This window comes from Lagopus muta, chromosome 3 (genome assembly GCF_023343835.1).
Source record: "Lagopus muta isolate bLagMut1 chromosome 3, bLagMut1 primary, whole genome shotgun sequence".
Classification (NCBI taxonomy): Eukaryota; Metazoa; Chordata; class Aves; order Galliformes; family Phasianidae; genus Lagopus; species Lagopus muta.
Window position 1 is genome coordinate 14,716,875 of NC_064435.1, and position 65,222 is coordinate 14,782,096.

At 40.9% G+C, this 65,222-nt stretch overlaps 1 protein-coding gene across 3 annotated transcripts; it reads left to right on the forward strand.

Annotated features, from left to right (window-relative positions):
* Nucleotides 1-33,102: 33,102 nt before the first annotated feature.
* RAD21 (RAD21 cohesin complex component) lies at nt 33,103-56,536 on the forward strand. 3 transcript variants are annotated; one of them, XM_048940450.1, is made up of 15 exons: nt 33,103-33,300; nt 33,697-33,787; nt 40,436-40,609; nt 42,358-42,487; nt 43,834-43,933; nt 44,555-44,661; nt 45,998-46,201; nt 46,740-46,865; nt 47,061-47,183; nt 48,476-48,699; nt 49,018-49,183; nt 49,540-49,691; nt 50,899-51,048; nt 52,074-52,157; nt 54,713-56,536. In XM_048940450.1, exons 3-15 carry the CDS (start codon nt 40,466-40,468, stop codon nt 54,902-54,904), a joined length of 1,902 nt encoding a protein of 633 aa, XP_048796407.1. In that variant the 5' UTR covers nt 33,103-33,300; nt 33,697-33,787; nt 40,436-40,465; the 3' UTR covers nt 54,905-56,536. The 3 variants fall into 3 exon arrangements, with proteins under 3 accessions (XP_048796407.1, XP_048796406.1, XP_048796408.1); XM_048940449.1 differs by lacking the exon at nt 33,697-33,787 and having other exon boundaries at nt 33,104-33,300; XM_048940451.1 differs by lacking the exons at nt 33,103-33,300; nt 33,697-33,787 and adding an exon at nt 35,003-35,183.
* Nucleotides 56,537-65,222: the final 8,686 nt, after the last annotated feature.

Genomic DNA, 65,222 nt, shown 5'->3' on the forward strand with positions numbered 1-65,222 from the left:
AGATATTAGTTTTTATAGCTAGAAGTTAAATTTTATAGTTACATACATTTTATATGCACTGATTTTTATCACCTACACATTTCTGTGTTTATGAATCATCCTTGGATTCTTTAGCTGTTAGAATCTGGGAAGGAAAGTTAAGATGCTGCATGGTACCAGTTGTTTGTGTATCCTTAAAGCGATTTACAAAGCATTAAATCCAAGAAGAGACAGGTGTTCTGATGAAACAGGCAGAGATACTTAAAGTCAACATTAAGGACTAAATTATCAAAGAATAACTTCAGAATGAGAAAAGACCTTTTCTTACACTATTCTGTAGGCACTGCTTAAAAAAGGCAACCTCTTCTCCCCACAAAACAAGTGAAACTGCCAACTCCGATACAAACATCTATTTTCCATCCACCTTCTCTAAAACACGTCTGTAATTTCCAAACAATGCCATGTGTTCTGCTACCGGATCGGATCAAGAAGCTTGTGCAGCTTATCCACAGTGCTGCTGTCAGAACCATTTCAGGAATGCGTGCTTCTTCAGGGCTTGTGCCTTGAAACAGTTTGTTATTCTGGGCTCACGGCAACATTCGGTGCTCTGGATTCAAAAGCTGCTGACAGTTCGTTTTCATTTCTCTGTCTCCGCATTTCTGTGTTTAAATCCAGGAGAGTTCTGGCAAGCCAGTGACTCTGAGAGTTCACCTCCTGCTAAATACAGAGGAGAAGGTTTTTATTAGCAGAAGACAGCCATCAGCCTAAATCGCAGCGTGACTCTTATAGGGCAGATAGATAAATCTGAGTGGAACATAAAGGTAATTGCCAGAGAGCTCATCAGAAGAATAGGCACTTCTCATAGAGCTTTCAAGTGATATAGTCTTCTTTTGAGCTACAGGTCAGTCAAAATAATCCTTCATTGGAAAGGAAACTACTGGATATGTATTTATTGGCCGTCTGAATAATTTGAAAAGGAAGCAAAAAATAATTAGGATCAAAAAGTGAGCGATACACAAGCTGAAATATACCACCAAATGCAAGTGAACAAATTAATCCAGACTTAATCTTGTAAAGTGCTGCCCTCTGAACCAAGTCCAGCAAATCTCTTAAGCACACTTCTTAACTATGAACATGTCTCAATAGACCATTGGGTATTATGTCTTGAGGCAATTGTTGCAGTGGGTATTGAACAGAGACACAGCACCCAGTACCTTGCTGGACTGTCCCCAATATGTCCATTTCATTTTTTCAGAAGGATGTGGATGGAGCTGGTGGAGCAGGTCCAGAGGAGGGCCACTAAGATGATCAGAGGGCTGGAGCACCTCTCCTATGAGGAAAGGTTGAGGGAACTGGGATTGTTTAGCTTGGAGAAGAGAAGGCTCTGGGGCCTTCATTGTGGCCTTCCAAATTTGAAAGGAGTGTATAAGCAGGAGGGGTAAAGACTGTTTATGAGGGTGGATAGTGACAGTATAAAGGGGAATGGTCTTAAACTGAGACAGAGGGAGATTTAAGTTAGATATTAGGAGGAAGTTTTTCACACAGAGGGTAGTGAAACACTGGAACAGGTTGCCCAAGGAGGTTGTGGATGCCCCATCCCTGGAGGCATTCAAGGCCAGGCTGGATGTGGCTCTGGGCAGCCTGGTCTGGTGGTTGGTGACCCTGCACACAGCAGGGAAGTTGAAACTAGATGATCACTGTGGTCCTTTTCAACCCAGGCCATTCTGTGGTTCTGTGATTCTATGATTTCATATGCCTTGCAGTGAAAGACTTAATGTTATATGCCTTCCAAATATATAGACATAGAAAGAGGCATAAGCGTACATTACGGATCCAGCAGACTGCTTCTCTACTTACAAACATTTAAATTAGAATACCCATTTTATATGACCACAACTTGGAGAGATCATTTAATTTTAAAAGATACTCTTTTCTTTTGTAGCAATCTCCTCCAGCCTCCCTTATAAATCCTAAGTACTTTTCAAATGAATTCTTCAATTTCTGTGGAAATTTAGTCCCTAAGCACATACTTCTCCCATCATTCTCTATTTTCTTTAATGTTTTCTTATCAGCAATAGCTACCACATTTTGCCTACTATGTGAAAGCAGCGAGAAGATAGTTGTCACAGAAAGTGCTGGATATTTCCTGCGCTGGAGATTTCACGCCATTAATTTCCTAGCAAGTTCAGGTTGATTTAGGTGTAAGAAGGGATTCAGTATCCTACTCTTACATAAAGCTTGGCTGGTATTTATCTGCTTATTTGTTCCTTTCCTCTGTGGGAATTTCTCCTGTCGCAAAGATGAAAGCTGCTGACTACTCTGAGAGTCTCAAAAACTCCAAGGATGAGGTGAAAGAGTTAAGAATCATAAAGTCTGAATACATTCCAGCATTCCCAGATGTTTCCTATAAATGCAAAATAAAACCATAATGTGATTTGATTATAGTCAACATTAATTTCCTTTTTAACTTTATTAAATGAAGAAGCAGACCATGATAGGTGATCCTGGTAATTCCGGCTGTCTGATATCTTCCCATGAAGTCCTTGCTTTCAGTAGCTTACATTTTGCCAAGCACAACTGTTTAGACTACACTTTCCTTCTCCACTCTAGCTGGTTATGTTTTAGCTTTGATTTTTAGGCTTTGGTACAGCCAGTTCAACTCTTTCTCAGAATTACAGGGGAAAAAAGTCACTAATTTTGCAGGAGCTTGAACTAATATTTTATAAGCTTTTTTCCTTTTTAGCACACTCTTTGTTTACATATAGGTGTAAGAAAACTTAGAACTTAGCAAACCTTGTGCTGTGTCCATGACAAAATGTACTTTGGACACACGACAAGACTATTTATATACATATATACATAAAATATATGCCTATTTCATATTATCTATAAAATATGTGAGCTATTTGTACAAACAGTGCTTGGCAGAACTTAATGAGCATTTGCTGAAAATATCACTAGGCATCCGGTCTGCACTGAGCATGCTCCAGTCCTCCCCTCCCTGCCTCCAGCAGAAGAGTTATGACTTTGAGTGGATTTTCACTGCAGAAATTGCCCTTTGACCAGGGAAAATAAAAATTAAATTGGGGTGCGTTAGGAAGTCAACCTTAGCTCCAAGCAAAGCTGCACTTCAGATTCTCCACTGTTTCAGTGTGAAAGTGCACTTCTGTCCTGCTGTTTTTTGGCCAGCCTGCACCATGGCTGGGTAGCCCTCACAGGGCCAGTACAGAATTTCCTGAAGTGAGCTCAATTACTCTTCTGGGTTTCTCCAAGCAGCTCACTGCAATGACAGAAACCTGCACAGTGTAACATAGACTGAGGGTGAAGCTTCATGAGATGGCTGAACCCAAATACCATGGCCTCATGATCGAGGGAGAGGTCTTTGTCACTTTTCTTTCCCAGGTTATGAGAGTGTAAACACAGAATGTTATTGTGGATGAACTGATGGTAAATAATACTTTGCTAAAGCTGTATATTTATCTCTATGTTGGCAACGTAATGCTGGTCACACCTCGATCACACTGAAATTCCATCTCATTCAGCACTGCTGGTATACTTAGGGAGCAATATAAAGATAAGCATCACAGATTCACAGAATGGCTGAGGCTGGCAGGGATCTCTGGGCCCATCTGGTCCAACTCCTTCTGCAGCAGAGAAACGCAGAGCAGAGGACCCACGGCCACATTCAGGTGGTTTTTGGAGATCTCCAAGGAAGAAAATTCTCAACCTCTGGGCAACCTGTGCCAGTGCTCAGGTGCCCACACAACACAGAAGTGCTTCTGATATTCAGGGGAGCCTCATGCACTCCAGCCTGTACCTACTGCCTTTTGAACTGGCACCCGGCAGCCGTGAACAGAGCCTAGTTCCATCTTTGCACCCTTCCTTTGCTGGGCTCTCTCCAGCACCTCCGTATCTCTTCTGTGCTGGGTAGCCCAGAACTGGACACTGCACTCCAGGTCCACTGGGCTTTGGCAGTAGTTGGAAGTAACCCACCTTCACAGGGCAAAGAAACAGACTCAGGAACAGCCTCGTGCTGGTAGGTACTCCTGCAAGGGCTCATAGTGGAGGTGGCTGGAATGCCCTGCCAGAGCACTGACACCTCAAACCACTGTAGCATAACTTTTCGGCCTATTATTTCAATAATATTAAGAGCTTTTTCAAAGTGGTAGGGAAATACATGTTTTGGGGGGACAACAAGCAACAAAACATGTTGTTCAGTAACAAACCACACTTCTTCTACATAGAAAATCTCCTAAACTTTTTGATAGATCATGTGATTAGTTATAGCACATTGTCCTAATTTGAACAACTATTTCACCCACTGCATTAAGCTACACCCTCCCATTTCCCTTGCCCCACTATGTTTACATGACCACATGTGTGATCATATAAAGCCTGAGCCAGGCAGGCTCCCACAGCATTCAGTCTGAATGGCTGAAATCTGCACTGAAGGGTGAGCACTGAAGGGTGAGCACAGAAGCTTTAACATAGCTGCTTCCACTCTACTCAAACCTTTCTTCTGTGCTTAGACAGTAGCTTTACACTCCACCTGGCCTCTGCCTAGCTCACTAGTACAAACATAAGCTCATCAATTAGCTTAAGTGAGAAAGATGCTTGCTGAAATGATTGGATTTAGCTTTAGTGGCTTGCTGTAATCTTACCATTTTTCCTCACTGCGCCTGCTGGCTAGGGCTGAGCTCTCCTTGAAGTCAAGGCATCACTTGATAATGATTATTGCTAGTAGGAGGTTGTGCATGGACAAAATTTAAGTTACAGATTGAAGCAACTACAGAATTACTGGGGATGTCACAGCTCAAGTTAGACCTCATCTGCTGCTAAATACAGCCCCTCCCTTACATTAACTGAAACAGCTTGCACAGACCTTGTGTGGTTTCAGAGCATACATCAGTACTGCTTGCTGCAGGGACAGGCAGACACCTGAACTACTTTTAAATAAAAAAATATGGGTAGGAGAATCCTTACAGACATGCTACAGCAGAGCTCCACATGGATTAATTTTATTCAAGACTGCTGATGCAAAACACAGCGCTTCTGCAGCCAGTTTGCTTCCAGCACTCAGCCTTGCTCATTTACAGCTTCCCTTGGACAACTTTTTTACCACATCAAAATATGGCCCCAGAGACACACATTTCCAGAGTGCCGTCCCTCCAGTCTCATCTTACTTCTGCGTAATGCATGTGATGGATTAAACAGAAATAATGCATTTGCACCCTGGACCCTGGTGGATGAGGATGGGGCCATCCTCAGACTTCCTTCTTCTGCTGAAAGCAGCCTCAGTAGCGTCCAGTTGTGGTGGTTTCAGCAACCCATTACCAATAATGTGTGCTTCTGAAAACCTGTGTGGTTCGTAGGCTTGGTATTTTTTTTGTTTTGAATCACAGAAAGCTGTTGGGGTTGCAGTGGGTCCTATCAATCACCACAGCATACAGCATCTGTATTAAACATTCAATTGTGTCCCATTGGGAGCATGAAACTCCTATTAGAAGAAGACGAGAAAGTATTTAGCAGGTTTTGTTAAACAATTGGTATGTTAAGGGACTGTAAGATCAGCAAGAGGAAATTGGGTTATATTTTTGCTCCATCCTTGGAGATGTTCAAGACCATCGTGGATGGAGACCGAGGCAACCTGATCTACCGCCTGATTTAGTGGTTGACAACCCTGTCCGCACCAGAGGAGATGGAACTAGATGATCTTTGTGGTCCCTTTCAGTCCAAGCCATTCCATGATTCAATGACACAACTTCTTTGTTTGATGACTAGGTCAAAACTGCTACAAATATGGATACAAGTGAGAAATTTGACTAATCATGAACAGAGATGGGTAAACAGAAGGTTTTGCTATACCATTCATTTTAGTCCCTATGCAGTCCCTGCTGCTTTGGTCCCCATACAGTGGATTCATAGAACAGTTGTGTGTTGCTAGAGAATTGTTGTTTTTCAGTCTCTTCTGGGTATTTTTGTACTTTCAGCTTATTGTACCTAAAAAGCTTGTCTGGAATTCCTATTAAAATACATTTTTAAATCAGTTTTCCATCTCCAGAGCAAAAATGCAAGGAAAGCTATAGGCAGTATCTGGCAAGAGCAAACTGCCCAATTTCTATCGTCCTACTGACCATTATGTGGTTTGATCATATCTTGGAACATGGCTGTGTAGTACCTTGATAGACCTTGTAAGATTGGCTGGATAATACATGCTGAGAGATCTGCAGTTCACCTCTTCATACTTTATGGGACACAGGGATGTTGGCTTCTTTGAAAAAGAATACATCAATGTGAAGCAGAAAAGCCCCATCCAGATATTCCATGGAGGGACTGTGCCTGGCCTCAGCTGAATTGAGTCAGAAGTTCTTAGCAATGAATGCTGTATTATGCTGAGTTTGTCATTATTTCAGCAAAAATGCATGGAAAAGAATAAAGATTTTTTAATGGTTGAGGCTGGCAACTGATCATGAGGCATCTCTGGGCTTTTTGCCCAGGTATGTCACTGACTTCTTGATTATTTAACTGTCTCGTGGATTCCTTTTACTTTTTCAAGAATGAAAAAAATGCAATAATCAGAATGTTAAAAAAATCAAGAGGCTTGGTTCAGTGCAGCATGATCTTCAGAGTTGTGTAACTTTTGTCTCTGTGTATTCATTTTATCATTTGCCTTCACTGGCTACAGTTCTGCATTCCCAGGGCAGATGCCCTGCCAGACTCCTATGTTTGCAGTGAAAGTAGCAGCGCAGAACAGAGGCATCTGTGTGAGCTTTAAATGGTATCTCATTAAAGAGGACTTTCACACAGAGCAAGTCCCCAAGCAACAAGGGCTGTACCAACCTCCTGAAGATGCTTCTGCTGCTTGAGCTAGCCCTTAGTACAGGCTTATCCCTGCGTGTGAATGCACAAGAAGTTACCAGGAAACAGCATGAGAAAAAGCCAGAACTCCCAAATTGATAAGCTCTGGAGACCTGTGGTCCTGTTGAATCCAAAATAACTGATAAACCCCTAACACCAAGACTCTGCTGTGTGTGGCCAATGCCATCAGCACACACTGGCATTAATACTGTGTTGTATAACTCAACCCATATCCAAGAAGATGGTAGCTGCTGTATGCTGACACAGACCACAGGATTTTATGTGTATACATACAAAAATACATATGTATATATATGTATATAATACATAAAGTGCAGGAATGGAATTCTGAACCCTTTATTACAAACAGTTGGTGCATTAAGTATGGCCTCCACTTACAAAAGAACAGCCACGGCAGGCCTCCCATATTCATGAAACATGAACATGAGCCAGCAGTGTGCCCAGGTGGCCAAGAGGGCCAACGGCATCCTGGCCTGCATCAGAAATAGTGTGGCCAGCAGGAGCAGGGAGGTGATCATCCCCCTCTACTCAGCACTGGTGAGGCCGCACCTCAAGTACTGTGCTCAGTTTTGGGCCCCTCACTACAAGAAAGACACTGAGGCCCTGGAACGTGTCCAGAGAAGGGCAATGAAACTGGTGAGGGGTCTGGAGCACAAGTCTTATGAGGAACAGCTGAGGGAGCTGGGATTGTTCAGTCTGGAGAAGAGGAGGCTCAGGGGAGACCTCATTGCACTCTACAACTTCCTGAAGGGAGGTTGTGGTGCAAAAGGGTCTGGCCTCTTCTCCCAGGCAAATAGTAGGACCCGAGGAAACAGCCAGAAGTTATACCAGAGGAGGTTTAGGTTGGATATTAGGAGAAACTTTTTCTCTCAAAGGGTGGTCAGGCACTGGAATGGCTGCCCAGGGCAGTGGTGGAGTCTCCATCCCTGGCAGTGTTCAAGAGGCGCCTGGATAAGAAGCTACGAGATATGGTTTAGTGCTTGTAGTACTAATAGGAATGGGAGGGTGGTTGGACTAGATGATCTTGCAGGTCGTTTCCAGCCTTGTGATTCTGTGAAACAAACCATGATCTCACAGAGGTCACAAAGGACATCCAGCTACTGATGGAAATACAAACATCACAGAGATACCTCTTTCAGTTTCTATAAAATAGAGACTCCCTTTGAGTAGCTAAAGGGGTACTGTAAGAAAGAAGGGGACAGGCTCCTAAGCACAATCAGTTGTGATAGGACATGGGGATACAGTTTCATACTAAAAGAGGGGAGATTAGACTGGACACAAGGAAAAGATTTTACAGTAAGGGTGGTGAGGCACTGACACAGGCTGCTCAGAGCGGTGGTGGACACCCTGTGTCTGGAGACATTCAAGGTCAGGCTGGACAAGGCTCTGAGCATTCTGATCTAACTGTAGGTTTCCCAATTCACTGCAGGGAAGTTGGACTAGATGGCCTTTCAGGATCCCTTCCAACTCAAACCATTCTGTGATATTAATCATAACAGTACAGCAGCTTACCAAGGTCCCAAGAAAGACAGTGCTACAGGTTGTTCTGCCCCTTTCATTCTGTGAGTAAAACAGATTAAGTGTGTAGTCATACGATTATGAAATACTTGCTCACAGATCACTTTTTGCAGAGTCTGCTTCATTTTAAAATATTATACTTTCTAGAAACAGAACACCTCAGCCCACAGGATTTTCTCTCATTAATGGTGTTAATCTGCTGGTAAACGGACAATAAAATGTTTGCCTTTCTGCTCTCCAGCCTCGTTGCTAAGAGCCACATACAGTATCAAACTGCTCACATAAATTTTCACGTTTTTCTTCGCTAGAACTCCAACAGGAAGAAAAAAAAAAAAAAAAACCTGCTGACATTGATAAAGAATTTGAAACAGCTCCTATGGTTTTTGCCATTCCAGACGGCCAGTTTATAGTCTGGGAACATTATCACAGCTTCATTTCCACAACAAAGAAGCCCCATTCTTCTCGTAAAGGTCCGACCGTTCATCCCAGCCCTGGTGCTTTGCATCAGAAACGCACTTGTGCTGTCAGCCTTTCTATTAGCGCTCACTTATCTGGGTGCCAAAGAAAAGTCCAAGCAAAGGACAAGTGTCTAACGTGTTACTACAGTTTCCTTTGAGCGCTTAAAACTTGCAGGCTTCAAGCGTTTCAAACTGTAATTAACATCTGTGCATTTGATAAATTTAAAAATTGGGTGAACTTTTCACACTTGCACATTAACAGCTTCTATTGTCTGCTCTCCAGTAAATTTCAATTGCTGTATTTTATTTTATTTTTTTTTTTACTGTCATGGATTTTTGCTAGGCTGTAATCCTGCTGGGTGGTACCAGGCAGAGAACAGGAAACAGCCTTTTATGGTTTCAAGGCAAATCCAGCACTATAAAAGATGCTTTCCCAACCAGGTGAGAGAAGTATTTCATTTCTTACAGGGGTGGGAGGCCTTCTGCTAATATTGCACTACTGAGTTCTATTTTTCATCCGCTATGATTTTATATAGCAAATTATGAAAATACATGAACAACCCATTTATAGTACACCATCTTCCTATACACTTATCAAATAAGATCTTAGAAATATCTGAAGTTACAGCAAAACTAATGCAAACAAGGATGGAGAAAGCACACAGCTTTGTAACAGCATGTAACAGCGCTCTTCCACTGAAGTTGCAGACTAATCACTAATGAAAATTACCATCTGCTGGTTACTTGATGTACTACAAGGCACTGAAACCATTGGACTCACTTCATCTAGTTTAAAGTACTAGATGTGTACTTGTGTCTATATCACAAAACTCATCACCATGAATAAATCAAATCTGGTTGGCAAATGCAGCAACAAATCCGCATTGTCCTCTGGTGGCAGTATTTACCATTCAGAGAGAGGTAAGACAATACTGGGAGGTCTGCACACTGCACATACTGGGGCAATAACCTCAGCTCCATCCTCTGAGGCTGTCAGCAGATGCCTACCAAAGGTGCTGCATCACTGTCCTTAAAAACGCAGCGGGGACTTTGCCTGCAGGAGGATACGGCACCAACCTGAGCAATTAGAATTAGAAAGTGACAGAATTAAGGAAGTACCGTGGAATTTTGTTGATGCATCTCTGTAAAGATTGGTGCCCAAGAGAAACAAAATGCTGCAACAAAGAATTTGAGAGTGAACACCTCAGCATTTTAATAACTGCAAAAGCCGTTTTTGTTGAAGTGCCACAAACATTACTGCTGTAAGACAAAATGAAGGACAGTCCTATAAAACAGTACATAAAAAGACAAAGGCAATACTTGCCACGCTGCTTATTTCAGGGCTAAAATGCTGTCTCCATGTTCCCACTGCACTATTTTAGTGTTCCTAACTGTCTTCTCCAGGGGAGAGCTTGATTTTTTTCATAACAGAATGAGACTATGCCTTCATCTAACTCAATCTTAGGAAATGCAAAACAGTTCTTTCCTTTTCTCCTTTTTGCTCTCCACCTTGCTGGGCTGCTGAGACAAAAGGATGCCGATCACAGATTGTGAACACTGATACGAGACTTCTGGAGAATGACAAATCAATGTTGAATTGGAGGGACGTAAGTTCGTTTCAGAAGCTTCACCTCATTGTCGTAGTCTCTCCAGCACACATGCTGGTGTCAGGTGTCATTAATTAGTTCGCTAATGACAGAAATAGGATAAAAAGCCAAAATGAAGAGAATTACCTCTTCCCCAGACTGCAAGAAGCTGGAAAGAAATTACAATTACAATGAAATGAGGACATTGTCAGGGAAAAAAAAAAAAAAAGTTGTAGACAAATTCAAAGAGATTTGGGGAAAGACAGGTTATCCAAGGCATTCAAAGGGACTGTGTAGTAAGACTGAGGAAGCAGGTAAAATGATCTGAATTAGAGGGAAATATGGTTAGAAAAGAGTGAACATAAGCATAGCTAATTTGTTTTAGAAAATGGCAAAAGGATGCTTGGAAATGAGAGCAAAAATGGACAAGTACTGAAGCAATGAAGACAAACTGCCATGGATAGACTAGCTAATGTCATATGGAATAAAATTATCTGATTTAATAAGTGTGTAGATAGAGACACAAGGGGAAAATGAGAAATCAACACTGACATCAGAGCTGCAAGACAAGGAAGATGGTACAATTTTGAATAAGTGAAAGCAGGAGAAAAGAGCGTACTTGAGATTGTTAAGAAAGCCCCATCCGAAGAGAGTTTGGGATGGCAGGGCAATGTCAAAGAAGGTAAAAATCCACAATAGGAGGAAAAGAGTTATAAGCAACAGAAACCAATGGGGGGGATGAGTTAGCCAAAATAGATACTACAAAGATGAAAAGAGGAGGACTGATGGTGAAAATCTGAAGGGTGCCAACAGGCACTGGAGAATGAGTGGGAGGATCTGCCAGAGGAGGTGATGAAGAGAACGAGGCTCAAGGTGAAAGCAAAAACAGGAATGCAGGCTCACTGAAGGATGAGGTAAGATGTGAAGTGCCAATGGTCCTAAGGCATCTTTAAGGAGGATCTGAATAAAAAGAAGCCCACTTGGCTAGGAAATATCATTGGCAAAAGTGGACTCGCAGATACTAACACTAAAAGTAACACATAAAGTCTGATAAATGCTAGCAGAGAATGAGTGTTGGAAAGCCTATTTGGAACACACAGCCACGTTTACAGACAAAGTGAAAGAAGCCAAAGAACTGAGATGGAGCAGCAGAGAAACAGCTGTTCCAGGAGCAGTAGGGACTGCATTGAAGAGTGAGTACAGAGAGAGAACACCAAAGAAGTCTTACTCTTCAAAGCACAGAAATCAAGGAAAAGTCAGATTCAGCTGAGAGACAAGCAGAGCATGCAGAAAAACCCCAACAGTTTTAATGATCCTTAAGACAATTTGCTATTTAATATTAGCAAAAGACTGCATGTGTTGAAATCGCTCCCTGGAACTGCAAGATCTGAAAGTCTTGATAGATGTACTGCCATATATTTAACTGATGTTAGACTTGACCTTGCTTCCTGAAGCAGAGACATGAGATTAACTTAAATGGAATCTCTCCAGCCACTAAAAGCGCAATAGAACTAGACAAAAATATCATAAAATCTCCCTTCATTATGGGGTAATCTAGCCATTCGTACTGAAGTGAATATATTCTGCAGAATCATTAGGGTTGATTAATATATTTATAGTCTCTGTAAAATACTGAACAAAACCCTGTGGGGACCCCTATTTTCAGACTTTCCTCTGATGAAGAGACCACAATGACTACTGAAGCCACATCAGCCTTAAGACTGAATTATCAGGACTGGATGTTTCTGAGTTCTCTCAGTTTCTCAATTTCTGGAAGCTTGCCAGGAGGCAAACTTGTGTTAGATGATTAGTTTAGGAAGATAGCAGCTTGTGAAGAAAACAGATTTTTTTCATAGTTTTTCAGTCATGGTAAAGAAACCCTCCCTATAACCAAGAAAAAAATATACCCTTTCTACCTCCTCCACAAGGAAGAGGCTATAGCTACCATTGAACAGTTTTCAAATCATCCAAGAAAGGTATTAATCACAACTCAGTAATGAAAAAGAAATGGTTTACCCTTTTCCAAGGATAAGGGTTTGCAGGGGAAAACCCCCAAAGGAAGCAATCTCTAAGCAGAGATGCTTCCCTTTTGGCTGGCAGCCCTTAAATGAGATTAGAGAGGGGAGGACCCAGAGTCCAGCCCTTCCAGTCACACAGGTGAATTGCTTGCACCTGTGCTCCCAGGTCTGGCTATGCTCCTTCACCAGCTGCTGAATCACCAATTCAGGCCATGACCTAACGGTTCCCATACACCCTTGTGTCATAGAATTGTAGAATGGCTTAGGTTGGAGAGGACCTTAAAGTTCACCTACTTCCAACCCCTTACTGTGGGCAGGGCTGCCACCAACTGGATCATGCAGCCCATGGCCCCATTCAACCTGGCTTTGAACGTCTCCAGGGATGGGGCACCCACAGCTTCTCTGGGCAGCTGTGCCAGTCCCTCACTATCCTCTAAGTAAGAAATTTCTTCCTAACAACTGACCTAAATTTATCCTCTTTTAGTTTAAAACCATTCCCCCTTGTTCTATATCACTATCAGACCACATAAAAAGTCAGTCCCCCTCCTGCTTGTTAGCTCCCATCAAGTACTAGAAGGCTGCAGTGATGGCTCCCTGGAGTCTTCTTTTCTCCAAGCTAAAGGAGCCCAGCTCCCTCAGCCTTCCTTTGTAGGAGAGGTACTCCAGCCCTCTGGTCATCTTCACAGGCCTCCTCTGGAGCTGCATGTGTATTACACCCAACATTCCTGCAGATGAACAGGACAAAAAAGTGTAAAAAGAATTTTCTGAATACGTTATTCTCTCTTCCTTTTGTAGAAAAATAACAAATTATAAATGATAATGAGGATTAAAAAAATGTAAAAAAAGTCCACTCACCACTGTATGCCTTAGCATAATAAATTTCATTTAATAGGGCAATAACTTGTTTTGTTTACAGAACCATTTACTGGTCGGCTTTCTTGAAGATGAGAAACAAGCTTAATTTCAAAGAGTTCTAATTGTTGGAAGTAAAAGTCTGAGTTTTATCTTCTTCGAAAATGACATTTTTTCCAACACAAACTCAGCCCCACAGTAGTCAGCTTTCTACACAAAAATGCCACAGTAGGAAGATGCTTTCAATCTTTTTTCAAAGATTAAACACTCTTTGTAGTTTAAACACAGAGACAGCCTACCTTCTTTAGGAAGGTGGGTTGAAGAAACTTTTAGAGTCTATTCAAATCTGTACACCAATAGATCTGATGATAAATAATGTGACTTTCTTACAACTTAGATCCACTTGTATCTTGTAAGAGACAAGAAATTTACTCAAATTTCTAGTCAAAATGAATCCCTTTTCAGAAAACGTTTGTCTCCTTTACTCTACTCTGTCCTAAGGAGAAATACAGAAGGATATAATTTTCCTACTCCTGGCTCTCACGTAGATGTTGACAGAATTTCTAAATTGCTTTTGAAATCTTCACTCTGAGAAGAGTTAAAGGAAGCAAAAGAGGACGATAAAATCTGATTGATGAGTTTTGGCCCAAGATACTTGAAAATCAAAAACATATATCACTGAGAAAGATTAAAAGATACAGTACCATAGATGCCTCAGAAATGTATAGAAAAGAATATGTATTGCACACAGCAAATCACAAACCTTCAGTTTTTCGCATCACTCGGAAACCACTAATTTGATCTGGAAAATATCCCAGGCACCAGAAATCCGGGACACATCCATGTTGGATTTTAATGACTCGAAGTTATTAATAATGGTTGGCTGTTTGGCAGAAAATCAGTTCTGATACAGTTTCAAGTCCTTGTGAATTAATTCTTGCATGGCAAAGACAGCATGTTTGGAAGTGTGGGAGTGGTTCCTCGACAGCTAAGAAATGAAGAGTTGAAAAGTTATCTTACTCAAAATATTACCAGGACACCTGAAAGTGCATGGAAACTTGCACTGCTACAATTCCAATTATATTTGTTCTGGTAAACATAGTGGGATTTAATTCTTCAGCTTTCTTATTCTGGCACATTTAACTAGCAGTTAAATGACAAAACTGTGTACGTGATCTTTTTATAAATGCAAAGAAATACATCCAGAGAGAACAAATGGAATTTAGGGATTTACATTTCATTTATTTTAAAATTGCTGGAATTCTATTTATGTCTAGCTACGTACTTTTAAAAAATACTAATTTTTAACTGCATGCAATGCAATTATTCCTCCCCAGATGCAAGACTCTACATTTGGTTTTGTTAAACCTCATCTGGTTTCTTACTGCCCAGCTCTCGGCCTGTCCAGGTCTTGCTGAATGGCAGCACAGCCTTCAGGCGTGTCAGCCAATCCTCCCAACTTCGTATCATCAGCAAACTGAGGGTGGCCACTCTCCCCTCATCAAGGTCATTGAGGAAGATGTTGAACAAGACCGGACCCAGCACTGACCCCTGAGGAACACCACTGGTTACAGGTCTCCAACTGGACTCTGCGCCACCAACGACCCTCTGCACTCTGCCAGTCAGCCAGTTCTTAACCCACCTCACTGTCCACTCATCTATCCCACACTTCCTCAGCTTTGTTATAAGGATGTCATGGGGGACAGTATCAAATGCCTTGCTGAAATCAAGGCAGACTACATCCACTGCTCTCCCCAGATCCACCCAGCCAGTGACAACATCATAGAAGGCCACCAGGTTGGTCAAACACAACCTCCCCCTGGTGAACCCTTGCTAACTACATTGTTTTGCTGCCCATCACCACTGAAATGCATGAGTCAGTTTAGTTGTGCTAACAGAAGTCTCTAGTAGGAGGACAGCAAGTGCCAAAACATTGCTTTCTTCCAGTATAGCTGAAATGACATGGCACAAAACATTCTCTATCAGAGCTGTGCATAGAGACAGTTTGGTGGACTGCTGGTGTGACTTTTCTATACCCCATCCCTAGCTGACACACAATACCACACACATAAAACCTATTCAGTAGCCAAGTTTGAGATCCCAAAATTCATGAATCTGAGGTTCATCACAAGAGACGGATGCACTTCAGTCCTGGCATCACAGAGCTACAGCCAAGGCCCTTTATTCATGGAATAACAGAATGGCAGATGTTGGTAGGCAAGGGCCCAGAGCAGGGTGCCCAGGACCACATTTAGGCAGTTTTTGGAGATCTCCAAGGAGGGAGAGACTTATTCCTGAAGAGAAGAAAGATCTTCAGATCTTGCATTCAGATGTGGAGTCCTCAGTACTGGAGAGACACAGACCTGTTGGAGTGTGCCCAGAGAAGGTCCACAAAAATGATCCATAGAATGGAACACCTCTCCTACGAGGACAGGCTGAGAAAGCTGGGGCTGTTCAGCTTGGAGAAGAGAAAGCTGCGAGGTGATATGAGAGTGACCTTTCAGTACCTAAAGGGGGGCTATGGGAAAAAGGGGGCAGACTCCTCAGCAGGGTCTGTGGTGACAGAACAAGAGGAAATGGATTCAAGCTCAAAGAGGGTAGATTTAAGTTGGATATAAGGAAAAAGTCTTTACAGTGATGGTGGTGAGGCACTGGGACAGGTTGCCTAGATATGTGGTTGAGGCCCCATCCATGGAGACTTTCAAGGAGAGACTGGATCAAGCCCTTGGCAATGTGATCTAGTGGTGGATGTTCCTGTTCACTGCAGGGGAGTTGATCACTAGATGGCCTTCAGAGACCCTTCCAACTCTAAGGATTCTATGATTCTATGATTCTGTGATCTAGAGGTGTGCAGTGTTGCATGGCAGGTGATCAGGATCCTATGACAAGAGATGAGTGAGGTTTGCTGTGTGCTCAGCAGCAGGAGAGATCAGGATGGGAAGACACAGTGTGGATGAAAACAGTTTCAATGGGATGCTGTACAGACCACCAATGAGACAAGAAATTCTAAAAACATCCTATCCTAGCATGCATGAATTTAAAGCCTAAGCTTTGACATTAATCTCTAACATTATCATAACCTTCAACATCAAATAATTACTGTTTTATTTCTGCTCTGCTGGGACTCTCTAGAAATTCTTTCACCAGAAATGGCTAAAGCAGTTCTGGCGCACGGCAGGTATATTCCAGGCCTGCTTCTTTACTCCACTGTATCAGTTATTCCAGAGTAAAACTGACATGATAAGGAATCAAGCCTCCAACCTCTGCATTTGAATTGCCTGTCTTTAGTTTCAGTACAGAAGAAAAATAAATCAGTGTATCCGTTACTTATTGTTTATCTCCAGAGGCCAAGTCGTTTTGGAGGTGCCCCACAGAGCAGAAAATACTGCATTTTCAGCTTTTGTGATGTTTGCTGCTTCTCGGATCAGAAGATGACACGGCAATCTCAACAATAAAGTGAACTCCAAGCAATAATAATCCTCTGATATTTTAGCTGTCCAAGATCCAGTAAACAAAAACCTCCTCAATGAAGGTTTTGAAAAGAGATAGGAGATGATGGAGGGGCTAACTTGGATGTAATTTTATTCTTAGAGTGGTGTGACTCACAACTGAGAGCCACACTACTGAAGAAAATGGATTGAAGCTTTCCAGCTCTTGACAGAATGAGAGCTGCATCTCTTGCAAAGGACTCATTAACAAGCACCAGGACACATGGGTGAGTTGGCAGGTGTGACCACTGCATATCTGCAGTCCTTAGCAAGTCCCAGAAAGGGATTACATGTCACTGCCTCCTTCTGTCCCATCATCACCTCTATCTGTCCCTTAAAACTGCCTTCCTGTCTTCCTTCATCCCCACACTTTGATTTTCCCTGGATTCTAAAATGATATACAAAGGTATAGTCTTGGATACAAAGTTAACTGATGGTCTTTCCTAGAGCCAAGTCATGTGAAAAACAAGGAGATGCTTAGTGAAAAATATTATTTCTCTTCACTCTTCTTTGTGCTGCAAAATAATAGCCAATTTTATTCACACAATTGTCAGGGCCTCTCTCTCCTTCTGAACAACGCATACTTGAATGGTTGTGGTTAAGAGAGAGCTGGAAGCACAAACATTTGGCAAAGGATTTCCGAGCTGGGTATGTGCTTCTCACAGCTGTTCTGTAGTCCACAGCAGACATGACATTTGCTCTTTATAAGACACTTCCTTTTTGAAATTGTTCTTGGCTTTGAGAAAATAGCATGTTACAAGCTTTCTTTGTGCATCATGGGGAAACGCAAATGAGATATAAACACATTTAAAAAATACTCTGCAAATCACATTTAAAAGCCTGTAAATTTCTGTAGGAGGACTCTGCTGCATTTCCTTCCATTAGATCCCTTCTGTCTCATGTCTTCTCAGCGCTTTGTTATCTGCCATACGTGGGAAAGTATCACAGCAATATAATATTACATGGAAACAAGATTTTCCCATGAAGTGACAAAGTACAAACAGTATTAGGAATCATCTGAACCAGAGTCAGATAATAGTGTAGTTTTGATGATGACTTTAAAAGTTATGCTACGTTGTTTTAGGAGGATATTGGGAAATGAACAATTAAACAACAAGATACACAAAAATTAATATGCTGCAGGAAACAAACTGTAGAAATACGCTTTTTCATGCAGGTATTATACTTAAAAAATATGCTAGTGAATGGTTGTAAAAGTACATCAAAAAAACAGAAGTTCTTTTCTGTGCTTATTTGTCTCTTCTAGAAGATGTTCTAAGTGAACAAAACAAAACAAATCAAAACAGCTGAAGTGACAATGCATTTGAGCTTCCTTTTCTATATAGAACAATCTTCCTCAGCTACATTTGGACTGCCATGTCATGCAAATCCCTTCCTAAAATGCATGGCTGCAGCCAGAGCTACCAGTGGTAATGTCTCAGTCCAGAGCGACGTTTATCGTTTATCTGCTCATTGGGAGTGCGTTCACCTTTCTATTTGTCATCTAAAGACTGGCTGTGTAGTTCAAACCAGCTGTCCAGGGAACGAACCTCTTGGTCAGTGAAGGGAGACAAATATCTTCAAAGGGTGAAGATACTCGTCTTCAGAAGAGTGTTTATCACAAATAAGTGAGCTCCATGTAGATGTGCCCTGTCAGCCCAGGCAATATGAAGACAACTTGCTCATCTTCCACATGACTGCAGGGCAGTGAAGTAAGACCTGCTACTAACATAGAATTTTAGAGGTTGGAAATACCACTAAGACCATCTAGTCTAACCATCAACCCATCTCCACTGTGACCATTAAACCATGTCCCTCAGTGCCACATTTACCCTCTTCTTGAACACCTCCAGGGACAGTGACTTCATCACCTCTGTGGGCAACTCATTCCAATACCTTATCGCTCCTTCTGAGAAGAAATTTTTCCTAGTATCAACATGGACCTCCTCTAGAGAAACTTAAGGCCATTACATTCTATTGTACATTGTTGCACTGGGCTACCTGAAACTGTAAAGCCCAGATTGACTCCACCCTTGTCTGAGTACATCTCCCAAGTACCCATGGGAGCAGTCACTGGTTGAGGGAACCTCGTTCAGGGTCTGGAGGATGGACACGTCTTGGCAGTGATTCAGTCATACCTTGAGGTGCACAAAAGGACGTGACAAAGCCTGCTCAGATACCTGAAGCAGGAGCCAGGAGTGAGACTTTTCTACTTCAGGCTGCCTGACCAAGCAATTAGCATTACACAGGATGAATCCTAGCAGAAAACACACTGAATTGCAGATTTCCACATGCTATAATGTCATACTTTGCTGCAAGAGAAACAATACCTGATAACAATCTCTCAAGGCAAATCTGCAATTGTCTGAAATAGCTCCTGGAGTGCATTCATGGAAGAGCAAAGCAGATGTTGACTTTATGGGTGTGACAAACTGTTTTAAAAAATCATAGTGCAATAGGGTTTCAGCTGTTAGCACAGATTTTGCTAAGTCATCTACATATGTCCAAGGAGAAAATTTGTCCTTAATGATTACACTTCTGCTTATTTTTAAGTGGCAGCTTAAAACTATCAGGTCAGCATCAAGTATTGAAGCCAACTGCTCTTCCATTTGTTAATTTCAGTGCAGAGCCATTTTAGCTTTGCTTTCTGCCGCTCAGACATTTTGCACCACTCTGCCCAGGATTTCTGCTTGCAGTAGCATGGTGCAAGGAGATCCACACAGAGCTTGTGTGCCAAACAAAAGTTGCTGAAGTGTTTCTGGCCCAAAGCTTGTTCTGGAAATAATCAAAGCACCCAAATCTAGTATGCAAAGGAGCAAACCCAAAAATAGATCAGCATTTCTGTCCACCCCACAAGCTCTGCTCACCTGCAAAGTTACTCTCAGCAATAAGCAGACACAGCTGAGTGAAGAAACAACTTTCTTTCACCAGGCTCCCCTAGCCCAAGTCCTAAGACTAGTCCAAGTCCTGCTCTGAAGGGCAGGTGCTTGGTTATTTCTATTTAGCAATAGCAGTATGTTCTATTGCTAGTTAAACCACTGGTATCTCAATCCTGTTGGACTGTGGCGCAGAACGATCAACACTGCTGCTGACATTGTTTGGCCCTCACTGTGCAAAGAGCTGACGGCAGATTAGCCCAGGGCCCCAGCACCACTCTGTGCAAATCCCCTCAGTCCAAACCAGATCCCCTCCCATCTCCTCCCCTTCTCCTTTCCCCGAGCCTGCCTCCCTTGCAGAGCTGTTCATACAGGCATGCTGGAGGTGGGACCACCAGGCACCTCCTGTTCATTTGTTCCTTTTCTTCTCTAGGATAAAAACAAGATTCTACTAAAATCTAAGGAAAAAACAGGCATAAAGAAAAAAAAAGTGACTATGAAGCAGTGTAATTCACACAAACTAGTCAGACTAAAATCTACATTTCTTCCTGTAGACCTAACAGAGATTTCTATACTTTCATATATAAATCCACTTCATATAAACACATATAAATTGACTGCTGGGCTCTTCTCTGGGTAACTGTGGACATTTTCTAATCACCGGTGATTTTCACATGCTTTCCTGCACTCTCAATTTTTTCAGTGCTAAGATAATAGTATGAAGGCAAACCTACCTCACTCTGTGGCATTTAATTGCTGGAGGTGAAGGTTTTATATACAGGAAGTTTACTGGAAAATCCAGAACAAAGAGATTTCTAGCTATTAGTTATGACAGTTCCAGGAATATTTAGATTCTGAATCACAACTTAACTGGGCTTCAGTAACATGAATTTTATCTTGGAAGGAATATTATCACACTATTGCCAAATAGTACTGCTTGGTTTCTATAGAAGAAAAACTTCATTTTTATAAAAAGCATAAAATAATGTGTGAACTTCTCTGCTGTGCTGGAAGGTTGTATAAGATTTATGCAAAACCTTATTTTGAGGTACATAAAATCCTCAGAATAGGATACGAGGGGGTGTGTATACATATATAGCTTTCATCCTCAAAACACGATAAAGGCAAGAAAAAAAAAATGGGATTGTTGTGCCCCAGTTAGGCTATTAAATGTTCACACTAATACATACAGCTCCCAACTGAAAAACAGCCCCTGATGTTAAGATTGTTAGATATCAGAGATAAAGATAAGCAAGATTTGCTAGAGTGAAATTAGAACATATAGATATGTAGATAATTATATATTAATATTGCTTCCAAATTTTAATCAAAGGCAATTCATCTATTTCTTGAAGTAGATGGAGCCATAGTATAGTAAATATAGTATATAATAGGACTTATTTATTCTATGTTAAACAATTTATGTGATTTAGGAGCTTTAGTTTCCAATGCTTTGGAGCAGAATTAGGAGCCTGGCACAGTACAGGCATGGTCCTACTCATCTGTCTTTGGCTTTCCCCATGAAATGCTGCCTTCAGCAGAACAAGCTGCTAGCTGGAATTTGAAAGGAAATGAGGCTTATTAAATTAAGGTGTCTGTCAATTCTTTCCTAACAACTTCTGAACCAGAAGGCCAGTCTAAAAAGAAAAAGACAAGGGGACAGAAGCCTCAGCAATCTGAAGTTCCAAAAAGCTTTCAGAAAAGAAGCAGATGCAGAAAGGAAGAGCCAAATACTGCATGCCCAAGTACCTGTTCCATGTCCTACCAGGCAGTGCCACAGCAGAGAGGCTCAGCCAGCTGGCATCTCTGCACTGCAGGACCAGCGTTAGCACAGCCTATCTCTTGTCTTCCCCATAGTAGGAAGCTGAGGACAAAAAAGGTTTAGGGGACGTGAGAGGGGAGTAATCTAAGAAAACGCAATGCAACAGGGACTGCAGGAGAGGCCAGTGATCTTGCAGGTGAAGGTGGAGGGAATATGTAGTTACACAGACAGAAATTAATAGGAAATGAGATCTCAGTAGGTCTGGTTCTTGTGTTGCTTCCTGCTTGCTAAACATAATTATCACTATCTCACATGTCAGCCTTTTTCACTGAACTGGCATTTGGCAATAAGATCTCCCCAGAATTGAGATATGTACATTTAGCTACACATGCATATATACATGTAAGTATTTAGATCTGATTAACGCTACTTTATCTGAACCTCAGGTACATAAAAATATTTTTGGTGCCAACAAGAAAGGTACTTCAGGTAAAGGGAGAAATAAAAATAAGAAGTGATTTTTCTTTCTTTCTTAAGTGTAAGAGGAAACCTTGGCTTTCAGTATTTAGACTTGAAATGCTACTTGTAACTTCCTTGATATATCTATTGCTGTGCCCATAAAAGCTCTTCAGGAAACTAAAGCTGAGACTGAAAAACAGACACCATTACCAAAGCAAAGAATTCGTCTGTCTTTTGCATCACCTCAATAGAAAGTGAGCTTGAAAAATGTTCATCAGTGCAACAGATTAGTTTGCAGACCTACGAAGGAGGAAAACCAGTGCAGTAATGTAATATATTTTGCTGTATCCTTTTTTATTTGGCTGGCTAATGGAAATGGCAGTGTACACTGTGTATCTTACTGTATGACAGAATAAAGCAGTAACCAGTAACCAGTAACAGGTGTCATATTTAGCATAAACCAGTAACCAGTAACAGGTGTCAAAAGAAGATGCTGAAACTCCAACAGTAAAAAAAATCATGGCATAAACAATTGGGAAATCATGTGCATGTAGAAGAAATATTTCCCTCATTTTTATTACACAGTCCTACTGGTCTTGTACAATGACACCATTGAAGAAAATTTTGTTAAAATGCAGGAATGTTATCCATACAAGTATCAAGTTTTTAATATACCTTACCTAGCCCTTGGCCTGAGTCAGCCCATGAGTGCCATATATCAGTCTTGCATTCGATGCTTCCTGTCTTCTTATTCTATGACTATTACATCCATTGCCTTCTAATGATATTGAGGGTTCCACTGCAGTCTTTCAGTAGTAACCACACCTTGCAGCCTATTACAAAGTAGGGGCAGAATATGATCCCATCTCCTCAGTCTTATACGGTTTTCTGCTTTCACTAAGGATAAAAGGTTGAGTCACCTAAGTCAGACTCAAGTCTAGACTCACTAAGTTAGACAGCTTAAGCAAGAGAAACTCCCCTGGAAAGTTCAAGTCCTGAAGATGCAAATATGGCCTTTTCCATTGATCTTTCTGTATAGGGGCTGGAAGCATTACATACTTTATTGTTTCCTGGCATCTCTGGTATCTGGTAGCCTAATGGCTTTTATATTCCCCTTTCATCACTTGCTTTACAGTATGCCTTGTATCTCACACTCAGATTCAACACCTCCTTTCCTTTGATCTGTTTGACTGCTTTGCTCCTTTGCTGATTGGGGGCTCACAGCTAATGGGAAGCTGTGACTGAGCATGTAGTATCGAAGCAGACATTGCAGTGTAATCTAAGAACAAATATAATAATTACTACCACACTATGACAGCTCAGAAATGGTGTAAAGCATTTTACCATAGCATTTTTTCACACTTAAAAGATAACAAAATGGCCTAAGCCCACTGTAGCTATCTATATTTGAAATCAAATTTATCTGCAAAGGTTTCAGAAATAAAATCATAAGTTTTAGGAATTTAGAATAGGAAACAATCTGCCAATCACGTTAAGTTATCCCCTTCACAAACCGAGCTTTATGTTAAAAACAGGGAGTTCTTTTGACTCTTGCATTTCCTATCCTACACTCACAGTTTTCCAGTGTTTGGAAATTTCAAATTCTAGCTTCCATTATTCTGTGAACAGTTTGTGTATGTTTATCCTTGAGTCAGAACTGCCAAATGGCTGCAATGAATCTTCGCCTTTTCTGGCATTTACCTCTCTAATAAATAATAAAAAAAGCATCATAACCTTCTCTGCTTTTGTTTTCTTAAGATAAATAAAACAATCTCTTTTATTCTCTCGACATAAATATGTTTCTGTTCTGTTTTCCTGATTCTCTGAGCACTTCCAGTACTGCACTTAAGTCTGTGTTTCTAGGAATAGAAAACTATAGAGATAATGCACCAATAAAATACCGCATAGCACAAGGGCATAAGGACGTGGTCTTGGGCACAAGTACAGGATCATCCACGCCATCTACCACGCTGGTCCATTCACTGGTGACTTAGTCCCTGTTCCTCTGGACAACACATGGTTTGGGGCACAGCAAAAGTCATTGCCCTTCCATGTAGATGCTCTGAGAGGAAAGCTAGGCTTCTTTTTTGGGAGTGGTGGTGGGGGAGGGAGGAAGGCAATTTAAGCTTACGAGCTCATTTATTTACTAGTATGGATGGATGCTAGCCACAGCATTCCAGAATTAATGAGACTTCAATTACATGCTGTCAGTGCCTCCACTGGAAATACTTCGATGCAGCTGATGATTGCAGTTGCTGTTATCATGGTCACAATACATAGATTGCATCGCATCAAGGCCCCTAGAAGATGCTTTTGTTTATGCTATCATTTAATTACAATTCAACTAGTTTCTGATCAGTCATTTGAAAGTAATTTTCCATGACCACTTTTTTAATGATGCCACATCGCAAAATAAAATAACTCTATGAATAGAGTACCATTTCTGATTGGTTCTGTGACTGTTAGTCGCACGTTCTTGTCACATACTAGGCTCAGAAATATTTAAAATGTACCACTTCTTCTCCAGTCCATACCAGAATGACAGAATGACACTTAAATGAATTGCATTTGTGTTTAAACTGAAACCTGAAGGGGAATCTCTGGCACAGTGCTACCACTCCCCTCAGAAAACGTTCTTTTTATCCACTTTTATCAAAGATAATGTAATGATTTTTATCTCGTTGTTAATCTCTAACATTTAGTGATCTGTTCTACTCCACAATGCCTTTAACATTTATATACATATATTTTTAAGAAGTGATTTCCAGTTACTTATTTGTGAATGTGTCATACTTTACAACCACTTCTACTCCCTGTGTTTCTTTTGTTACTGTAACATCCAGTTTCACAATCTGCATCAGTTGCTTTCATTTCTAATCTTTCTTTTGTGTGACCATCAGGCAAGTACAAAGTGCTGGATAAGGTTCAGGACCAGCTCAGAAAGCCCCACCAGCACACCATCACTGGGCTGCTCACAGCTTCACCACAGCAGAACTCAGGGTCCAATCTGAGCAGAAATGGGACTCTGGTCCCAGTGGGCCACAGATCAAGGCAATTAAGGCTTATGGGGGCACTCAGGACCCTATACCCACAGGATCTTTTACACACATTTGTTATAGTGTTGCAATGTTATTTCATAAAATCATATAATTAACTGGGTTGGAAGGGATCTTTAAAGGTCATCTAATCCAACTCCGGTGCAATGAATAGGGTCACCTACAGCTTGATCAGGGTGCTCAGAGCCTTGTCCAGCCTGAACTTGCATGTCTCCAGGTATGAGGTACCCACTATCTCGCTGAGCAAATTGTTCCAGTGCTTTACTACTCTTATAAAAAAATCTTTTTTCTTCCATCCAATCTAAATTTCCCCGCTTTTAGTCTGAAACCATTTCCCCTTGTCCTATCACAGTAGATCCTACCATAGATCCAGTTAATTTTTTCGAGTCTTCAAAGTCACAGACTGAGAGCCATAAGGTCAACCTGTTCAAAAGTTTAATTTAACCACAGTCATAGTAAAACTTTTCCTTGACCTTTCACTGTGTTCACCCTGTCTTTTCTAAAGCTCCTTTTCCAAAGCAGAAGATGCTCTTAGACCCCCAGCTGAGCCTTCTCTAAGCTAGAGAACTACATCTCCCCCAACCTATCTTTTTACATATGTTCCCATCTTCTCACCAGAGTTTAAGTAATCTCCTACAGTGGGCTGACACCTCTCTCACGTGGAGCAAAGCCCAACCTTTATAATGTTTTGAAGATGTGACCTCACATGTGTTGAGTGGAAGGTAAAAGGAGAAGTTAAATGGAAGCTAAATGAACTCTGACTATATGGAGAGATCCATTTCCTCAGCATCTCCCCACTAGCTTGCCACAGTCATCCTGCATCTTTTTCATGTCACTTCATTTGTCCTCAGAAGAGTGACAAGCAGAGAAGACTCCTCTGGTTCATCAGTCTACTAACGTACATGAAACTAGAGCTTGTAACAGCCAATACAACTGTAGCTTGCTTATGTCCTTGATATATAAACTCTCAAGCATGCTTACATGCTTCCAGGCACTCTCATCTTATTTTATGTGTAGCTGCAACCTACTGATAGCATTTATTGATCATCTATTAATTCCACGTGAAGAATTTATAAATGTACCCTTCATATAAAGTATGATACATTCATATACAGAAATTTATTGTTTACGGGGTTCTATTACATGAAACAGATCTTAAATATTAGCAGAATGAAATTATAGTATCCTGCAAGGAATCATTCTTGCTTATAAAGACACAAAAACTATGCTGACACGTCTAATAGTACTAGAAATAGGATAGTATAGCTTTGTGCTTTATATGCAATATAAAATTGTCCACAGCTAAATAGCTCTTGGCTTCGTTCTTTATTTAATAGCTATTTTGATCTACCATGTAGTTCTAACTTCTATCATAATTCTCTACAAACTATTTATCCCACTTAATGGTTTAATTGATTGTTCTATTTGAACAGAGAATTAAATATAGCCACATATATCTCTGTAAAATATCTAGCAGAAAATTTCAAGAGATAGTCCCATACATTTGTACTGAAAAAATATTTAAATGACCACTTTGAAGTGTAAAGCAACGCAAACAGAATTGTGAAATTAAGAACTCACAACTGGAAAATGCACAGTTAACGAAAAAGCTTATTCACTGAGAAGAGTGCATTCTGTTCCTAAACATAAAAAAATTGAAGACCTGATACTCATCTCATACAAAATAATGTATCTTTCCTAACTCTCAGTACTTGATTTATTGACAAGCTGATTTATGCTACTGGGCAATCTTGCCCAACATCCATTAATGTCACACAGTTCGACTCAGAATCTCTGTTCCATGTTTTTTCCAAAGACTTCAGCCTTGCCTACAAGAAGGTTACCTTGCAGTAGGAATATTCATTATACTCATGTCATACTAGCAGGGATGCTTCATCCATGCTCAATGAGCTTTGAAACTCCCCTTTCAAAAATAATGCATTGTGGGACAGCTTCTATGAAGACCTGAAGGATACTTTACAGAAGTCAGGTTAGAAGGCAGTGCAATTTTGGATGGAACCACATTTTTAAAGTGACAGGATTTGTTCGCAGACATTACTTGTAACTTAGTATAATCCTGATATAACTTTCCATACTCTTTCAAAAGATGCCACCAGGGGATGACTGTACCTATGCAGGATTCCAGACAGCAGCGATGCCCTGTCACTGCATTGTCAGAGACAGAGAATTACCACTGTGAGTGGCTTCCAGAGTAGCTTCATTCTGTGCAAAACCTTTCCCAGATTTGGAAAACATGCTGCTAGATACAGCGTATTACATACAAATAGCAGTGTAGCTGTAAAGTGAGCAGAGGGAAAATAGGAACTTGCCTTAACAACAGCAGAGCCTGCCTCAAGGGCAGTTCAGTATTAGAGCTTCTTTCCACCTGCTGAAACTTGTGGCTATTTTCCTCTGAAAGCTCAGCGCTCTACCTTGCTTCTGATAAGTTACAGTGAAGCACAGAGGTCACTCTTAAAATTCTTGTCATGAAGAGAGGTGCTATTATTTAATAAATACCCACGTGTTCTAGAGCTTGCCATACTCCAGGAAACTATTCATAGTTCTGTCACATCTTAGTGTACATAATAAGAAAGATCATTTTATAGTCATTGCCTGCACCATGGCTACCAGCCTGAGCAATGGTGGAATGCAGGAAAGCATAATTTGGAAATGAATGTGTTCACTGAAGGATCTGATTTGTCTTCCTTGACAATTTTATCTCAAAGACTTCTGCCTTCCAACAAAGCACAGCAAAGCTATAAGCTACTTCCAGGGCAAGTATAAATCAATATAACCACGCTGACAGAGACATAATTTAATTTCTGCAAAGTTCACAGGATGTAAAACTGTTCTCAACCAAGATGCTATAAGGAATCAGCACTCAAAATATGTGTTGAGGGATTTGACTGAAGGTATATTTAAAAATCAGTGTTTATTTTGTATCTCTGAATCTTTTCTCTAACCTCCCTGTTTCCTGTAGGGCTGTCCCTGAACTCTTTTCCCAGGTTCCTCACTTTCACCATTCTGATCCCTTTTAAAGTTAAAAATGAAGACAAATTACAGCTTACAGACTGGGAGGAGAAAGACAAAAGTGGGAAGAGGGCAGCAAAAGACGTGAGAGGAGAAAGACCAGAACTGAGCAGTAACATGGAAACCTTCAGGCCGAGAGACAAATACTGATGTTTACTGATTAAAATTGAAATATATTAAGCTCTAGTGCCTAAGAGAAACTTCATCTGACAAGCTGCAGTTTTAAGGAAGAACCTTTTCAGAAAATTAAATTGCAATTGGCTAAACGCATCTTTCAGTTTACTGGAAATAAACTGCATTGGGAAAACAAAAAGAGAATGCTTTCAAAGTTTGCCTTTTGAAATCTTTTAAAGCCTTTTCAGTAGAGGTGGGATGATAATTATATTTGAGTAAAAAGGTGAGTACAAGAATGCTGCATTTATAGAAAATTCTTATATTGCCCTTTCTAAGCTGGAAAAAAAAGACATTGTAATAACAGAACTAAGGAGACACTGAAAACTCCAATAAAGACAAGATTATTTGTATTGAGTATCGTGTGCATAATTTCTTGTTTCAGATCTTAACATCAAGACTCATACCCAGAGTTAGAGCCAAGAGCAGAAATTCAATTGTCATTTCAGAAATCTAGGTTATTATTGTTATTATTATTATTATTATTTTCCTCAGTTAGATCTCTTTGCATTGCCCTAAATAAACAAAGCAGTAGGAAACATCTTTGACTTGGCATACAAAAAATTCCCTGCAAATAAAAACCTTTCTGCCAGAAGGTACTGACAGAATTGTGAGCAAGAATCAGAAGAGGAAAGAATGCAACTTCATATTTCTATCCTGTTATTCCTATCCAGGATGTACAGAGTATGTGGGATGCGTGCCAGGTGGCAAAAATTAGGATGGCCTATAGTAAAAACAGGTAATAATCAGGGAGTCAGCCACTGCAAACTGGCAGAACCAGAGCAGCTGTACTGTGCCTGCAGAAGCCTGGTGAAGCTACAGAGAGTGCTCAGATAAACAACTGCTTTCTGCAAAATGTCTGATTTTAATGGAATCAGGTGGAGACTTCTGAACTCAAAGGAATTATATATTCAAGGAACTAGGTAAAGGAAAGGTTCTGCCTGACCACTTTGATGCATGAGATCTATTGAACTTTCCTGTTCATGTGGTGATAAATGATGTCTTTCATAAAATAACTCCTTTTTAAAGAGTTGCAGTTTCTTAGTTGTGCCTCATGACCAAGCTGACTATTTTTTTCTATTTGTCATCTCTGAATATCATGGTAGTTAGAATGGTTACCACTAATTTGAATTCCTCAAAAGTTTAAGTAAAAGTTTTATTTTACTGGAAGATGTCTAAAAAGCCAGCTAGCACATATTTGTCTTCTAATGTTTGGAATAGAATATGATGCTGTTTTAATGGTGGCAGCTGAACGTCAGTTTCAGAAACTACAACACCTATGCATCATCAAAAGGGAGCTGGAGTGGTTTACAGTTGAAAACTCCTGTCCACATGCACTTGCAGGTCCCTTTCAAGCACCTCCAGCTCTTCCATACAGCTGCAGAAGTGGTGACTTGCCTGCTTCAGCTCTTCTATACAGCTGCAGCAGAGGTGACTTATTCCTCAAAAGTATCTCCAACACACTGGACAAATTTTCTACTACCTGTCTTGAAATGTTGATGCTTTTAGGTTCTAATCAATTATAGGTTCTAATCAAATAATAATTTGTATTTTTTCTTCTACTTTGTGCTATAGGTGTATGACTGTGACCGTCCTTTCTTATTTGATGGCTCAAAAAAAAGCAGTTTGTCTGCCGAAAATGTTGCTAGTAATTTGTAATGGTTCAGTGAAACTGCTTAGATTGTAAAGAACTGGAAGACAGATGTGTGACTTCAGAGAGGATCTGGACCTCAAATTCCAATACTTACAGGAGAGAAAATGATTACCCCAGTTATTCAAAAAGAATTACAACAAGTTATCCCCTCTGTGAAGTGCAAGCTATTTATATACGAACTAAGCTGTTCTGCACTAGAAAATTATGGTTGTGTTGCCTGATAAATACACTTGGCTGAAGCTGGAAATGGAAACAGGCTTTTTGCCTCAGTTTCTTTCTAAATGTCACTGCATAATGTGATCTGCTATATGCCAGCAAGAGTGCACATAACAGTCACAAGCTTGCTTTTTAAAGTACCATCTGGAATGCATGTGTCTGAGCAGAGCCAGAGCAAAATTCAGTGAAGTACTGATTGTAGCATACAAATCAAACAGGAGGCTTCTTCTCTTGTCATGTTTTAGGAAAAAAGAATGGAGGGGAGGAAGATGAGTTACACTCTGAGGTCAGGATACTCACAGTATTTTCCAATCTGGGTGAAAAGTGTAAACAAACATTTGAAATTGAGAAAAATTGCTTCTTCCAAAAAATTGATTTTCATAACAACTGAAGTGAAAAAAGTTACTCTTGAAAAGTGATTTACTTATATCATAAACATTTGAAGCAGTCATGAAGAGAACTCATTTGTGCCCTTTAAAACAAGAAGAACAGTGGATATAATTCAATGGACATGAGTTGCAATACACTGTATTTTAGTCTTCTTTGTTCACTGTACTATAATTACATTCATTTTTTAGTTGAATACCTGAAAATTACGTGGAAGTTTAAAAAGTTGACTTGCACATGAAGTGCATTTATCTCAAACATTTTTATATCGCACAGTTTACCTTAATTTTGGCCTATGCGAAGAAACTGTCTTGATTTTAATTTTGTTGGAAGAAAGCAATCTTGGCAGTCAAAGGAGAAAAGTATCTTAAACAGCTTGGAAAAAAATAAGCTATATTAATTCAGGCTGATGCCATTTTATAACATATTCAAAAATAATTTTCAGGACAAGATTATAGACTGATCTTCACAGTGGTCATATACTGCCATAAGAAACAGATGTGATGATTCAAATCCTTCAGATTTAAACTGAGCTGAATTTAGGCTATAAAATCCCTGGGATTTGCATATACATGCTTCTTTGAAGTATCCATTTTTAAAGCCCGATAATAACTAAGTATGGAAAGACTAAAAACTAAACTTTGGATGAGCTGCAAAATCTGACTGCAGAGAGTCATCTGGAAAGGTCTGAACATATATGCTAGTTTTATGATTTAAATGGATGATATGTGCTACCCAAAACTTAACATCAAACATCTTAGATTTATTTTTAAAAAATATGTTTTTAGAGAGACGTTATTGATTGCTTAAGCAGTTTAGAGGACGGAAAGAAAAAAAAACCCACAAAACTGGAGACCTGTTTCTTCAGTATTTTATGAATAAAGTGGGCAGTTATTAAGGAAATTGTAATGTCAAAAAAAAATCCCCAAACCATAATTATTTCCCATAGTTAATTTCTGTTATCAATCAAATGTAGTTTGTTGTTTTCTTCTAGACAGACGACCAGCATACACTGACCAACACTCATTAGAAAAGGAATTTTGGCCAAAAGCCACTAATATTCAGTATCTGCTGGGACAAAGAGGATAAAATGCATGCAACTTTGAAATACCGCATAAGCCAAAACAAGGATATGCTATAGACTTTCCAGTAATAATATAGGTTGAGTTATATAGAGTTTAGATTTCTAAGTAACAAAGTCATGCTTTAGCCTCATTATAGCTAGAAAACTGAAGAAGAAAAAGGCATGATTTTTCTGGTATGGCTATTTTCTTCCTCTGAATGTGTTTTTTTCTTAGCACACTCTTTAAGCTATTCCACTCCTTTAGCAGATGCTTGAATTGACACAATCCAGCGTGTCATCAGTGTTACAGCGTTTAAGAATTTCTAAACTGCGGTCCAGTAGAAGATAACCTCCTATAACCTACACACTGCCTGGTTCAGTGTCTGAACCACTAAATCAATTTGTACACAGATAGAGAAGCAAATAAAGACTGGTGGTACACCAGATGCTTTCTTGCAGGAAAACAAACAAACAAACAAAGAACACCACTTGAAACACTACAGTAGCCAGCAAACTCTAATGAGACATCATAAAAGAAAATGAATGCTATAATCTGCAAAGTTGAGACAGGAAAGAAAATCAAGGGACTTGAGTTTATGCATTTTTATGTTTTATTTGTTGATGTTATCCACTAAAAGACATTATCTGATAAATTTACAAATAGCAATATTGCTTTTTAGATCCTTGGTAGAGAGATAAGTCTTGCTATTCAATTTATTTATTTATTTTTTTGGCAGGGGGAGGGGTGAAACTGGTGCCTCATTACCTAAAATACGTATTATTTCAGAAGAGTTATTTAATACAGTTTATGTGTTTTGATTTCCTTTGGGCTGAAACCTGCTTCTTGTTCATCCAAAATGTTACTTTATGTACTCATAACAGAAGATCCTGCTCCCAAAACAGGCTCCTTATTTCCCCTCTCCTTTTGGCAGTCATGGTCTCCTGTCTGTGTTCAGCTACGGCCACAGTTCTCTGTTTTACAGATTGGCAAATCTCAAGTAAGTAAACAATTTCAAATCCTGTAGAAGTGAAACTACCGCAAAGAAAGAATCACGATGGTTTGTGCAGGTGTTCCCAAAGCTACCAACAAAGCACAGAAGCAACGCCTGCAGTGCCCCAGATACCAGAAGCATGCTACAAAGCTCAGAGAAAAAAACCTGGCGTGCTGATCTTCTTAAGAAGTAGGTCATAAAGAGGGAATGCGTGTTTCCAGTGAGAGCCATTTTTTACAGGCTAACTAAGAAGTACGCGTCGCTTTCGGGGCTTTGGTGTTTGCTGGGCAACGGCAGATGGAAAAGGCACGAGAAGCCAGGACAGCCCCCACAGAAGAGACCCAGGGTGGGACACCCAACACGGCCCCAGGCCTGCGAACAAAACCTACGCTTCGAAGGCCCCACCGCTTCCATAGCAACTGAACCCGCCCCATTTCCGCCTCCCGTCGCTCCCCGCGGCCGCCGAGGCGCCGCAGCAGAGCTCGAGGCAGTGCGCAGGCGCGCTCCGTCGCCTCAGCCGACCTCTCGTCATCCCCCCCGCCCGCCACTTTCCCGCCCGGCGGCGCGGAGCGGCGAGGCTGGGCGCACGCGCAGTTCTACTGTTCCTACTGGGCGCTCGCCCCGCGGCGGCCGTTGCTCCGCGCAGGCGCGGTGGCGGCGGCGCGGCCGGGCGCAGGGGGGCAGTTTAACAGTAAACATCCTGCCGATTTGAACGGCGGGTTTGGGCGGCAGGAAGGGCCGCGGCCGCCATCTTGTTTGTTTGAGTGAGCGGCTCGGCTGGGCTCGGAGAAGTACAGCGGGTACCCAGCCCGGCCCGGCCAGCCGCCGCGCCAGTCTCCCCCCGCCCCGGACACGGGTAAGGAGCGGCACTGGCCGCGCTCACTCCTACGGACGGCGGCTCCCTGCTGGGGCCGGGGGCGGCCGCACCGCCGCCGCGGCCTGGTGGCGGAACGGGCACGGCCCGCGGGGAGCGCGGTGTGAGGTGGGGCAGGCCGTGGCGGGCGCGGCGCGGAGCCGCGGGACTTCCGCGGGGATCAGGGGTTCGGGGTCCGGCGGCAGCGGGGTTGGGGCAGTTGTGAGTGAGGGTCCGCGGGGCTGCTGCCCTCTGAGGACTTTCTGTGGCTCTCGATGGAAGGCTTCCGCTAAGCGTAAAGCGAGGTGCTGTGTTTGTGTCGGTAACAAAGGAAGTGGGGTACGTGTTCTTCGTTGGCGTGGCACTGTGAGGGTAAAAATGGCTTTTGGTTGTATTCAGGTGCGTGGAAGAAAACACTGTAAATTTAGAAAAGTTGGCATGCAGAGCCCCGTTGTGTGAACGTGTGTTACCTCATCCTCCGTGCAACTAGGTACGTGAGAAATGGGGAAAAGTCGGAGCATTAGGATCAGGTTTGAGTTGTGAAGGTTCATTTTGCGTGTTTGATATTCTGTGGAACTTGGAAACACCACACACGCTGATCTAAAATATTTACTACAGAGGAAGCTGAGAGGAAACAAAAGAAGGAGCAAGAAGTTTGTCAGACCTACAGTAATCTGAAATTGTCAGACAAATTACTGTTGTCTGACCATCCAGGTTGCTGCTACACTACTCCAGATATGATGGTATATCCCCCAGAAGTGAGTGTAGTTGCTCAGTTGATGCGTGAGTTTAACTGTGAGGCAGAATGTTAAGAATCAAGTTTTCTTACAGTCAGATTTTTGGGTGATCTGTTGGGGAAAAAATAAAAGACTGATAAAGTCTGTTGTCTTTATTAACTAACACGTTTAAGGAGTGTGTTAATACTTGTTTGCTGCAATTGGATCATTTACTCTTTTGACTTGGAGCTGCAATTTCACTGTATGGTTTGGGATAGTTGAGGTAGGACCTAAAAACAATCTTTTCCACTGTGTAAATGGACACGCTGAATCTAAATGGTAGGACAGGATACCTGCAAGTAAAATAGAGGTGGCTGGAACAAATGAAGGAAAACCATTCCTAAGGATTGGTAACCTCAGACAATGAGGATTCTGAAAGATCTGCCATTTGAATTAGATGGTGTTAGTGGGTGCTGTTCTGGCAGTTTGATAATGTAGATGTGTGGTATATTGTGATTGGAGAACAGTGAATGCATTTCCTACGTAACAAGAGGTGTATTGTAAGCAGTTGCAGACTAGTAGTGCAACCTTTGGCATAGCAAGTTCGAATGTAAGGTGATGGAAAAAGGCAAAACCTGGAGACAAATTGAAAATGCTGTCAGGTTGGACTAGTTCAGTTTCATCTTCTGAACAATTGATTTTGTGGACATAAGAAAGTGACTTGTCATTGAACTTCCATAAAGCTGGAGGTGCCACCAAGAAATGTACTAAATATAAAAAAATGTGAGTTAACAACACAACTGTAAAGGTTATCGAAGGAAGATGAAATAATTCTGAGAGCACTGAGCCCTAAGGAGTTAGAATCATAGAATCACCATGTTGGAAAAGACCTCCAAGACCATCCAGTCCAGCCATTCACCTACCACCAATATTGCCCACTAAACCATGGCTTTCAGTACAACATCTAAATGTTTCTTGAACACCTCCAGGACAGTGACTCCACCACCTCCCTGGGCGGCCTGTGCTGGTGTCTGGCTACTCTCTTGGAGAAGTATTTCCTAACGTCCAACCTGAATCTCCCTTGGTGTGACCTGAGGCCATTCTCTCTCCTCTTACAACTGTTACCTGGGAGAAGAAGTTGATTCCCACGTCATCACAACCTCCTTTCAGGTAGTTGTAGAGAGTGACAAGGTTGCCACTGAGCCTCCTGTTCTCAAACAATCCCAATTCCATTCATTCCAGTTCCCAGCCGAGTTTGTAAAGACTGATCCTCTAATCATTTTTTTTTCAGTGCCGTGATGTGTTCAGTGTGCAAATGGAACTTGCTGGTGAGATGGCATAAATGGTTGCAGGGAAGGTGTAGGCACGTAAGGACTGTATGTTGGAGGACTGTGACATAAAAAAAGAATCAAATGGACAACTACAGGACTGAGACCTTCTGGACTTGGGAGGTGTAGGCAGCTCCAGCAGTGGCAGGTGAACCAGGCTGGGATTGGCGTCGCTTAAAGAAAGAGGAAAAAAAAAACATAAGGGGAAAAAAAAAAAGTAGAGAAGATGATAAATGGAAGTAGAACAATATCACAAAGGCAGATGAATTATAATGACTGGCTGATTTTTGAACTGTAATATGGAAGATGTCTGCTGATCAGTGGTTCACTTTGGTTCTAGAATAGCCTTGTGACAGGAACAGAAGTAGGTGATAAAACAAGACTCAACCTATGAACTTGTGTATGTAAACATGGCCTCGTAGGGTAGCAGAAAAGTGGATTTAATGGGTTAGAGTGGAGAAATTCTCATCTTCATAAAGTCTTTTTTTTAAGACTAAACTGTCAACTGTTATTTTATTACACTTCTTTCTGCGTCTGTTGAAAGATGGTGCTTAACTCTGAGTGCTTTTCAGAGTTTATATACTTATGTTTCAACACACAGAAGAATTTTAAAACTTAAAAAAGGGGTGTCCAGCAGAGAGAGGGATGTGATTGTCCCCCTCTGCTCAGCTCTTGTGGGGCCCCATCTGCAGTACTGCATCCAGACCTGGGGCCCCCAATAAAGGAAGGACGTGGAGCTCTTGGAGCGGGTCCAGAGGAGGGCCACTAAGATGATCTGAAGGCTGGAGCACCTCTCCTGTGAGGAAAGGTTGAGGGAACTGGGTTTCTCTAGCTTGAAGAAAACTCCAGGGAGACCTTATTGTGGCCTTCCAGTACTTGAATGGAGCATATGAACAGGAAGGGGGAGGGGGGGGGAATGCTTACAAGGGGGGAAACAGCTGCTTATGAGGGTGGACAGTGATAGGACAAGGAGGGAATGGTCTTAAAACTGAGACAGGGGAGGTTTAGGTTAGATATTAGGAGGAAGTTTTTCACACAGAGGGTGATGAAACACTGGAACAGGTTGCCCAAGGAGGTTGTGGATGCTCCATCCCTGGAGGCATTCAAGGCCAGGCTGGATGTGGCTCTGGGCAGCCTGGTCTGGTGGTTGGTGACCCTGCACACAGCAGGGGAGTTGAAACTAGATGGCCATTGTGGTCCTTTTCAACTCAGGCCATTCTGTGATTCATTCTATGGCTTCATAAGTTTGAATTCATGGCTAAGATGAAGTTTCGCAACTACTGACTGCCCAGCTTTCCTGTTGTTTTTTTTGAGAGGATCAGTTGCTGGGTCCTGTAGATAGGAAAATGAACTGTCTGAATGGTATTAGTATCACTTTACATATTCAGTTATTTTCTATATAAAATTGTAGACTTCCAATACTTCTGTAGAAAGAAAAATATTTAAAAATGATGGGATTGTTGAGCAAGGTTTGGGCAGAGGAACTTGAAGACAGTAATATTGACAGTAACATAACTGTCATTATGTCATTATATAACATAAGCTCATTGAAGCAAATTCAGAATGAGTTAAAATCAAGTTTAAGCTTTCTTAAAAGCTCAATTGGGCAGGGTTGGGAATTGATCCCAGCTGGTCTTGTGTGAGTACATCGTATTCTTACCTTGTTTATTTTCCTGTCTTTCTTGAAGCTGTAAGTTCTTAGGATGAGTTTTGAGGTCTTGTTCCGTAACTAGTCAATTTCAAAAGTTGACAATGATATTTTACCTTATAATCTGAAGAGCCATCAGCTACCCTTTTGCTTTTGAGGCTTCCTATTTGTTGCTTTTGCACCCAAAGACAGATGTTCTGTGTGTCTGCCTGAACGCTGTCTCTCCAAATAACCTTCTAGTGCTTTAGCGTTGATCCCAACCTTAAATTACATTGGAAAATCTTCCTCCTTTTATGCCACTTCATTAATATATACTGCCCTGTGTATTAAAGATCAAATAATAAAATAAGGAAAATATTTGAAGGAAGTAAGAGCAGCCCTTGGGGCCTGCTTTAAGCCATTGTGCTGGTGCTCTAAACAGCTACAGTTGAACTGCTGCAGCTAAGACATGCAAAGACACGTTTTGCGTAGCTGATAGAAGCAAGGTATTACAGTACAGCAGGTCGGCTGGAATTTCCAAGTGGCAGAGACTCCTTGCTGTGACATGGGAAGATAGTGCTGCTTTGAACAGAAGTATTATTTGTTATCAGGAGTGCATTTTAAAGTGCTTTAAATGATTGGTACTCTGATGCTCGTGGTTTCTCTTGATGTGTTTTGCTGCGGTGAGGCTTTAGTAATGGGTGAAAAGAAACAGCCTCTGTCAGAAGTTAGTTATATTGGATTCATACTTGCTTCAGAAGTTTCTACTTACCGTACACGTGCAGTATATTCTTCCTGCCTGCAAGATGACTGAGCTGTAGGTTTGAACCATAATTCTGGTACTGAGAGGAGTCAAACCTAAGAAGCAGTGCAAGCAGATTGGCTTTTGTGGTGTAATGGTTTTCAGCCTCTGTTCTTTGATTTAATTACTAATAGAGCATACGTTTTAAAGCCCATTCCCATACGTTAAGTCCCCTTATGGGTGAGTACTTTGACTTGGGCTGTCAGTTCTTTGAAAGACAGAGGTTATTAGCAATTTCTGATTCAAGAAGTCAAAGCAAAAACCCCTCATCTTTGTGGTATAACTGACCTCCTCATTTATAGGGGCAACTTGCTTCCCCTCCAAATCTTAACTATTTGTGTTCTGCTAGCATTATCACTTCAAATCCTGGCCAGCAGTGATAAGTTGGTCTTCTCATTAGTCCTAAAAGTACGTTCCATGTTTGACAGGAAATCTTCAGTATGTTTTCAGGCTTACGTTTAATGGTATGTTTGAAGTTCTGTCATGCCCATGTTACATATTTTAATGATTGCAATGTATTAGTGAATAATTACACCAAACTCTGTGAATCAATGTATGCTCTTCTCCAACTGTTGGAAGGCCTTGTTAAGTGTGTGTTTGCATTCCTCTGCTCTTCCTCCTTGCATTTGTGGGTAACTTACGCTTGCTGCTCAGGGTAGTGCAACTCCAGTTACTAAAATGCTGTGCTACAAAGTTATGTCTCTGTGTATTCAAAATCATAGCATCATAGGGTTGTAGAATGGCCTGGGCTGAAAAGGACCTCAAAGATCATCTAGTTTCAATCCCCCTGCTATGTGCAGGGTTGCCAGCCACCAGACCAGGCTGCCCAGAGCCACATCCAGCCTGGCTTTTAGTGCCAAAAAGTATTATGAGACATTTGAAACTGTGTGAGGGACTGAATTGTCCAGTGGCCTTTGAGGCAGCATGAAGTTTTCCAAAAGCCAGTGGGAGGAAGAGGGAAAGAAAGCTCTTATTGACCAAGGACACTTCCAAAGTGATTGTGTTTTGATTCCGAGAAAAAACTTGCTCATTTCCAGCTTGGCGCAGCGCTGTTCTTAAACCCACACAGTCTCAACACACAGAAATAAGCAACTTTGACTTTTGTTAATTGGCAGCTGTTATCACTGACACCTCTCTTCTGAAGTCATAACAGAAATTGTAATGCTTGCTGTGTACTGTGTTAGCTCAAGCTGAACGTGGCCTTTATTCTCTTTACATCTCATGTACTCTGTCCATTCTTAGCTATGGACAGCTGGTGGCCAGCCTGTTTATCAGACAGATAATTTTGATAATTGTTTGGACAACAGAAGAGTTTCCATTTTGTATTTAATGCAGCAGAAATTCAGGGCTCAAATGATTGACATTTACTTTCAGGAATCTATTCCTAGATATGCAGTTTTTCATTTATTACCTGCATATGCAGAGGTTGACCTTGCTTCCACTGAGCCAAGTGCTTTTTATGAGCATACACCATAAATACCAACAACTCTGCTGTGAAACTTGTTTCTTTTACCTGCAAGCTGATTGCAGTCACTGAGCTGTTGTCTTGGTGAGAATTTCTCTCTGGCTATCGTGTTTACCAAGGCTTGTGTTTCACTGTGATCCTTGTTTGCTTTAAGTTGTGTTGGTACGCGTTTGGAAAACATGTTTTTATTAGTTAGAAATTGATGTTCCTTGTGTTGCCAAAACAAAACTGCCCCTACTTACTGCAGTGTTGGTGCTCAAAAAGCCTCAGTTGTGCTTGCTGCATTTCATCTGTTTCACCATTTCTTCCCCCCTGCCCCGATACGAGTAGTGCTGGAAAAGAAGCTGTATGTGGAGAATCTTCTACCTCTTCGAAGCAAAGTTACTTCTAGCTTGCAGTTAAACTCAATCAGATGCTTGCTTCTGCAGGTATTAGCAGCTTTATGTCACAAGACCTCATGGTGTCCTGCTTCCCCATGGCTTTCTATGCTGGCGTCTTTATCAGCAGTAAGGAGATACTTGTTAGATAAGTAGAAAACAGGTAGCTGCTAGGTAAGAGGAAGGAAGTCTTACTTTCTGATGGGGGAGGAAGAAGAAAGTGAAACTTTCAGGAAATTTGGAGTGATGCAGTTAGTTTCCTCATCCCTTGCATGAAAAATATGAAATATTACTAAGAGGATTCTGAGATGGATAGCAGTCTGCTCAGAAATAGAGAGTTATACTTTCTGTTCTAAGAAAACATGGAGCAGTCTGCAGAGTTGACCACTGTATTTTAGAATGCCCTGTGTTTTGCTGAAACAGCATATAGTGTAGTAGCAGCTGCTGAGAAAGCTGGACCAGAAAGAAATGGAAGAGGTGGAAGACCACTGTGGCTAAGGAAACGGGTACACGTCTGTTTTCATTCTGACAGTTTGGTACTGTTGTCAACTTTTGTTAAATGTATGCAAGGATTTTTTTCCTTGAGTGGTAAACATTTTAAATTTATGTGAATGGTTTTAGTCTGTGGAAGGAGCACTGATTGATCACCGTTCTTCCTGCTTCATATTTTCTTTGCACAAAGTTAGGTATTACATAACCCACACCTGTAAGTGTTTTGTACAAAATTTTGATCTTAATGAATGAGAAGCAAACATAAGGAGTATGTTTGTGAGGATGTTACTCATCAAGAATTCTTTCCTTCTATTTGCCTTCCTCTTTACAGATCTGCTCTTCGATTTAGACATCTGGGACCATGTTCTATGCTCACTTTGTCCTGAGCAAGCGTGGGCCGCTGGCCAAAATATGGCTGGCGGCCCACTGGGATAAGAAGCTAACCAAAGCCCATGTTTTTGAATGTAATCTAGAGAGCAGCGTGGAGAGTATCATTTCACCAAAGGTATCTATTTTACACTGATGTAATGTTATCTTGTACTGAAAAGAAATTGTTTGTGCAGGTGGTAGCTGCTATTTGGGTTGCTTAGAATTGCTGTTCTAAAGCATGAAAAGGCCTTTTCAGGTGTGAAGTACTCTTTTGAATGATTCTGAAGATGACTTTCTTGTCAGTTTTCTAATACTAGAGTATCGTGCAGTTTAGTTAGAAAATGTTTTGTTTTGCATAAATGGAGAACTTGTATCTTGATATGTCGTGCATGATATAGAAGCAGATGTTTGCAAAAGAGGAAGCCTGAATTTGTGTGCAGAGTTATCTTTTAAAGACCTTTGTGCTTTCAGAGTTGTTGGTACTGGAAGCTGCAGAAATAATATTTGAGATATTGTTTATGCTTGTGACCAAAGTACAAAACAGGTCTTTTATCAGCAGCAAAAAGAAGAGAAGACTTAGAATAGCTTGTAATGTCACTGTTTCTGTGAAGATAGGTTCATTCAATAACAATGTTACAGGGTAAGGTAGAAGCCTTGCTTTTGAACCTTTTGGTTTTTCGCTTGTTAATGGAAAGAAAACTGGGACAAACTTGGAAGAATGTAACAGCTGTACAGTTAGTGTGAAACTAGGGGGAATTTTGAGGAACTTGTGTTAATGTCTTTTTCTCCTCTGCTGCTCATAAAAATGAAAATACCCGTTCAGGAACTGGTGCACTGATTTGGTTATAAATTCTGTCCCTTAAGAGTAAGAAAGTCCCTATATAAAAAAGAAGGAAATTTTATTTTTCATTTCTTTTGATTGAATCAAACCAAACAGTGTCGCAGTAATGCTAATCTGGATTTTGGAACAGCTGCCATTATGAAGCAAAGATACCTATAATACAATTACAGAGATGCTTACTGTTCTAGTACAAAGTCATTTCCTTCAGTGCCAGCCCTGGAAGGATTTGGAGAGGATAATGTTTGTGGACTCAGCTGAGAGCTCATTTCAGAAAAAGGAGGAACTGCTGGGCACTCTTTCATACGTTTAACTTTGTGTAAGACTTTCATCAGTTGCTGTGATGTGAGTTAATGTATGCAGTTTTGTATTCATAAAGTTTGAAGGTAGACATTTAAGGTTTAATCTTGCTTCACACAAGTCACCTGTGCTTTCAGACTAAAACATTTAAGAAGAATCCTCTGGAGATATCCTGTGACTCCTTCAGTGCATGAAGTACTCAATTACACAGCAAAACATTCAGGTTGAAGAGGAGAGAAATTGAACCTAACTTTAATATGACAGTGTTTGTTTATGAGCATCTTTTGTCTTCCACTGTTCTACTTTCCTCTGTAACTGAAGGACAGATGATGGAGAGGTAGCACAGCACTGTCTTTAACCACACTTCAGCCTTAATCACATTATAATTTGTGGCTGTCCAAAGTTTGATTAAGCGACAGAGGTGTCAGAAAAGGATATGGGGAATTGGATTTTGTCTTGATGTCCTTTTTTTTTTTCTTTTTTTCCCAGTGTTTGGAAATTCCTTAAGTGAGATTCTCACCAATTTACAATTTACCTACATTTTCCAACTTATCCTAGACTAACATACAGAGTATCATCTGAAACTGTAAACTTTTCATTTTTTATTTGTTTAGAATTTTCTACTGATCTTTATCTTTATTTGGAATATTTGATATTACTGAAAAACTCATACAAAGCTGGCAAATCTAATCATAGGGAAAAGGTAAGGCTACACCTGAATCACTGATTGTACAATCTTCTTTTAGGTGAAGATGGCACTTCGAACTTCAGGACATCTCTTATTAGGCGTTGTCAGAATCTACCACAGGAAAGCAAAATACCTCCTTGCAGATTGTAATGAGGCCTTCATTAAGATTAAGATGGCTTTTCGTCCAGGTACCTATCTTTGTCCAAGTGCTTCTGAAGTTTTATAACCCTTTTTAAGGTGATATGAAGTTCTACTTCCTGTTTGTGACAGAATAACTACTTAAAGTTGTATAGGATAATTACAGGATAAGTTATTTTCCTTAGTGTTGCTTCAAGCTGGCTATGTGAATGAGTTGTATGATGAATTATTTTTTTGATTGAATTCTGAACAAAATCTTTTCCTATTGGGGCTGATTGAGTAAAACAGTCTCAAAAAGTGGCGTGCTGACTTGAAACAATTTGAGGCACTTGTCTCTGTTCTCAGTTTACTTTGCAGCTTAACCATTCTGGTGTTCTTGTTTGCTCTGAGAATTGCTTACATGTTTTACCAGCTAACAGCTACAAATAATGAATTGCCCTGCAAGCAGGGCTAAGTTTCTTAGCTGCTAGCCAAGGACTATGACAAGTAAACTTGTGGAGTCGTGCTTGTTCCTGGTACACTATGGATGGTGATTCTCTGATTATCCATTGTGGAGGGGAACAGAGTTGGCAGTGTTTCTGAAGTATCAGTACCTCAGAATGGCCTGTGTGGGTCAGAAGGCAGAACATGGAGCTCAGATCTCCCACTGGTTACAGAAGAAATTGAATCTGCATTTTCCCTGCAGGTGTCCTGACCTCTAAGCTTTTGAATTAAACAGGGGCAGTGTTACTACTGGCTGTACATAGTATTAGGTTACTACTTACTGCTGGTTCTGTTTTTTCTGTGATGATGCCCATTGAATAGCAGATAAAGTATCTCAGGAGGATTAAAAAAGACAACAACCAAACTGATGTGATTTAGATCATCTGGCTGTTTTCAGTGCAGAAGCAGAAGATTTGTGTGGGTGGTTCAAGTACTGTGCTTGGATTTCAGAAGTTAATTGAATTGACTACATGACCAGAAGCAGAGTAGTTACTGTGTTGTCACTGCTTAGCACAAACCACGTGTAGAACTGTGTATCTCATCTGGAGCATCTTGATCAAACAATTTCCTACCAGGTACCTGCATTAACAGATACCTGTGCAATATTCTGGTGACATAAAATGCTTGCACTAGCTGCATGGCTCAGCACTGTGCTACACAAACATTTAGTGACCCAAAGCTTGCAGTTCTTGCAGGGTTATACAGTATGACAGCTTGATAAGTAGGTGTTTTGTTGTTAGCCTGAATCTCAATGCTAACACTATCTAAAATTTCTTCATATGTGTTTAGCATGGTTTGAGCTCAACAATTGGAAGACAATAAGTTTATGAAGGTACAGCTTCGGTGAAAACACAGGGAAAAATGCTGTCCTTGAAAGGAATGGGAACTCATGCCTGAGTGTTTTTCTCTGCAGGGGTTGTCGATTTGCCTGAGGAAAACAGAGAGGCTGCTTACAATGCTATTACCCTACCTGAGGAGTTCCATGATTTTGACCAACCACTTCCTGATCTAGAGTAAGTTGATGCTTTTCTTATAACTTCTTAATGAGTTATCTGTAAACATGGCAAGTATACAGCTTGAAGACTTCTTAGCTTTTAAGAAATAGGGGGGTTACGAAGGCTACTGTTTTATGTATTATTTGTAATGGAATTTCTGGGATGTGGCTTGCTTTAATAAACAGTCTATTTGGTTTGTACTTAGTTTGGATTATGTAGTAAATTTCAGTTGGGGAAAAAAAAAAGCTTTTCTAAGAAAAGTGCCTTAACACACAGCTGAGTATTAACTGAATACATTTACTAGGTACGTTTTTTTTATAACTGTATTAATAGCTCTCAGAGTTAAAAGGGAGCAGTGCTGTTTTTAGTTATTAAATTGGCCTTAAAATTAGTGGCCCTGCATAACAAGGCTGAAAGAGAGGACTGATACATTCTCCAGAAGATGACACAACTTGAGTTGAAGGTTTTATCCTTTAATAGTCTCAGTGCTTCAAGTAGGACATTCTGTTCTGTGTTTGTCATCCACTTTTTCATTTATTTAAATGTGTAGTGAACTGCTTAGGAATTCCATGTTTATCTGTGGATTTGTTTGTTTATTTTTTAATGGAGATGTTAATAATTGCCTTTTGTTTGTTTAAGTGATATTGATGTGGCCCAGCAGTTCAGTTTGAACCAGAGTAGAGTGGAAGAAATTACAATGAGAGAAGAAGTAGGCAACATCAGTATCCTCCAGGATAATGACTTTGGTAAAATCTTGTGTATTATGTTGTTTGTAAACTAGTTTTGATAACTGTGAAGTTGTAGTCTTGCAATTACTGGAGAATTTTCCTGCTAAAGTGCAAAAACAAAGTAGATCAAACAGGATGTGTTTCCATATGTTTAGTTTTTATGTTCTTGAGTTTTTCCAGGAAGTCTGCCCTCTGTTACTCAGCATGCTCCTAGCTGCTTACCTAAAGCTGAAGAATGTTCTGTCACATTAATTAGTGAAATACTGTATCAATTTTAGTATGATATGATATGAAGAAGTCAATTGTCACTTGAATTCTAGGCATGTTTTCAGTCAAAAAATGCTAGGAGCTTTCTAAAGCTGGAGCAGTTGGTGGTGACAGGTTTGCTGATGCTCCTTTCAGTGTGTGCTCAAGGATGGTGGTCTAAGATTTGAATCAAAACCTGAAAATATTTGGAAAATATTTACCTTTGGGTAGTGAAAATGAAATAATATCCATAATTTAAAGATCTTATTGAAAGTGTAGTCTGAGCTTTGTTTGTTTATTTGATATCAGTTTGGTGTCTGTACGTGCAACTCGGTCTCCAGGCATAGGATATAACTTTTTGAGTAGTCTTTGAATATAAGATCCTGCTAAAATCTGTTTCAAAAAGGTTTAAAGTGGAGATGTTTTTTCTTGTAATTGTTTGAACAGTATTTTTGCTGTTAGTATTGATGAGCATTATTTAAGGCCACAAAAATTATTCAAGTGATAAAACATCTCTGCTATGAGGACAGGCTGAGAGAGCTGGGGCTGTTCAGCCTGGAGAAGAGAAAGCTTCAGGGAAACCTTATAGCAGCCTTTCAGTGTGTAGAGGGGTGGGCTGTGAGGAAGAAGGCAGGATCTGGTGTGATAGGACAAGGGGAAATGGTCTCAGGCTAAAAGAGAGAAGATTTAAATTGGACAGAAGAAAAAGTTTTATAAAATAAGGGTAGTGAAGCACTGGAAAAAGTTGCTAAGAGATGGTGTGGATGCTCCATCCCTGGTGACATTGAAGGGCAGGCTGGGCAGCTCTCTGAGCACCCTGCTGTAGCTGTAGGTGTCCCTGTTCATTGCAGGGCAGATGGACCAGATGGCCTTTAAAGGTCCTTTCAACTCAAATGATTCTACGATTTCTTCTATTTTGCCTATCAACTCTGAAATTAAAGTAACTCTGAAAATGTTTGTTTCAATATATATTGTGCACTTTATGAAAAATTACAGGATGAAAATGATGAAAAGGTGTGGTCTTACCAGTGAGCCTTCCTAGATGGGTTAGCTAGGTCCCTTGCATACCGGTTCTTCTGCATTTACAGCTGTGAAATCATTTATGCAGGTGACTTTGGGATGGATGATCGTGAGATGATGAGAGAAGGTAGTGCATTTGAAGATGACATGCTAGTGAGCACCAGTGCTTCCAATCTCTTACTGGAACCTGAACAGAGCACCAGTCACCTTAATGAGAAAGCTAATCACCTGGAGTATGAAGACCAGTACAAAGATGATAATTTTGGAGAAGGAAATGATGGTGGAATATTGGGTATGTTTGAGAAATGAAAATATTTTTCCTCTATCCTATGTTGTACCTTAATACTTTTGGGGGGAGGAGGTTGTTTACTGTGTTATTTGGATCCTCTTAAGTTGTGCTTTCAGCAGTACAATTCTCCTTTATGTGTGCTGTAGCAGCACAGACAATGCATTCCAGGTGAACTGTATGTTTTTAAATGAAGTAAAATTGAGTCATCCAGAGCTTCCCCATTCTGTAAAGCATGAAACATTCTTTAGAGAACAATATACAAACAATATACAACTCTGACTTCTTCCAGTGCTTTGGTTCATATGTTACAAGTTATATTAAATGCTTCCACTTGAAGTACTAAGAAGCATAGCAAGGTGCAAGTATGTGGCAGGTGTATTGTAATAAAGTTTATCTCTGTGTTGTGAGTTGGAGCTGAATTGCCTTGAAATGTGCCTTTCTCTACGATCTCCTAAATTTGTCTATACTTCATTATAAATTTGTTTGCACTTCGTGAATTTGCGGAGACAAAAGGGATGATGTTTTCATACGGTCGTTTCAGATGACAAACTCCTCAGTAATAATGATGGTGGTATTTTTGATGACCCACCTGCACTCTCAGAAGGTGGAGTAATGATGCCAGAGCAACCTCCCCATGACGATATGGATGATGATGATAATGTGTCAAGTGAGTATGATCTAAGGCTAGAACTTGAATTGTTTTTACCAGTTTAATTAAGAATCTAATTCCTTAGAAGTATGTTGAGCTGAGTGTATGTATGAAATGTGTTGGACCATTTTAAGATGTGGAGGGAGAGGATGGAAAGTGTATCACTGTTTTTATTTTGATATTATAGTGCACTGTATTTGTTCTTGCTGACAGTGGGTGGACCAGACAGCCCAGACTCAGTAGATCCAGTTGAACCATTGCCAACCATGACTGATCAGACAACTCTTGTTCCCAATGAAGAAGAAGCTTTTGCTCTGGAGCCTATTGACATAACTGGTAAGTAAAGTGTTTGGAAGTATTTTCTTTGGATCATTCAGAGCCCACCTTAGTATGATGGAGTAGAAATGAATGACTCTACTACTCAATTGAGAAGGAAACCAAGGCCTGAGTGCTGAATTCATTTTATCTTAATTTTGGCCTTTTAGTGTTTCTGGACAGGTCACTTGTCTTAGTAATCCTGGAGGACACTGGTTTGTAACTTCTGAGGAATGCGTGGAGTTAAAAAGCCACAGTGAATTGGAAAAGACCTTATCATGTCTTCGGCTGTATTGCAGTATCTGTACTGCACCAGCACTGTCACTATGGTATTTTTGATGGCCAAGAGTGACTGTCTAAGTTGTGAATGCTGCTTAGAGAAGGAGTGGTCTTTTTTTCTAGTGCAGTTGTTATGAATCACCGATCCCAGCAGATAAATCTCTTTATTTGAAGCTCTAGTAAATAGAGAAAAAGACAGAATTTCATTAATGCAAGACGCTTGCTTGAAGTGGTGTTGCATTTGGCTCGGTATGAACAGATCCCTGCTTTAACTTAAGCATCACTTAAAAAAAAAATAATAATAATAAAATAAAATTAAATTAAAAAATGAAAAAAATCTTTTAAAAAAAAAAAAAAAAATAGTAGTTTGTCCTGTATTTGTAACCCTGGACTGATTCACTGCTTGACCAGTCAGTGAGCCGTGGCACTGCCCTCTGGTGGTAAGCTAGCAACAGAGGTCCTTAGCTCATCGGCTGGGACCAGCAAAGACAGCATTTTCCAGAGCTTCAGGGTCTGCTGCCAGGGGCCAGGCTGTAAACCATTTACAGTAAAGCCTTCTAGAACAGGATGAGAGGTACAGGTATGATAACCACCCGTATTAATATTACCAAAGGTCACATAGGGCTTAAGGAAAGAAAAAAACAACAAACCTTGTTACAGTACTTTGGCTTTTTGGCCAGTGGGACCTTACATCTCAGGGATTTGCTCATGAACACCAGCCATACAAACCATGAGGGAGGAGGCATATGCAGCTAAGGATATTGGCAGTTATAAGAAAGGTTCAATTACACTATGAGTGTAACAGAAGAATTTGTAGGCTGTGGGACTGTATTTGTAGTCAGTAACACTTGTTATAGTGCTTTTAGGTTTTCATACCTTCTAGGGCTGACATTTCCTTATTCTTGTGGCTGCATTATATGTGGTCAAGTGAGGCTTATAGAAAATCTGTAAGATTTCTACTACAATTTATCTTGATGAGCTCACCTGCTTTTAAAAATTTTTAAAAATTTTTTAATTTTAAAAAATCTCAACAGTCAAGGAAACCAAAGCAAAGAGGAAGAGAAAGCTCATTGTGGACAGTGTGAAAGAGTTGGATAGCAAGACCATTCGAGCCCAGTTAAGTGATTACTCTGATATTGTTACAACGCTGGACTTGGCACCCCCTACGAAGAAACTGATGATGTGGAAAGAAACTGGAGGAGTTGAGAAGCTTTTCTCTCTGCCTGCACAGCCTCTGTGGAATAACAGGCTACTGAAGGTAATGCTTTTGTACAAATTAATTTTTATATCAGGTGTGTTCAGGGTTGTGCCTCACTGGTAAACACCAGTATTTGAGTTACAATCTAATTGTAATTCATCAGTTTTCTTCTTGGTTTTGCTATTTTTTTTTTTTTTTAAGAAAGACTTACTAGAAATGACATGAAATACCAATGCTTATTTATCAGTTACAAAATTTTTCTTGTTTATAAACGTTGGAGAGGAGATTAAGGAGGAAGGAAAGATGGCACGTGATTGCTTTATGTGACGTAAGACATTGAGAGCTGCAATAGTGAGTAGTTTAACCTTTCTCCTATAGCTCTTTACTCGTTGTCTAACACCCCTGGTTCCAGAAGACCTAAGAAAGAGGAGGAAAGGTGGAGAAGCTGACAACCTTGATGAGTTCCTTAAAGACTTTGAAAACCCAGAGGTGCCCAGAGAGGAACAGCAACAGCAGCAGCAGCAACAGCAGCGGGATGTCATTGGTTTGTTTGTCATTGGTCGTTTGGTCAAAGATGCTCTGCTTTCCTTCAGAGCTTGCTTCTTTCCTTTGTTCTTAATGTTAAGTTCCTAAATATAATGAAGTACTTTAATTGCTTGCTTAGCTTTTTATACAGTCCCTGACTTAAAACAGCTTTTTTTTCTAGAAATAGAAGACAGATTTGGTTTGATCCAGTGGAATAAGTGGGTATTGAATTGGTTTGTATACACATCTGTGCCAGATAGTTGCAGAAGCTATGCAATCTGTTAGGATACTTCATTCTAAATAGCAGATTTTACCTAGATATGTCAGTACTACTTGAAATTACATTACTGGAACTGCTTTTATTATGGAATATAGATGAACCAATTCTGGAAGAACCAAGTCGTTTACAAGAGTCAATGATGGAAGGCAGCAGGACCAACCTGGACGAATCTGTTATGCCACCTCCACCTCCACAAACTGGTGTTAAACGCAAACTGCAGCAAGTGGAACCAGAACCAGTGTTACCTGTAAGAATTATTGTGATTTTTTTTTTTTTTTTTTTCTTTTAGTTTTAATCAGAAGTGGGAAGTATCTTTGAGCAGAATGTGACACAGATTTGAGGTACTGACTTTCTTTGCTATGAAGATACAGTGGAGTAGTAGCAGAATCTCTAAGAGTTTATGGGGTTTTTCTGAAAAGTTTGTGTAAGCTTTCTCCTGAAGTCTAATCGAGTAGGAACCGATGGTGTTTCATCCAAAGAAAGTCTTCAATGAATAAATTACGTCAAGACCTTCTGCTGTGGCAAGTGCATCTTAGAAAGGTCTGTGTGAGCTGCACATATTCTACCTTTTGAAAGATATTCCTGGTGGTTCACTGTTAGCAGTTCAGACAAGATCTATCAGGAGAGTTTTCTCCTCTGGGTTATGGGTAGGCTGTTTCGTATCTACCCCTTCTATAAAAACTGTGCTGCACTATGAACTCAAACCATATTTTTTAAGGGGGAGAAGAAAAGTGCAAAATTGAAGTTACACTCTTCCTGAATGCTGACCTGGTGAGAAGGAGCAGTCCTAGATTGCGCAGTGTTTCTCACGTCCGTGAACTTGTTATCCCACTTCTCATGGGATTACAGGTTACTCACTGTTGAATGATGCAGATGTTACATGGTCTTATAAAAAGCAGAGCACTGGATGAAATTGGTCTCAACTGTGCTGAAGTAGATAATGTGTTTTGGGGTAACTTGGACTATGCCAACAAGATCAGGTCTCTAGGTAAACATACCTTTGAGGTACCTGCTGTGTGATGCTCTCATATAGAAGTAAATGCTTAGAAATTTTACAGAGTGCCTCGTTCTTAGTTCTGTCCTGCTTGTGTTGCAAGGGACAACACTTTGATATGCTGAAGGTGTCTTATTGACTGAGATAGTTTGTTCATGTAGTACTGTGTCCAGTTACGTGTGCTGATCCAAGAAATGAGGTCAGTAGTTTTGCTGGGAAGCCTTTTTTCTTAGTGGTGCCATGACTTTTGTTTGAGCAGAGTGTGAAGGATGAAAAATGCAGGTGTGGAGAGCAAACGGACAAAAACATTACCGATCATTTTTCAACACTTCTTATAAATGGCTAAGAGAAGAGTTAGAGAGACTTGGATGTTGTGAAACTGTTTTGTAGTGTCGGCATTCTGTTGTGAAAGCACCAGTAAAGTGATTCTCTGTTTATCTGTTCCTGTGTATTCTTTAAGCATCCACCATCACAACAGCTGGAAATACCACCAGTAGAAATGCCTCCAGAGGAGCCGCAGAACATCTGTCAGCTAATACCAGAGCTAGAACTTCTACCAGAAAAAGAGAAGGAGAAGGAAAAAGAGAAAGAGGAGGAGGAAGAGGAGGAGGTAAGAGCAGAGCTCTTAAACCAAACCAAACAAAACAAAAAAGCTATGTAAAAAGGGTTTGTTTCCCTGGCACTGGTCAGTTTTGTTTTCAAGAAAGGTTAACTTTTTATCTGGGAAAAGTTAAACTTTAGAAATGTAGCTGTTGCATGACCATTTTACAAATCACATCTGCGTTCTCTTGGGAGTTAGAGGACACTTCTCTTGAGGTTTGATTTAAGCCAGTCTCTCTGAATTTTGATGCTTTATGTAAGAAGTTTTGGACTTTGATTTTCTTAGTACTGCAGCAAGTTGTTGCTGTTTGCAGTCAAATGTTGCTTTATAGAAGTACAATCAAAACTAAGAAATACATCTTGACTTAATTTTGAGAAATGAAAGAAAAAATTGTCCAGGTGGTGTTTTCTGCTCAATTTGAAATACCTGATTTAAGACTGGAAACAAAGATACTTGCATGTGTTGCTTTCATGGTGATTTTTATAATTGCAGGCTTTGAAATATAGCTTTCATTTTAAAAGCCATATGCAGTACATCTTCTGTAAATAAGCACTGTTCTGAGTGCTTCATTGGACATGGTCCTCTCTAACAACACAGCTCCCTTCTGCAGCTTTTAGCAACCTGTTTTCCTTTTTCAGTAACTCCATTTCCACACTGGAATGAGAATGTCAGCGTTGAATAAAGTTGACAAAATAAAAGAATTGTTGATACTATGTTTAGATTAGATAAGTCTTCTTTCATTAAGCCATCCTGAGTGAAATTCTTTGCATTGCTAGTTGCCAGCATGACGTTTTGAGGTACAGTCATAGTGGCATGCAGCCTTACTAAGATACATCAGCTTAAGCATTTATCTTTCTCTGTCCCATTTCCTACTGTCCTGGCTGTACCCTGAGGGCCAGGTTGTCCATACCTGCTTAGATGGTGTCTGTCTTGGCAAAAAGAAAAAGCTGTACTGATATGTAGAAATACCTCTTGTCAAAGTTGGTGCACGAGAACATCTGTGGTTTTGTAAATGAGAGTCTGGCTACTTGCAGGAAGAAGATGGCACAGGGGGTGATCAGGATCAAGAAGAACGGAGATGGAACAAGAGGACTCAACAAATGCTTCATGGGCTTCAGGTACACATTATCATCTGCTTTATCTTGAAGTAGCTTTATTGTATCCACTGGCACTGTTGACCTGAGGTGAAAGTTTAAGTAAAAACTTTATTGTCAGAAGATACAGAGTTAAAATATCAGCTCTATCACAGGGAGGACATAGTCTTGTAACTGACTAAATCATAATGTAACTGCCATGTTTTTCAAATGACATTTGAAACAAAACATTTGAAACAAAACTTTTCACTTACGTGTTTTCCAGCCACACTCTGTACACAAGTAAGATTCCCAGAAATGCAGTTTCTAAAATAACTGAGTTTGTGTTCTTGCAATGAAACCTTAGCACCCCCTGACTTTGAGCTCTGTAAGAACAGGCAAACATCGTCAAGGTTCAGGAACGAAACTGTTTTGTGGGATGTTTGCTCCTAGATGGACAAGTCTGAAATCTTCTGTGCTACGATAAGCTGAATGTGCAGCAACTGGGGGAATATGACCTTGACTGTAGTGCAGCATTACGTTTCAGCAGGTGGCTTCAGACTGCTATTGTCAGTCTGCACAACAGATAATCTTCTGTAGAATGGATTCTTGCTTGCTAGAACTGAAGGGCTTTTTCTGATAAGAAAATTGAATACCTCTAGTATATATTTGAAGTTGAGTGCAAACTTGCGTCTGCTTGCATGTAGGTCTACCTTTTGCTTTTAAGTCTGGTTTGTGGTTCCTACCCATTTCCTCCCTTAATTATTTTGGCAACTTTGGAGATTGCGGTTTCACTGGAGTGTCAATCCTATCCCTCTAAGCTGGCTTTGTTTTCCAAAGTCATCTTTCTTGGGGTGAAATTAGTCTCCATCTGCTGATAAAAGCTCATTGTCACTATTGTGTCTCTGAGGTTCTGTTATAGTTGTAGGGGTTTTTTTTGTGTTTTTTTCTAAAGTTGCTAATTTTTCAGTCAAGTAAGATTTAGTGGTAATTTCTGTTTTCTCAGAAATACGTGCTCAAGCAAAAACTTTAAATTTCTGGAGCATGAGCATGTGACATTGAAGACTAATGTGAATGAAGTCAGGTTTTTTTGCTTGCCTGCAAGAATTCCACAAGCTTAAGATTGTTTTAAACTGTTTATATGGATTAAGTCTGATAGGCAGCGAGGCAGCACACTATCACTTCCCCAGTGAGATGGGGGATGATATCAAAAAGCTAAAAACAAGGAAGTTTATGGTTTGATGTAAAGATGGAGTAGCAGGTGAAGTGTAGTTGATTGCACAACCGAAGCAAAATAGGGAACTCGTTCACTGCTTCCCACCAGCAGGCAGATGGTCAGCTGTTTTCCAGTGTAGTAACGCAGTAACTCGAGACACGTCCCACACTCCCTTCCTTTCCCCTTATCCCCTAGATTTAATTCAGCATGAATGTATGGCATAGAGCATTAGCTGATACTCCATATCAGTTGGGGTCAGCTGTTGTGGCTTTGGCTACTTTTAATATCTTATGCATTTCCCAGCTTTCTTGCTTTGGGGGAAGCATGAGAAACACAAGGCCTCGATGCTGCGCAAGCACTGCTTAGCAGCAGCTGAATCATTGGTGCTTTATCAACCTGTTTTGATCACAAATTCAAGACGTGGCACCAGATGAGCTGCTATGAAGAAAATTCATTCTGTCCCAGCTAAAACCAGCTGTCAATTTAAAATCATTTTTAAAGTGTACAGATGTTTAGTTGGTAATGTTCCTTATTTTTTTTCCTCTGTTTAATCATGGATTTCTTACAAGAGCTTCAGAATTTGCCTTGGGCCACATCTAGCTTTGTTTGATTGTTTCCTCCGTGTGCCCAAAAAAGGATCAGACTGGATAGCTGAAACATTAAATCTGTAATGAGACACAAAGTTAGGACCTGCTTAATATGAAGTAATTTCATTTGGCCAGCTTAGTATCTTTTCATCTCATAGATATTCCAAAGTAGATGGCTCTGTTTTAAATTGAAGATGTTAGTAGTTGTTCTAGGCAGCAAACAAATGTATTTCCCTGTGTCCTTTATATTCTGGCCAAGACTTTAAAAAAAAAAAAAAAAAAAAAAAAAACCCCAAACATAAACAGCTTTTGGATACTTTCTTTCAGACAAAGAGGATTTTTAGAAATAAACAGGCTTTCACCCAGGGAAAATGATGCCTCTTCACAGAACCTGAGCTCCTGAATTACCTTTTGAAACAACAGTTCATGATTCTGTTTGGTGTTATTTTCATTCTGAGAAATACAAATAGAAAATAGTTGTTCTGTAGTTTAAAAAAAAAAAATAAGCCACTGGCTGCTGCTATCCAAAGGCTTTGTGTAATACTGTGGTGCTTCTGCAATATGTGGCCTCAAAACTGTTGGTTTTCTGTTTATTTCACCCATTTTGGGGCTCTTAGCGGGTTTCATTTAGATAAGATCCATGTGCAATTTATACACATGTTGTAGTGTCCCTGCCCAGCATTGTGTCACAGTCCTTCCCGGCATCCCTCAGATGATAACAAACAGAATCTTGCCAATTGCTATTCATGCTTGTATGTGTTTTGTAAATGTGCCTTATGGATGTTTGTGTTTTTCAGAGAGCTCTTGCTAAGACTGGAGCAGAATCCATCAGTTTGCTTGAGCTGTGCAGAAATACAAATAGAAAACAAGCAGCTGCAAAATTCTACAGTTTCCTGGTACTTAAAAAGCAGCAAGCTATCGAGCTGACACAGGAGGAGCCTTACAGTGACATCATAGCGACCCCCGGTCCCAGATTCCACATTATTTGAATGGTCAGACGCAGCAGAGCTAGTGTTTGTTCACTAGTGCGTACGTGTATTGCCCCTTCTGTAGGGCCCTCAAGACCATCGCAGCAAACTTAGATTTTATTGTCTGTATAAAGTCCTCGTTGGGTTTTCTGGGGGGTTACCTGGGTTTTGTATTTTAAATCGACCACTTAAATTTTTAGTGAAACTGCTGGGGTGGGAGGCTTGAGTTCCAGCTGCAGAAACCAGGCAGCTCAAGGACCCGGATGAAGATTGTGCTAAGAATGCAGAGCAGATGTGTGCAATATTGGTGCATGTAATGTTTGAGTATCATGACAATGTCTTACTATCATTTGACTTGTTAATCCAGTAGTGATATTTTAAAACCTCTACAAGTAAACCTGAATGGCCAACCTATCGTCTGGTTAAAAACTTTGCCAAACTTGTCTAAAATGTTCGGTCTGCTTCTCATAGTTGTGGTTTTTTCCCCTTCCTTAGATCTCTGTGCATACTGTGGGTCTTACAGCTGCCAATATGAAAGGTAGTGCCTGATACGTCAGCTTGCTTTGTCACTGCATTTTTGCAGTCAGATTTTTGTAGCCCTTGATGCTAAGGGGAAACGGGTGTCTGTGGAAAGCCCTTCCTGGGGGTGACACCATTGCATACATGAAAGGACTGAACGTGTGTTAAGCATTTTAGATGAAACGTAACTTTCTACTTATCACCTCATTGCGGTCCACTACTGTTAATGGCTAATTACTGTTAATAAGCATCAAGTGAAAACTCTAGCCATTTCATTTAAACCTTCCAAGATATCAAAGTACTTTAGGTTTGTTAGAGCTGTATATAAACTCCAGACTTTTTAAAACAAACTTCTAGATTGTAAATTATCTGATTTTTATGAAGCAGGCTTACAAGGGTAAGGATAAAAAGTTGAACAGATTGCCTCTGTAGAGGTATGGCATTCAGATACCACCTGTACTGAAAGGGCAACAAGCTTGAATATACAGTGTGAACGGGCATAATTCTGCTTAATTGTGTAGCGTATTAATGACTCTTTGGATATATTTATGGTTTTAGTATTGATTTTCCAGTAATGCACACTCCTGTGTTCCAAACATTTTATCAGATTTGCAAGAGAAGTCCCATTTGGTTTTACATACAAACAATGAAGCTTTACTGTGAGATCAAGTAGTACCAGAAATTATGTGAATATATTGATTATGGAAACCTGTCTTAACTTTTTTTAGGGCAAAATTATTCACACTGAAGGTTCTGGTTTTAATGTGGGCACTTTGTGGTATAATTTAGGGACTGAAATTTCAGTGTATACAGAAGTGTAAAATTATGTGAATGTTTAAAAAAAAAATAATCTGCGACTCCATGATGATCATGTTTTAATAATCCTTGGAAAAGTTAATTGTATAAAATTACTGCAGCTTTATTTTCAACATGATGTGCCTGTAAAACCATGGTTTTCCCCTTTGTAAAAAAGAAACATTGTAGATAACTTGAATGTTTAATTATAGAACAGGTCATTCGTTTCTCGTTACACTTTTTAGTCTGGTTTTGTTGCTTTTCAAGGATGATATTCTTGAAACTAGTTGATGCTGTTATGTATAACTTTTCTAATAAAAGTTGTGTTATAAGCTGTGATGTGTGAGCTCCGTATGTTCTTTGAACACCTTTCACTTCTGTAGCAAGGATTGTATTGCTTATTTTGGTATTAGGAGTGGAAGTATACTGATAGAGCTGCTGGAGAGATTTAATGCTTGAATGTGCAAATGGATTTCCTACCATTAGGAAGGAGAACTGACTTCAGTGGCCATCCTGTGGTTTTGTTCAGGCACTCTATGCTAGGAATGTCTGTGTGGAAAATTAGAGGAGGCTCCATAAAGTGATTCATCTCCATGCCAGTCCCTTCTGAATGCCAGAACATTTCCAGCCTGAATTCTTTTAGCTCTGCAGTTCTCTTTCTTCTAGAATTGCCTCTGTGAATATGTCAGTGCTTCTGAAGATACGTGGTCCTTGTAGGTCCAGACGCTTGGATCCAAGCCTGTAAAAGCAGCAGATCTCCTATGGAGTCCCTCAGGTTACCTGCAGAGCTTATGCAGAACCCAGGGTAATGAATTCTGTTTGACTCATGCTGTCTCTGGGAACTGAAGAACCAGCCTGGATCCAGTAAGGTAACTTCATCACACAGAAGTGACTGTACTGCTTCTGAGTTTCAGCCACCTTTGGAAGCAACTGATTCTGTTTGTGCTGCAAATTTGCAGGCTGGCCCATGTTGAGCTAGGTTGAGTAGGTGTGTGTGTGCAGCTTATCTGCACTGGACAGTCAAGAGTTGTTTTCCATTTCTTTGACAAAAGCTCTGTGAGGAGGAGATACTAAAGCATGGGACCAGAATGAAAGGTGGCTTCTCTGGGGTTTTCTCTGGTTTAGGTTTATGACATCTTTGTCAACAATGTTGCACTTCACTGCACCACTCACTCACCACAAATTGATCTTACAGAGATGTATTGCTGGTGATACTAAACGTAATCTGAAGCAATCTTTGCATGCTCTGCTTTGTAGTGCAGAGGATTTGTTACGTGTTCAGCATTATTGAACATGGCCTGCATGTAATGTTGAGAAACAGATTTCTTGGAAAGCAGGTTTCACAATGGTATAGTGATGACCTATTGAGCAAGGACAAAGGAATGCTGATAGACAAAGCAGTTGCTCTGATATGAGCATTTGTTGTATCTCCAAGAGATGTATTTTCCTGATCTCACTGTGTAGATGTGCACAGCAGCAGTGCTGTTTTGCAGCATTACTTTGTTTCTCTTTACGAAGATACTGGAGTATTTAAAACAGAATCACAGAATGGCCCAGGTTGGAAGAGACCTCAAGGATCATGAAGCTCCAACCCCTCCATCACATGCAGGACCACCAACCTCCACGTTAGATACCAGACCAGGCTGCCCAGGGCCCCATCCAACCTGGCCTTGAACACCTCCAGGGATGGGCATCCACAACCTCTCTGGGCAGCCTGTTCCAGCACCTCACCACTCTCCCTGTAAAGAATTTCCCCCTGACATCCAACCTAAATCTTCCCTCCCTCAACTTAAAACCATTTCCCCTAGTCCTGCAGTTATCAACCCTTTCAAAGAGTTGACTCCCCTCCTGTTTGTAGGCTCCCTTTAGGTACTGAAAGGCTGCATTGAGGTCACCCCGCAGCCTTCTTTTCTCCACACTGAACAAGCCCAGCTCCCTCAGCTTGTCTTCGTAGGGGAGGTGCTCCAGCCCTCTGATCATCTTTGTGGCTCTCCTCTGGACCCTAAAACAAAACTCCCAAAGCTGTAATCTGCCTTTTGTTACAGTTACTCTTCAAATAACAGTTTGAACAATTTTATGAGTCAACCAGTAGCATCCAGTTGGCTTTTTACCTAATAAAAACTACTTTCCTCGCTATTTAGTGAGCAGCAGCATCTTCTCCAAGTACTTCTCCAGTCTTCCTACATGGAACTTAGACATGATTGGTACCCTTGCTTTAAAATGTTCCTTTCTGCTTTATCGTTCAGGCTGGAGTGTCTCCAGCTTGTTTGGCTACAACAGTTCCTTTCCCTCACTGGTGCAGAACAGTGCAGTGAATGCCTTTGTTACTGCTCTGTCTTTGCAGGCAGCAGGTTTGTTCTCTCGAAATCTGAAGTATTTACAGCAGTGCTTACTATCCACACACTGCTCTCCAAATTACTTCTCTCTGGTGGGTAAAAGGAAAAGTAGTTCATAAATCTAAGGGAAACATTCCTGCAAAGGGATTTGGTTGTAAAATTAATTCTCTCCTTGCGTGTCTGACCACCAAAGCAAAGACTGCTTTGACCATGCCTTGTGAGAGCTGTTGTTGTTCCAAGTGGGTTGAAAGGAGGAAAGCGAGGCAGGGAGTGTTACCTACATCTGAAGAATTAAATATCTCTTTGCAGGATAAATGCAGAGGACTTTGTAACTCAGAGATTTTCAGCTGATTTTTAACATTGCTAGAAGTATTGGCTGAAAGTATCATTGGAAATCACACTTCAGTTGCTAATTAAAGCACTTTAAAATCCTGTTGAGTGGCAGCTGCCACGTGCAACTTTGCTGTGGGAACTTTGTTGGAGTCACTGGGATGTCTCGTAGTATTTGGGATGTTGGGCTGAGCTCGTCTTTCATAAGCCCTTCCTTGATTGCTCATTTAGCTTTGGCCTTGTGCACTGGTATTGTTCTACACCTGCAGCTAAAGGAGGTCAGCCTTCAAGAGGCTGTTTTCCACTCCCTGTTGCCATCCAGCTGCTGTGAATGTGCCTCTTTGTGGTGGTACATAGGGAACATTTTGGGGGGGAAGCTCTCAAGTGTCTACTCAAGAACTCAGTTCACATTCTTCCACGTGTTTTTAACCATTTTTCTTTTCTTATACCTAAAAACAATAGCCTAGGTTCCACACTGTGAACTCTGCCCTGTGTGTATGTCAAAAAGCGAGAAGATGAGGAAATAGATTATCTCACCTCGCACAGAAAAAGGGACAGGACTCTGCTGCTAAACTGAGAGTGAGCTGAAGCCACAGGGGAGATAGGAACAGGAAGTAGAAAACAGAAGTTTTCCCTTGCTATTCTCACAGGAGCTCTTCTTACATTTGTGTTACTTGAAAACGTTACGTGCATAGAGTCCAAAAAACTCCAGAAACACAGCTAGGAGAAGATGTTCATTCTAGCCAAACGTTAATGTTAATGTTGTGTTATAAGTCAAGCGCCAGAAACTTTCTGGGAGAACACACCCTCCAATTTCATCTGGCCCCAGCTTTTTCCCAGCAGCCAGGAAGGAAACAAGCAGTCGTTTGGCTGCCATGAGTCGGCTCTCTGCATGTTCTTTCCCTGCTCTCCCCCTTTTCTTGCTTGCCCAACTTTTGTTTTCAATAAAAATATTGAACATTCGAACGCAGCCTGAATCTAATGCTGAGTAATTGAGGACTGTGCGGCTGACCTTTAATCATGGATGTTTATAAACGTTGTTTGACATCGATCAAGAATGCTTGCAGTAAGAAATACTGAATTTGCTCCTGACGCTTAACATTCTTCTAGAGCAGATGGGGGCTGGAAGCCAGTGTTGTTCTTTATGTGAAGGGCTCTTCTCTGAAGTAAGTTGCTCTGCTGCCTTCTTGGAGTAGTTCCCTGTCTTGCAATGCCCAGGTACTGCTGGCAATTAGTTGTACCCATCATCTATATTTGGGGATGGTAGAAACGATTCAGGGTAAAGCCCACCAATAGAGATGTGTTGGGGTTTTTTTTGCTTTTCAGCTGGATCAGTTCCTACATGCTGCTCGCTGGGCAGCCATACAAAAACCTGTGCCAGAACAACGCAAGGAGCACCAGGCAGGAGAAGAGAGGAGGGAAGGGGTGAGCACTGCTTTTTTAGATGACTGTGCCAACTTTACATGTGTGTTAAATTAGCCTCAGAAAAGTACTCACTGTCATGCTATTTGAATTCAGGAGTCCCAGCACTGGCCACTACTGGCATATTGACATGTCTACCATCAACTGGTGGAACGCCATTAATATTCTGCATTTTTGAGGCAAAAGTTGAAACTTGGGATATTTTTATGACAGAACTCAAGTCCAACCTGTGCCAGACAATGCATCTGCGCTTCCTATTCATTTCATTCATCTCATATACAGTCCCCACGTTAATTTGGAGTAAGGCAGAATCGGAGTCAGCGTGCACTGCCCATCAGAGCACTCTGCACATCGCAGTGGATCAGTGACTCTGCAGCAAATGAAGGGCGATACTTTAAACCATCCCACTGCTGAGCGTTCTGAATGACAGAAAATTCAGGATAATCTGTTGTTGTACAAATGAAACTGCTTCTCATGTTCCTTGACTACAAGACTGATCTCCAAAACAAAAGAAATGCTGATGTTTCAGGAATAAGAAACCACAGTCAATGTTGTGAGAAAAAAAAAGGAGAAGCAGTTCAGCATTTGGATACAAAAGCTGAATTTGATGCTTAACATAGGAACATTTCTCTGTTAGGTCAAATAACGGATGGGAAACTGAAAATAAGCAAAATGGATGGTTTTGAATTTTGTAATCGTGTGAACACAGACTTGCAGCCAGTCCTGATGAAGCTGAGGGAGGCAGCAATGAGCCAGAAAAGGCACAAAAAGATTTGCAATGGTGGCTGCTCCTTAGCAACACAAGCCACAGCTTTTCTCAATCATTTCTCAAGGCTGAAATAAGTGCAGAAGACACCGGGTGCTTCCAGTGCTTAGTTTCATCTTCACATCTGTCAGAAGTAGTTCCAGTTGGTTTACTGTGGCAGTCTGCTCCCTGCAGCACGGATCGGGGCTGGGATCTCTGTCGCCTTTGTGCTGAGTCTGTGGAATTGCACAGCAGCTATGCAGAGCTGAAGGGGTAGTACTGCTGTTGAAAAGGTTTCAAATCAAACCCCAGAACAGCACACCTGCTGCCTACACGAGGAACATATACAGAACACTTAACCCACTCCTGGCTGGTCTGTGCTGGAGCAACACTCACTCCCCCGTTCTGGTTCTGTCGTTTCTTTGGCAGTGGTGACACAATCAGCAGAGCACAGCAGATGTCAAACAGTTTTTACTGATTACTGACAAGTTTCTTTTGATAAAGCCCAGCTGAGTGAGCAGTTCCAGCTCTGGTGCACAACTGCAGTGGGTATTTTTGATGCAGCCCATCCTAGGAGCCAGCACACTCCGTCCAACTGCCCGGAGCCATTTCTTCAGGGAAGTGGCAGATTGCTCCCAACATGCAAAGCCAGGCAAGAAGGCTGGGCCTACCTCAGCTTTAGATCTGTCTAAACAGGTTTGCATGTATACTTACCTAAATTGTTTTGCATTTATGGCACCCTTCGTTCTCATGACCCAATGCGTTATGAAAAGCTATTCTGGTTTGGTGTGATGTGCAGATCATTGACTTCCCCAGGGAAACGCAGCCACCACTACAACCAGCCAGATGTGCTGGGCATATGGGCAGTGGAACTGTATGGTTCTGAAGCCCTTGGGGTGGACTAACAGTGAGAGGACTGTGGGTTTGCATCCCACAGAAGGGGGAGGCAGAAGGTCCACCATCTGTGAGGGGAATGCAGCAGGGGAAAAGCAGTTTGGCTGCTTCTGCGGCTGTGACACCCATTTGAATGTCATTTCCAGGAGTTGGGATGGGGATGTGATGAAGACATCTGCCTGTTCAGAAGGCTCACAGGTGCAACCATGAATGTGTTTTATCTCTTTGTCCTTTCCTCAAATCCTCCCTCTATTTCTATGGTCCCTGAGATCCAGTTTTTCTGCTGTAACTCATTTTCTTGCTTAATTTCATGTCCAAGACTTTTTCTCTCAAAGGACCAGATTTCTGGATCCAAGGGTTCCTGTGCTTACTCCCAAGAAAATCATTCTGCATTGGAAAGTAAAGCACACCATTACCTTACAAGAAAATAATACATAGAATCATAGAATTGTTAAGGTTGTAAAAGACCTCTAAGATCATTTAGTGCAACTGTCAACCCATTACCACTGTGCCCACGTCCCTCAGTGCCACATCTACCTGTTTCCTAAACACCTCCAGGAACGATGACTCCACCACCTCCCTGGGCAGCCCGTTCCAAACTTCACCACTGCTTCTGAGAATAAATTGTTTCAAATATCCAACCTGAACCTCCCCTGACACAAGAAGCCATTCCCTCTTGTTACTTGATAAAAGGGACCAATACCCATCTCACTACAATCTCCTTTCAGGGAGTTGTAGAGAGTGATAAGGTCTCCCCTGAGCCTCCTCTTCTCCAGACTGAACAATCCCAGTTCCCTCAGCTGCTCCCCATAAGATTTGTGCTCCAGACCCCTCACAGCTTCACTGCCTTTCCCTGGACATGCTCCAGGGCCTCAATGTCTTTCTTGTACTAGGGCCAAGTGCATGATCAAAACCTGCATACTGGACAGAATAAAGACACAACTCATTGATTTCAGCGATAACCTCCTCCTACCTCCTAAGCGTGGTATTTCCATTTTTATATATTAATATCTGGTTTTACTTAACAACTGAACAGTAATATTTTTAACTTATCACTTTTTCCTCACAGGAAGATGAGATTGGTTACAATATGCTTGGACACATGGCAGTGCAATATGCGTGATTGTCATCTGAGATGAAAACGGGCACACAGTATTCATGTCTTTGTCTGGCTGAAGGAGACAATACTGTTTGAGAAACGTATCAGAGCTGTTAGATTCCTGTGGTGTAATGACTGTGGCTCACACATTATTTCTCAGTACACAGATAAAACTTGGCCTGAGCATTGTGCTGCCAAAAGAGAAAACGTATGCTCTGATACTGTAGCCTCCAGTTTGATATGGAGCTGCCAGCTACTGTGTTCCCTGACAGCCACACACCTGTGGTTTGCCCGCTCCATGGGAACTGATATTTTCCACAAGACGCAAAGTATGTGGAAAGGTTTCCACCTGAGCTGCAGTTGGCAAATTGCCTGCAATATGAAATGCCCAGTTGTCTTCCTCTCCAGCAGAAGAATTTCCCAGCCTGTCCTACTAGAAAGCCTGGTCGGGGCTGATCAGGGTGAAGCTCGTGTGAAGAGAGCCATCAAAGTGGTGAAGGTGCATACCCTGCCTTCTCACCCTTGTATTGCGTTAACTTAAATATGTCCCAGCTGCAGGAAGCCAAAGCTCTGTTTCCCTTTACCTGCCAGAGGGAAAGGAGAGCAGTAAGGTGGAGAGAGCACTCTGTTAGGGTTAGGGACCATGTCACTTGGCCAAGACCTGCAGTGGAGTACAAGGACAAGGCCTATGGAGATGGAGGAAAAACAGTCTTTATGCTTTGTAGTAGGAATGTGAAAACTATGCACTTTTAAGAGAAGTCTAGCTGGTTTCATCTGCACATCGCACTCATACAGATGGGAGTAGGGAATGCTTGCCCATGGCTGTCTTCCAGCTGCTACAATGAGTAGCGACTGGCTTTAGATGCAAAGGGCTAGCTTAAACTGTTACGGTAAGTTTGGTACCGGCATTTACAGCAAAAACAATGTTTTAAAGATCATTGGACCAGCCCGTCACAAGCAGAATTATTTGAAAACTTCAGCTTCTAATTAATGCTGTCTAAAATCATTCTACTCTGAATACAGGGTAGAAAAATCCAATTTAACTGAAAGGTACAGCAGTGAGGTGTTACGCATTTGAAGTTTGATTGCACAACTAATTAACTTATAATTTGACAAGTCATCAGTACAATACGTAGTCTGCACATGTTTAAAACCTTCTTCTATTAATAGATCCTTAGGTCCCAGTTAAATGTAGTAGAAGTATCTAACATTTAAACCAATCCCTTGAAAGCTACAATTTCTATGTATTTTTAACTCCAGTCACCTAAATTAGATTTTTTTTTTTAAGGCTTACACTTTAGAAGCACCATAAAGTCTGGTAGGTATGAGTTCTTGATGAAAGCCATGTAGTGGTGGCAGAAGACCAAGAAATTAAGATTTAAAGGAGTTAATTTCCTGCTGACTGAAGGTTGCGTATGAGGTCACACGTATTTATCTTCCATCACAACCCTGTATTTCCTTCTGAAAGGGGAAGGGAACACGTCTCCATGGCACATCTGCACTGATATTTTAATCTGGGAGGGCATCAGGGTAAAAGAGGAGCTAAGAATCTAAGTGATCCAGAGAAGGAGCTTTAATTCTTGAAATATTTAAAAAATTATAAGACGAAAACTGCCCATAGAAAAATTTCTGTCCATGCTCCATGGAGGCACCCAACCTATTCCTTCTGTGCCTGCTCTCATAGAAACTTTTTCCAGAAGTCACATTCCTGAATATTCTGTTAATGAATCTGCAAATGTAGTCACTTGGCACTCCATTGTTTTTCTCTGCACTGGCAGTTTGTTGTTTCTTTCAAATGTTCATCTGGCTCTGTTTTGCTTAATCATGGTGTCTCCCAAAGGTCTGCACTGATGAATTTCTGCATTCATACCATATGCTTTCTTTGCCATGGAGAAGTTCAGTTGTATAGCAAACAGACTTTGAAATTCTTTCTATTCCCTTCCTCCTATTCCCTTTAATCTGAGAGGTCTTGTTGGCAGAAAGGTCTTCTTCCACCCTTCTCAATAGAAGTAGTCCATATCACAATTTGGATCTGTGGCAACACTTTGAAAGGAATTGCCTGTTCCTTCTGGGTTCATCTTTGTTAACCAGCTTTTTTTGGAGCCTTCATTTGAAGTCCCAAAGGCCAAGATCATCCACACACTCAGAAAGCAGTGATAAAAGCAACCAGACTCCTACTGAAGGAGCCATGCTTTTTAT

Coding starts and splice junctions, on each gene's coding strand:
- RAD21 (XM_048940450.1), top strand. CDS start 40,466: ATGTTCTATGCTCACTTTGTCCTGAGCAAGCGTGGGCCGCTGGCCAAA. Junction 46,202..46,739: donor AAATGATGGTGGAATATTGG/GTATGTTTGAGA, acceptor CGGTCGTTTCAG/ATGACAAACTCCTCAGTAAT. Junction 51,049..52,073: donor AGGAGGAGGAAGAGGAGGAG/GTAAGAGCAGAG, acceptor GGCTACTTGCAG/GAAGAAGATGGCACAGGGGG.